At 38.7% G+C, this 69065-nt stretch overlaps 9 protein-coding genes and 1 long non-coding RNA gene across 14 annotated transcripts; 4 read left to right on the top strand and 6 right to left on the bottom strand.

Moving 5' to 3' along the window:
- LOC104783610 (probable F-box protein At3g56670) lies at positions 17426–18577 on the top strand. The gene has a single exon (XM_010508748.1). The coding sequence runs from the start codon at positions 17426–17428 to the stop codon at positions 18575–18577; it is 1152 nt and encodes a 383-aa protein (XP_010507050.1).
- On the top strand, positions 19376–21387 carry LOC104779979 (probable elongation factor 1-gamma 2). The gene is made up of 8 exons (XM_019244558.1): positions 19376–19466; positions 19566–19621; positions 19814–19963; positions 20049–20109; positions 20197–20249; positions 20336–20437; positions 20562–20899; positions 20988–21387. The coding sequence occupies exons 3-7, from the start codon at positions 19910–19912 to the stop codon at positions 20760–20762; spliced, it is 471 nt and encodes a 156-aa protein (XP_019100103.1). The 5' UTR covers positions 19376–19466; positions 19566–19621; positions 19814–19909; the 3' UTR covers positions 20763–20899; positions 20988–21387.
- On the bottom strand, positions 23254–26021 carry LOC104779978. The gene is made up of 3 exons (XR_766615.1): positions 25653–26021; positions 25010–25089; positions 23254–24862 (listed from the first exon to the last, which is right to left on the bottom strand). It is a non-coding gene; the product is annotated as an uncharacterized LOC104779978 (long non-coding RNA).
- LOC104779977 lies at positions 27462–27900 on the bottom strand. The gene has a single exon (XM_019244391.1). The coding sequence runs from the start codon at positions 27861–27863 to the stop codon at positions 27555–27557; it is 309 nt and encodes a 102-aa protein (XP_019099936.1). The 5' UTR covers positions 27864–27900; the 3' UTR covers positions 27462–27554.
- Positions 28338–35012, bottom strand: LOC104779975 (probable leucine-rich repeat receptor-like serine/threonine-protein kinase At3g14840). Of its 5 annotated transcripts, XM_010504418.2 has the most exons (23): positions 34831–35012; positions 34592–34751; positions 34133–34204; positions 33956–34024; positions 33797–33868; positions 33410–33481; positions 33238–33309; positions 32264–32335; positions 32103–32174; positions 31931–32002; positions 31776–31844; positions 31600–31671; positions 31448–31513; positions 31274–31336; positions 31144–31185; positions 31034–31068; positions 30577–30950; positions 30151–30481; positions 29927–30045; positions 29612–29822; positions 29246–29483; positions 29014–29164; positions 28338–28922 (listed from the first exon to the last, which is right to left on the bottom strand). In XM_010504418.2, the coding sequence occupies exons 1-23, from the start codon at positions 34922–34924 to the stop codon at positions 28566–28568; spliced, it is 2955 nt and encodes a 984-aa protein (XP_010502720.1). In that variant the 5' UTR covers positions 34925–35012; the 3' UTR covers positions 28338–28565. The 5 variants fall into 5 exon arrangements, with proteins under 5 accessions (XP_010502720.1, XP_010502721.1, XP_010502722.1 ...); XM_010504419.2 differs by lacking the exon at positions 31274–31336; XM_010504420.2 differs by lacking the exon at positions 32264–32335.
- On the bottom strand, positions 36417–38414 carry LOC104779974. Its single transcript, XM_010504417.2, has 7 exons — positions 38312–38414; positions 37685–37959; positions 37489–37593; positions 37263–37349; positions 37119–37177; positions 36842–36995; positions 36417–36749 (listed from the first exon to the last, which is right to left on the bottom strand). Exons 2-7 carry the CDS (start codon positions 37943–37945, stop codon positions 36678–36680), a joined length of 738 nt encoding a protein of 245 aa, XP_010502719.1. The 5' UTR covers positions 37946–37959; positions 38312–38414; the 3' UTR covers positions 36417–36677.
- On the top strand, positions 45634–46506 carry LOC104779973 (mucin-1-like). Its single transcript, XM_019244557.1, has one exon. The coding sequence runs from the start codon at positions 45713–45715 to the stop codon at positions 46247–46249; it is 537 nt and encodes a 178-aa protein (XP_019100102.1). The 5' UTR covers positions 45634–45712; the 3' UTR covers positions 46250–46506.
- LOC104783609 lies at positions 54009–54941 on the bottom strand. The gene is made up of 2 exons (XM_010508747.1): positions 54617–54941; positions 54009–54499 (listed from the first exon to the last, which is right to left on the bottom strand). Exons 1-2 carry the CDS (start codon positions 54939–54941, stop codon positions 54009–54011), a joined length of 816 nt encoding a protein of 271 aa, XP_010507049.1.
- Positions 63971–64445, top strand: LOC104779972. Its single transcript, XM_010504416.2, has one exon. It carries the CDS (start codon positions 64038–64040, stop codon positions 64443–64445), a length of 408 nt encoding a protein of 135 aa, XP_010502718.1. The 5' UTR covers positions 63971–64037.
- On the bottom strand, positions 65953–68882 carry LOC104779971 (putative pectate lyase 11). Its single transcript, XM_010504415.2, has 5 exons — positions 68652–68882; positions 67659–68101; positions 67249–67549; positions 66485–66623; positions 65953–66394 (listed from the first exon to the last, which is right to left on the bottom strand). Exons 1-5 carry the CDS (start codon positions 68792–68794, stop codon positions 66173–66175), a joined length of 1248 nt encoding a protein of 415 aa, XP_010502717.1. The 5' UTR covers positions 68795–68882; the 3' UTR covers positions 65953–66172.

The raw sequence follows: 69065 nt of genomic DNA, 5'->3' as shown, positions 1-69065 counted from the left end.
ACACCTTTTGGGTGCGGAAATGTCTAAGACCTAGTTCCAATTGATCAGATTGAAACTAGTATTTCTAACTCTAGTCCAGAAGGGATCATACAAATCAAAGCTTAAACACTCTACATCCTAAGATCCTCCACCTAATCTATCCCATCCTCAAGAACCTTAACACTACTCAGATCTGGAAACCATCACCAAAGATACAAATCCAGAAAACATTGAACCAAGCATAGTAGATAGATAGAAATGAGAAAAACAACTTTGTAGAAGAAATCAAGTGCAAAAACTGAATAAACTTGGAGATGTCGGATTACAAGTCTCAGAACATTTTTTGGTGGCTAGGTTAACCTTAAGGAAAAGAACAAAACAAAAACGAGATAAAAGATAAGATGTCCTAAACCAAGACTTAACAAAATGTATATATAGTAAAAACGTGTGAATCCCTAAAACTTAAAACGACAAGATAGAGTGTCGGTTCAGGAGTCTCCTAAAGCGTGTCAGACGGAGCGTCTTCCTGGAATGCGTGATTTCGTCCGTGTGCGTCCAGTGGCTCGATTGGTGTGAGTAGGAGTGGGTAGAGTGGTGCGAGTGAAAAAGGCTCGAGCATGGTCAGTGAAAGTGGCTCGAGCGTGGTCGGTGAAAGTGGCTCGAGCTGGGTGTATATACATCTACTAAAACAAAGATAACTCTTGAACCACACCTCTGATTAGCTTGAAATAAACGGCATTGGAAAGACGACTCAATTCTCTACAACTTTGATGAAGACGTCTAAAGCTAAGTCCCTAGAACGGTGGCTCGAGTGATGGCTCGATTGAGTGGGTTGAGAGTGGCTCGATTGTGGAGATTGAGAGTGGCTCGATTGCGTAGGTTGAGAGTGGCTCGATTGTGGAAGTTGAGAGTGGCTCGATTGTGGAGGTTGAGAGTGGCTCGATTGTGGCCACCGAGAGTAGCTCGATCGTTTGCGTCTCCGACGTCTCCTAAACACCTGAAATACTTCGAAATGCATAATGCATGCAAGGATGATGCAAAAACTTCCTAAATATGCAAAGTGTATAAAAGAAGTTTTAAAATGATGCAATACGACTAGTTATCCTAGCTAAATGCATGACAAATATATGCTAAGGAGATGCAAAATATAGACTTATCACAGAAGTAGTGATTGACCTCTCTGAAAAGCTTCTTCTTCCTGTAGGGATCCATGTCATCAGGAACCTCTCCACAAACCTTGTAATTCACGACATCTGCATACCATGGTGCAGTCTCAGAAGTGATCGCCATGCATCTGATTCTGAGGTTGTCAAGCTCTGTGTCATGCATCTGCTCACAAACCTGGGCGACCAGAAGTTGTTCCTCAGGCATTGAATCATCTATGGGAATCGCATCTTCAATCCTCATTCTTGAGAGGTGGTCCGCGACTCCATTTTCTATGCCTTTCTTGTCAACAATCTCCATGTCAAACTCCTGAAGTAGCAGAATCCACCTCAACAGTCTCAGCTTGGTATCCTTCTTCGAATAGATATGTCTCAGAGAGGCATGATCGGTATACACAATGACCTTCGAACCCACAAGATAACTCCTGAATTTTTCGAATGCAAACACAACTGCTAGGAGTTCCTTCTCTGTGGTCGCATACCTTCCTTGGGTCTCGTCTAAGGTGCGACTTGCATACTAAATGACATGAAGCTTCGTGTCAATACGCTGTCCCAGAACTGCTCCAACTGCGAAGTCTGAAGCATCACACATAATCTCAAATGGATGATCCCATTTCGGAGCTTGTACTATGGGTGCGGAAACCAAGGCCTCCTTGATCTTGCTGAAAGCTTCCAAACATGCTGCATCAAATTGGAACTCAACCTCCCTGCACAGCAACCTTGTCAATGATCTTGCAATTATTGAGAAGTCTTTGATGAATCTCCTGTAAAACCCAGCATGTCCCAGAGATCTTATGTTGTCCTTCACTGTCTTAGGTGGTTGAAGCTGAACCATGACCTCAATCTTAGCTTTGTCAACCTCAATTCCTTTCTCATAAATCTTGTGTCCCAGAACAATCCCTTCTTCTACCATGAAGTGGCATTTCTCCCAGTTCAGCACCAGGTTCATCTCCTCACATCGCGTCAATATCCTGCACTAATTTAACAAACAAGAGGAGAAAGTGGAACCGTATACAGAGAAGTCATCCATAAACACTTCCACTGACTCCTCAATCAAATCCGAGAAAATTGAAGTCAAACACCTCTGAAAGGTGGCAGGAGCATTGCACAAACCAAATGGCATACGTCTGTAGGCAAAAGTGCCATAAGGACAGGTAAATGTTGTCTTTTCCTGATCATTTGGGTGAATAGGGATTTGGAAGAATCCACTATACCCATCAAGGAAATAGTAGTAGGGATGACTGGCTAATCTTTCTAACATTTGATCAATGAAAGGCAAAGGGAAATGATCTTTCCTAGAAACAGCATTCAACTTCCTATAATCAATGCACATCTTATGTCATGTGATGTTCCTAGTTGGGATTAACTCATTTTTTTCGTTTTTGATTACAGTTATTCCTCCCTTTTTAGGTACACAATGTATTGGAGATACCCAAGTACTATCAGAGATAGGATAGATAACTCCAGCATCAAGCAGATTTAGGATCTCTTTCTTCACCACCTCTTTCAGATTAGGGTTCAATCTTCTTTGGGGTTCAATACTAGCGTAAGATTCATTTTCAAGATTGATCCTATGCGTGCAAAGACTTGGCAAGATTCCCTTGATATCATCTAAAGAATAACCTATGGCTCTTCTATACTTCTTAAGTTCAGTTACAAGCAACTTCAATTCATTATCACTCAACCTAGCATTCACAATGACAGGATAAGTAGAATTTTCCTAGAAAAACGTACCTGAGTCTGGAAGGGAGAATTTTGAGTTCTACCTTCAGAGCTTTCAGTTCCGACCAGTCGTTAGCATGGGCGTCAGGAGCGGTCACGGTCGAATGCGGTTCGAGCGGTGGTTCGAGTCGGGTCTTGACGTCGGTCGAGTGGAAGGTTTCACGTTCTGAACTCTCTGTCTCAACTACACATACCTCCCCTGCGTCAGATAGCTGCTCGAACTCCTCTAATTCGTCTGTGTCTCTGTGGGAGTCTAGCATATTCTTGTAACAAGTGGTCTCCCCATGCAGGAACCCTTCTTCTCCACCATTGGTCAAAGCAGTCTTGAGATGATCCTCCTCAGCTAATTCCTCCAACAACTCATCAGCCAGTTTATCCATCTCTTCAATGTAGAAGACTTGACCTCCTATCATTGGCTTATTCAAGGTATCCTTGATGTCAAACTTCATAGTGAAGTCGTTGCCCAGATTGAGATCAATCTTGCCATTTCTGACATCAATGATGACTCTAGCAGTCGCTAGGAACGGTCTTCCTAAAATCAGCGGATCTTTTGGTTCTTCATCCATCTCCAGAACCACAAAGTCGGTTGGCACTTCCACGTCTCTGATCCTGACAGGTAAGTCTTCTAAAATACCATTTGGAAGTCTTACTGATTTGTCTGCAAGGATGAGAGAGATGTCGCAACCCTTAAACCTTGTAAAACCCAACCTCGTAGCAACAGAGAGTGGCATCAGACTAACTGAAGCGCCAAGATCACATAGGCACTTGTCAAAAGACATAGGTCCAAGGGAGCAAGGTAGAGTGAATAATCCAGGATCTTTGAGCTTCTTGATTACAATCTTCTTCTGGATGATTGCACTGCACTCAAGACTTAGTACCACCATGCCTTGAACTTCTTTTGATCTCTCCATCACTAAGTCCTTGAGGAATTTCTGGTAGTGAAGAACAAGTGCGAATGCATCCAGCAATGGCATCCTCAACTCAATTTCCTTGACTTGTTTTTCGAACAAGGTTTGTACTTCTCAGTAAGCTGCTTCTTGAACCTCACTAGGAATGGTAGAGGAGGCTTGTATGGTGGAGGGATGAATCTCACAGGTTTGTCTTCAGAAACAACTTGTTCCTTAACAGCTTCAGGTTCAGACTGCTTCACTGGCTCGATTGGATCTTTGACTGGGAGGCAATGTTTTCCCACTTCTCAGCGTAATTGCATTTGCAAACCCCTTGGGGTTCTGAACAGCTTTCCCTGGGAATTGGCCAGACTTTGGTGCAGAAGTTGAGGCAGATTGGCCTTCCATATACCTTATCTTCGAGTTCAGAGCTTCAAATTTGACGTTCAGGTCATTGTAGGAACATTCCATCCTCTGACTAAGGTCAGCAAACTTCTTTGCAGTATCCATGGAACCGCTAGCTTGGCCCTGAAGAAGTTGTTGCATCATCTGCTTCATTTCTTGATCTGGGGCTGGAGTAGGCTGAACTGGTTGAGGGCGGAATCCTGGCGGTGGTCTTGAGGAGGGAGCTTGGTAACCATGCTGGAACTGTTGTGTTAGAGCGAATCCCGGATTGTAAGGCACAAAAGGTTTTTGTTGACCTTGCTGTTGTTGTTGAGGCGGGTACACCTGATCTTGTGGATTAGCAACATTGGTACTTCGGTAAGACAAATTGGGGTTTGTCTTGTAGGGGTTTTAACCTTTGTTGTATCCACCCTGATTCTGAACATAGCTGATCTTCTTAGTCTGCTCGCCCTCCCCATCTGGAACTTGGAAAGGGTCATCCTCAGATACAAAGTGGACGCTTTTCTGCTGGCTTAGCAAGATACAGTCAAGCTTCTCATTGACATTCTTGAGGTCTTTCTTGTACTTCTCCTCAGACCCAGCGTCGCCGCGAACTGTGCGGTCGTAGTCTTCATTGTAGTTGCTGTCAGACTGAGCAAGATTCTCCACCAGTTGCCATCCTTCCTCAACGTCTTTTTTCAGGAAATTACCATTAGAAGCAGTGTCAAGCAGCATATGGATATTTGGTAGTACACCACGGTAGAGAGTGCTCAGCAGTGACTCGTTGCTGAAACTATGGTGTGGACACTGGCTATGGTAACCCTTGAAACGCTCCCAGGCTTCACAGAATGATTCTGAGTAAAGCTGGAAATCTCATTCCTGAGACGTACGGTTCTGGAGTTGGAGAAAAACTTGGCCAAGAATGCTTTCTTGCAACCATCCAAGGGGGTGATTGATCCCTTGGGAAGGTTTTTCTCCCATTGATGAGCCTTGTCTCCCAGGGAGAATGGGAAGAGGCGCAACTTGTAACCATCCTCACTCACGCTGTTGATCTTGGTGAGACTACATAGGCGGTCGAACTCGTCCAAGTGGTCGAGTGGATCCTCCATAGGCAACCCGTGAAACTTGTTTCCTTGGATCATGGAGATCAGACCACTCTTGATTTCGAATTTGTTGTTCTGCACGGCGGGAGGGACGATTCCAGCACGCTGAGTATGAGTGTTCGGTGCATCCCCAGCACCAATGTTTCGCGGTCCCGGATGTGGTCCATTCGGTTGTTCCATTGTGACGGGTGCGGGATGATCAGTGAGTTGACGAGATTGTCGTGGTCTTTGTAACCAGTTGATATCGTCGATAGTAGGAAGGAGGTTCTGATGTCCTCTTGATCTGGTGTACATGAAACATTGCAATCAACAGGATCCTGAGATGCAAAACAAACAAGCAGACAACCAAAACAAGTCAGTACTCAGAATGATAAGTGGGATAGAACTTAATCTTGCAAAACTTAAAATCTTAAATGTAACAAAACAATTCCCAAATGGCAACGGCGCCAAATTGATACTAGGATTTTTGTGTGTCTTATCCTAGCAGGTTCAATTAACCTTATGCAGTTGTAATACTTAAGGAGTCAATTCAGTTGGGAAACTTTACTATCACTCAAGATGCAATTAAGGTATCACAAGTCAAGCCAATTTAAAGAGAGTGCTTTTATCTAACAATCCTAGAATAATGAGAATGCAAAACGAAAATGTGTTCTAGAACTAGAAACGCGAATGTATGACAAGAAGTGAAAATGAATGAAAACAGAAACGAGTCTAAGCATGGACTAAACAACAAGAATCGAAACAATCTCAGGAATGCAATAAAAATCAGAAAGAAAGAAGTCTTAAGGATGGGAGTAATTGATGTCAGTGGAGTATCCTAGTCTATAGAGTGTTTAACATGCCACAAGCAAACTATCCCTAAACAATGAACATCACGACTTAGCTAATTCAATCTCTTGACAGAAGGTACTCAGACTCAACCACTTCCAAACCTAGCTCTCGCTAGAGAAACATGATCAAGCGTGGCATGACAAACAAGTTCATTCACGTCAACAAACATCCTAGACAACTAATCTCTTAGGCTAGGAACGTAAGTCTCTGGCACTAGTTGGTCAGACATTTCATCGAACACCTTTTGGGTGCGGAAATGTCTAAGACCTAGTTCCAATTGATCAGAGAGAAACTAGTATTTCTAACTCTAGTCTAGAATGGATCATACAAATCAAAGCTTAAACACCCTACATCCTAAGATCCTCCACCTAATTTATCACATCCTCAAGAACTACTACACTACTCAGATCCGAAAATCATCATCAACAATACAAACTCAGTAAACATTGAAACAAGCATTCTTAGATAGATTAAAAAAATGAAGAACAACTTGTCGAAGAAATCAAATGAAAATACTGAATAAACTCAAAGGTGTCGGATTACAAGTCTCAGAACGTTTTTTGGTGGCTAGGTTAACCTTAAGGAAAAGAAACAATACGAGATAAAAGATAAGATGTCCCCGCAAAAAAAACTAAACAAGATGTATATATAGTAGTCCAACATGGAAAGCCCTAAAACTTAAAACGACAAGGTAAAGCGTCGATTCAGTAATCTCCTGAAGCATGTGAAACCAAACGTCTTTCTTCTTGACATGTGCGATCGAGTCCATGCGCGTCGAATGGAATGCAATGTCATCATGGCTCGGACGGACGGCTGAAGAGCGTGGCAGGAGAGCATGGCTCGATTAGACAAGTTGGAGTGAGTGGCGGGGGAGCATGGCTCGATCAGACAAGCTGGAGTGCGTGGCGGGGGAGAGTGGCTCGGACGAGACAAGCAGGAGTGCGTGGCGGGGGAGAGTGGCTCGGACAAGATGGCTTCCAACGTCTCCTAAATACCTCAAATACTCCAAAATGCACAATGTATGCAAGGATGATGCAAGAACTACCTAGAGACGCAAAGTGTATAGAAAGGACTAGAAAATGATGCAAACCAATAAGTTATCCTAGCTAAATGCATGATAAAAATATGCTGAGGAGAGACAAAATATAGACATATCAGGGAGGATTGCCTTGCTGAGTGTTTATAAAATACTCATGCATTGCAATTTGTGATTGTGGTGCAGGTAAAGGCAAAGTGTGATCGTGAAATCAAGGCAATGAAGAGGAGGATGTTCTAGGGACTCGATTGGATGTTGTCTGGTATTACTAGGTTGCTATTGTTGGGTCATTAGAACATTGCTAGGTTGCTGGTTCTATAATTATTGTTGTTTGGGTTATTATTGGATATTGTTTTGGATATTGGTATTTATTATTCCGTTGTTTGGTTGTGATTGTGGTTAGGTGGCTAGTGGATATGGGACCACTAGTTGTAGTTTGTATTTTATTATTATTATTATTATTTATTATTTATTATTAATTAAAAAAAACGGGTCGGGTCGTTTCAGTTTGGTATCAGAGCCCTTACGGTTCTAGGTTTGGGTTCACTAGGTTTCTGTTGTGATGTTTGGGATTGCATGTCTTGATTGATTGTGTGAGTTAGTCAATTGTGTATGGCATGGAGTCCTAGAACATCCTCTTTGAGCCTACAGTGTGATTCCACGGTGAGTATATGTTTGTGTGTTATGTATAATTGCGTGCTTAGTCTTCTGTTCATGGTAGTGCAGATGGTTAGAAAAGATGCTATTGTTGGTCGTGGTCGTGGATGCGGACGTGGTCGTGGTAGGGGCAGAGTCCCAATGGTTAGTGAGACCGAGGACCAGAGTGTGACAGCTGAGGGTGCTGGCGAGTCGCAGGGTGTCCAGGAGGATTCCATGAGTGTGGCCGGAGGGGGCGGTGTTGATGCTCCAGTGGTCGGTGATGCTAGGGTCCCGGGTGTGGGAGTCCCAGCGGGTGGAGTCCCTGGTGCTGACTTTACGGCTTTGTTAGCACAGTTATTGGAGCGGTTGCCAGCAGTGGTACCGGCTCAGGCTTAGGTTGTGCCACTAGTGGTGGCGGAGGAGCGGCAACTAGTGGCTGCAGATGCAGGAGCACATGGACGTTATTTGTCCATGCTCAAGGAGATGAAGGGTCTCATGACTGCGCAGTTTTTGGGTGGTACAGATCTTACTGCTGCAGATGCGTGGAGGACGACTGTGGAACGTAACTTCCATACTCTGAGATGTCCTGAGGAGTTCTGGGTAGACATAGGGGTCCACCATTTGATTGGTGATGCTGAGTTGTGGTGGAGATCAGTGCCTGCTAGGAGAGTGCAGCGGGAGATGACTTGGGTTGACTTTGTGGGGGAGTTCAACCACAAGTACTTTCCAAGAGAGGCATTGGACCGGTTGGAGGTGCAGTTCCTTCAGTTGTCTCAGGGGACGCGGTCAATGCGGGAGCTGGACTTGGAGTTCAGTCGACTTCTATGTTACGGGGGTCGGGCTATGGAGCCTAAGGAGGCTCAGATCAGGAGGTTTTTGAGGGCCCAACGTGATAATTTGAGGGTTCACTATAGAGGGCGGAGTTATGCTACGCGTGCAGAGCTGGTTGAGACTGCAGCAGGGATTGAGGAGGATATCCGGGCACAGTCAGTGGCGGCTAGTCCAGCAGTTCAGCCTAGTAGGGCTCAGCAGCAGGGTGGTTCTAGCAGGGGCGGTAAGCCTGCGCAGGGAACCAAGAGAAGGTGGGAGGCTATGTAGACGTCGAGTGGTGCGAGTTGCTTCAGGTGTGGAAGCAAGGATCACAAGATTGCTAGCTTTCCCAAGAGGAGTGCTCCGACGACAGCGGCTCGTGTATGCTATCATTGCAAGGAGCCAGGGCATATCAGGCCCTTGTGTCCCAAGTTGCAGCCGCTGGCAGTGGCAGCGTTGCAGCAGGTGCAGCCGGGATGGCAGCAGGTGGCACAGATTGAGCAGGCGCCACGGTTTTACACGACTGCAGAGACTGGTGGACCCGGTGTCGGGGCGATCACATGTATAATTTATGGTACTTTAACTTTGTGAATTTCAGTAGGTTCAGAATTTATGTTTTCCTGTGATAAAGTGTTAGGTTCTCAACACAAGAGGTTTGTGTAGGGACCTTGTTGGTGGGCGAGTTTAAGTCCCATGTTATGTTTGATTCTGGAGCTTCTCATAGCTTCATTACTCTGGAGTGTGCAGAGAGCGCGGGAATCAAAGGGGATCCCGGGGAGCGTACGGGAGTTGTCAGAGTTGCGGGAGGCAAGTTCCTGAGGGTTATTGGATGGGCCAGAGGAATTGATATCCAGATCGCAGGGGAGTTGTGGCCAGCGGATTTGCTTATCAGTCCAGTAGAGTTGTATGATGTGATTCTCGGGATGGATTGGTTGCATAGGCATATGGTGAATTTGGATTGCCATCGGGGTAGAGTAGAGTTTGAGCGTCCAGAAGTGAAATTGGTTTTTCAGGGTATTAGACCGACTTCGGGGAGTCTCGTGATCTCGGCCATTCAGGCTGGGAAGATGATTGAGAAGGGCCGGTTGGTTACTATATCAATGCCAGAGTCAGTGGAGAAGTCTATGGTTAGCGGTATTCCGGTTGTTGAGGAATTTGAGGATGTGTTTCAGTCATTGCAGGGATTACCACCATCTCGGTCTGATCCTTTCACAATCGAACTAGGACCGGGGACGACGCCGTTATCCAAGGCTCCTTACAGAATGGCTCCAGCAGAGATGGCAGAGCTGAAGAAGCAGCTAGAGGATTTGTTGAGTAAGGGATTCATCCGTCCTAGTGTATCACCGTGGGGAGCGCCGGTGTTATTTGTCAAGAAGAAGGATGGGAGTTTCCGGTTGTGTATTGATTACAGAAGTTTGAACTGGGTCACTGTGAAGAACAAGTACCCTCTTCCTAGGATCGATGAGTTGTTGGATCAGTTGAGGGGTGCTACTTAGTTCTCCAAGGTAGATTTGGCGTCGGGTTATCATCAGATCCCAACAGATGTGGTAGATGTGAGGAAGAGTACATTCAGGATGAGGTATGGGCATTATGAGTTTGTGGTGATGTCGTTTGGGTTGACTAACGCACCAGCAGCGTTTATGAGATCGATGAACAGTGTGTTTCAGGATTTTCTGGATGTATTTGTCATCATTTACATCGACGATATCCTGGTATATTCTAAGAGTCTTGAGGAGCATGCAGTGCATTTGAGGGCAGTTCTGGAGAAGGTGCGGGAGCAGAAGTTGTTTAGCAGCGTGAGATGGAGTTTCTGTAGATCCGGAGAAGATTCAAGCTATCAGAGATTGGCCTAGACCGCAGAATGCCACAGAGATCAGGAGTTTTCTGGTATTGGCAGGTAACCACAGGAGATTTGTACAGGGGTTTGCGAGTAGAGCACATCCTATGACTAAGTTGATAGGGAAGGATGTTCCTTTTGTTTTGTCACAGGAGTGTGAGGAAGGCTTCGCAAGCCTGAAGGAGATGTTGACTACTGCGCCAGTGTTGGCTTTGCCTGAGCAGGGAGAACCCTATGTGGTCTATACAGATGCATCTAGAGTTGGTTTGGGTTGTGTGTTGATGCAGCATGGGAAGGTGATTGCCTATGCTTCGCGGTAGTTGCGGAAGCATGAGGACAACTATCCCACTCATGAGATGGGTGCTGTAGTTTTTGTCCTGAAGATTTGGAGATCTTATCTTTACGGTGCAAAGGTACATGTGTTTACAGATCATAAGAGTCTAAAGTATATATATTCACTCAGCCTGAGCTGAATTTGAGGCAAAAGCGGTGGATGGAGCTTGTGGCAGACTATGATTTGGAGATAGCCTATCATCCTGGTAAGGCTAACTTGGTTGCAGATGCTCTGAGTCGGAAGAGGGTAGCTTCGGCTCAGGAGCAGGAGATGGAGTCTTTGGTAGGAGAGATCGGTGCGTTGAGTTTGTGTGTTGTGTCTCAGGAACCGTTGGGTTTGGAGGCGGTTGATAGAGCAGATCTTCTGAGCAAGGTGCGGTTGGCTCAGGAGAAGGACTTGGGGCTGGTGAATGCCTCAAAGAATGTGAATTAAGAGTATCAGGTCTCAGATAATGGTACTATCTTGGTGCATGGTCGGGTTTGTGTTANCATGAGATGGGTGCTGTAGTTTTTGTCCTGAAGATTTGGAGATCTTATCTTTACGGTGCAAAGGTACATGTGTTTACAGATCATAAGAGTCTAAAGTATATATATTCACTCAGCCTGAGCTGAATTTGAGGCAAAAGCGGTGGATGGAGCTTGTGGCAGACTATGATTTGGAGATAGCCTATCATCCTGGTAAGGCTAACTTGGTTGCAGATGCTCTGAGTCGGAAGAGGGTAGCTTCGGCTCAGGAGCAGGAGATGGAGTCTTTGGTAGGAGAGATCGGTGCGTTGAGTTTGTGTGTTGTGTCTCAGGAACCGTTGGGTTTGGAGGCGGTTGATAGAGCAGATCTTCTGAGCAAGGTGCGGTTGGCTCAGGAGAAGGACTTGGGGCTGGTGAATGCCTCAAAGAATGTGAATTAAGAGTATCAGGTCTCAGATAATGGTACTATCTTGGTGCATGGTCGGGTTTGTGTTACCAAGGATGAGGAGTTGAGGCAGGAGATCCTGAGAGAGGCTCATGGGAGATACTGAAGAGTCTTCCCATTTCGGAGTGGAAGTGGGATATGATTACTATGGACTTCGTGGTAGGTTTGCCAGTGTCCAGGACGTTTGATGCTATTTGGGTCATTGTGGACCGGTTGACTAAATCAGCACATTTTCTGGCTATTAAGAAGACTGATGGAGCAGCGGTCTTGGCTAAGAAGTATGTGAAGGAGATAGTCAGGTTGCATGGGGTGCCAACGACCATTGTGTCTGATAGGGATTCCAAGTTCACTTCGGTGTTCTGGAGAGCGTTTTAGGCAGAGATGGGCACTAAGGTGCATATGAGTACAGCTTATCATCCCCAGACAGATGGACAGTCAGAGAGGACGATCCAGACACTGGAGGATTTGCTGAGAATGTGTGTGTTGGATTGGGGAGGCCATTGTGCAGATCATTTGAGCTTGGTAAAGTTTGCTTACAACAACAGTTATCAGATAAGTATTAAGATGGCTCCTTATGAGGCTTTGTATGGGAGGCCGTGTCGTACACTGTTATGCTGGACTCAGGTGGGGGAGAGGAGCATTTACGGTTCAGATTTTGTTCAGGAGACCTTAGAGAAGATTCGGGTTCTCAAGCTGAGCATGAAGGAGGCTCAGGATCGGCATAGAAGTTATGCCGATAGGAGGAGGAGAGATCTTGAGTTTCAGGTAGGAGACAGAGTGTACCTCAAGATGGCCATGTTGCGGGGTCCGAACAGGTCATTGACTGAGACTAAGTGGAGTCCGAGGTATATGGGTCCATTCAGAGTGATTGAGCATGTTGGACCAGTGGCATATAGACTGGAGTTACCTGAGGTTATGCGTGCTTTCCATAAGGTTTTCCATGTGTCTATGTTGCGGAAGTGTCTCCGTGAGGATGATCAGTTGTTAGCTATGATTCCTAAGGATCTTCAGCCTAACATGACTTTGGAGGCGAGACCAGTGAGGGTTCTCGAGAGGAGGATCAAGGAACTTCGGAAGAAAAAGATACCGTTGATGAGAGTCCTTTGGGATTGTGATGGTGTTGAGGAGCAGACTTGGGAGCCTGAGGCGAGGATGAAGGCAAGGTTTAAGAAGTGGTATGAGAAGCAAGCCGCGACTTGAGCTTGTCTAGCCTGGGCCCATCTATAATCCGTGGCTGGAGAGGGAATGAAGTATTCCAGCCCATCTCTTTTGTTTACTTGGTTTCTTGGGGTGGTTGGTTGTGCCACTAAGTAACAAGATGAGGTGGTGCTCGGGGTACAAAGTTTCCGTGAGGCAGGGTTTTTGGAAGAAAGTTTCCTGAATTAGGAGTTTCCAAAAGTGGAAAGTGTTAAAAATGGAAAGTTTTATGTGAGCTAAAATTTATCCATTTTAGTGGAGAGAGCCTTGGAGGGGCTTGTCAGGCCTTAGTGGCGGACTTTTTAGTCATTGTGTGGTCTTAGTGGCGGTCTTTTGAGACATTGTGTGGCCTTTGTGGCGGGCTATTTAGCCAGATGTGTGACCTTTGTGGCGGGCTGTTTAGCCAGATATGTGGCTTTTGTGGCGGGTTGTTTAGCCAGAGTGCCTGTTTAGGCGGTCCTTCGGGACATATGGTCTTTGTGACGGTCCTTCGGGACAGATGGTCTTTGTGACGGTCCTGTTTAGGACATTTGTTTGGCCTTGGTGGCAGTCCTGTCTAGGACATCTGTTTGGCCTTGGTGGCGGTCCTGTTTAGGACATTTGTTTGGCCTTTGTGGCGGCCCTTGTGGCAGTGAGATGATCCATGTGTGGTCATGAGGTATCCCAGTGAGGGGATCTGTGGTTGGTAGGACATTGAGATGTCTTATGCAAGCCACGGGAAGGAAACCTGGATAGGGATAAGACTCAGATGTGTTCAGAATTGTTTGCTCGCGACTCTTGGGGAACTTCGGTTCTCCTAGTACTGCCATATTCTGAGACTTTGTGGCTTGGGAGTATGGTTGGTATATCGACTTCGGATGATGATCTGGGGGTGCGCTGTAGGGTGGCAACCCGAGAGACGAGTATTGGATTTTTCCTTATGTATTATGGCATGCGGGCTTAGGCCCGATGAGGAGCCAACATTATGGCATGCAGACTTAGGTCTGATGAGGAGCCAATAAAAACTCAAGGTTTATGCCTATGAGTAAAGGAAAGTCCAAAAGTCGAGAGCAAATAATGCCTGGAGTGTGAGTCTATCGCCTAGAGTTGACCTTTCGTAGATCGGTCAGAGGAGTGCAGGCCGTGGAGACGGTTGCACGGGAGTCCTTGGCTGATGGTTGTTCGAGATTCGAGGACGAATCTAGTTTGGTGGGGGAGAATTGTAACACCCGCGAACCGAAATCCCGGTTTGGGGGATTTCATCGGTCGATGTAGAAGGTGCATCGGTCGATGCAGGTTCAGTTTTCTGCGTTTTGACTTAAGTGAAACACTGCGTTTTGGGCAAAGGGAAGAGGAAAACCCTTAAGTCAATTCTTTTGTCTCATTAGTCGACTTTGGCCGTTTCTGAGATAAACAAAGGAGAGAAAGAGTGTTCTTGGTGTTCTTGGTGAATTATGTGGGTTTGTGGCGTTTCCTGGTGAGATCTGAGGCTTAGAACGTTGTAGGAGCTTGCTAGGAGTGTTCTATTGCTTGTTTGAGGTTCATGTTCTTTTGTGTCAAAGGTAAGTGCAGGACCATGGCTTATCTAAGATAGAGCTTCTCTGATCTGCTTGTTTATGTGTTGTTAGGCTTGTTAGATGGTTATTTGGGACGTTAGGAAGCTTTCTTGTGGCTTGGGATCGAGTTTTGTTGTTGTAGGAATAAAGATCCGGCGAGAAGCTTTGGGGAACATGATGCTCGGCATGATGCATCGGTCGATGCACTTTGTACGTCGGTCGATGCAAGTGCGAGGACGGCGCGTAAAACCTAGGGTTTTCGTGTTATGTCGAGCATGCGTCGGTCGATGCAGTGCGAGTGTCGGTCGATGCATGTGTAACTTGCATCGGTCGATGCATCCCTTGTGTCGGTCGATGCATCCCCATGTGGTGTCGGTCGATGCATGTTGGTGTTGGTCGATGCAGAGTCTTGGTTTGTTATTTGTTGTTTGTTGATTGTTGGTTGATGGTTAGAGACGTCTCTATTGCTTGTGTGTATAGCTGAGTAGATGGGAGGATTGCCTTACTGAGTGTTTATAAAATACTCATGCGTTGCAATTTGTGTTTGTTGTGCAGGTAAAGGCAAAGTGTGATTGTGGAATCAAGGCAATGAAGAGGAAGATGTTCTAGGGACTCGATTGGATGTTGTCTGGCATTGTTAGGTTGCTAGAGTTGGGTCATTAGAACATTGCTAGATTACTGGTTCTATGATTATTGTTGTTTGGGTTATTATTGGATAATGTTTTGGATATTGGTATTTGTTATTCCGCTTTTTGGTTGTGATTGTGGTTAGGTGGCTAGTGGATATGGGACCACTAGTTGTAATTTATATATTATTATTATTATTATTATTATTATTATTTCTTATTTATTATTAATTAAAAAAAACGGGTCGGTCGTTTCAATGAATATTTGATTTCATTTTTTTCTAATTTTCATTTTAAAAAAAAAAGTAAAACAAATAATCTGTAGAAATTTAATATTTAAAAAGACAGGGATATTCTCAAAGAAATATTTGCAATATATTCAAGTATTTATCTTCAATTACTTTTAAATTTTAAATGAAATATAAAATTTAGATTTTTCTTTTTTATTTTTCTTTTTATTAAAAAATGAGAATTTTACAATTTATTATATATTATTTATCCATCTAAATCAATTTCAAATAAACAATAATTGTAAACTGTTAAAACTCTTCCAAATCTTCCTTAATCTTTTTCTTTCTTGATAAACCTCTGAGATATGAAGTACTGAATTTAATTAATATTCAATTCTTCTTCTTTCTATCAATTTAATAGAAAAAAAAATATCAGTTCTAATTATTCTATTATTTTTAAAAAAATAAACAGAATTATAATTGAAATTCCATCTTCTTTCTATTTATTCAAGAGGGGTAAATAATTTATTAGGCACAAAGATTATATTATTATTATTCAAAAAACAGAATTATAATTTAAATCTATTTGTATATATAAAGAAATCCAATTTTTTTAGAAAATTATCATAAATTTTCCATCAATAGAATCCACCATAATTTTTCTGCAACTATAACATTAGGAAAAAAAACATTAGCATCAATATTATTTTTGAAAATTAAGGATCCGGGTTAACAAAGTTTAATACCTGAATTTCATTATATTCAGTTTTATAGATCTACAATTATGATCATCCATGAATTTACCTAAAACAAAAAAAAAGTTATAAGTTTATTTCAAATAACCAAAGAATAAGATAAAATATAGAGAAATTGTTTGATCATGATTTCCAAACAACCACTACAAAAAGAGGGAATGAAAAATTAGAATTCGATGAATCATATAAAAGACCAAGATTATAATTCAAAATAAATTGAGCACACATGTTATATTATTAAAAAATAGAGTTATAATTTATCAGGCACACATATTATATTATTTTTAAGAAAAACAGAATCATAATTTAAATCTACTTGTAAAAAGAAAGAAATCCAAGTTTTTAGAGAATTACCATAAATTTTCCATGAATATAATCCACCATAGTTTTTCTGCAACTATAACAAAAAAAAAACATTAGCATCAATTTTATTTTTAAAAATTAAAGATTCGGGTTAACGAAGATTAATATCTGAATTTCATTATATTCAGTTTTGTAGATCTATAATTATGATCATTCATGAATTTACCTGAAATTAAAAAAAAATTATGAGTTTATTTCAAATTTCTAAAGTATAAAACAAAATATAGAGATCAACACAACATACCTGTTTTAAAATATGGAGAAATTGATTGATCTTGATTACCAAATAACCACTACAAAAAGAACAAAAAGAGGGGATGAAAAATTAGAATCTGATGAATCATATAAAAGACCAAAATTATAATACAAAAATAAATTTGAGAATATGATAATAGTTTAGGGTTTTATTTCTTGTTTTTGAGTTATGGAGGATGGTTAGGGTATCTAGCATTTATAATAGTAAACGACATATGATTTTAGGGTTTTGACTAAGACGGTGCATTCTTGACATATTTTTTTGATAGAAGCCCATCTAGATTTTTTGCCATTTTTTTAAATAAATTTTGACTTTTAATTCATATATTTTCGTAATTAATTTTTTTAATAATTTTTAAAAATTATAATAAGGATAAAAACGTCCAGATTTGAATCTCATTAATGGCAAATTAGTAACCTAAATATATTAGATAGGCAAAAAAAGTCATTTTTTGTGAACAATGTGGTGCGTTTCAGCAACCTAAATAGGCAAAAAAAACTTGTCCGAAAATGTTTAAAGGACAATTTTCATTAAGGACAAATGAGGTCATTTTTTGTGAGATTGGATGTTAGCCGTTTCGACTATTCCTTTAATATATTAGATAGTTTGTGGAAATTTTGGTATGAACAATTTTAAGACAAGTTTAACATATATACAAGTAGAGAGAAAGGAAACTTTACATATACCTCTTCTTTTTAAAATTATTTCCTTTTCAATGAAAGTAAATATATATATACGTACATGTTATTAAATGCTTATATGTTTTCTTGCTAATTATTATCTATCTATATAGCCTAGAGTAGGGTCTCTACAATACAAAACAGAGGTGATGAAAAGAGGGCGCGAAGAGAAGAACAGCCACGAGACCTTACCATCGCCAACACGACGTTGTCACGATGGAGTTATCTATATACCTCTTGATCTAACCGTGGAGATACTCAAGAAACTTCCGACGAAAACTCTAATGAGGTCCCAATGTGTCTCGAAACAGTGGTCATCATTAATCAGCTGCCGTAGAGACTTGAGAGACTCAATCTTGACTCGTTCTTTGAATCAGCCTCCGCGTGATGCCCATATCATCTCCGACGACAGTTTTATAAAAAGTATCATAGCCTTCTCGTCTACTACTAGCCCTCTAAATACTGACAATGGATTAGTATTAGTCCCTGGACAATATCATCAATACGTCCGTGGCTTGGTTTGTTGTTGGTCAAAATATTTTCGTCCTAATGTGCTAGCTGTATATAACCCTACCACAAGGCAGTCCTTTGACTTACCAGAGTTGAAATCCAAGCAAATACGTGGTTTCTTCTTCGGATACGACCCTTGCAAGGATCAATACAAAGTATTGTCCATGCCAGGATCCAATTGGGGTGAGAGTTGTCAAGTTTTCACATTGGGAGATCCCACAGCTAAGCAGTGGAGGACCATCCAACCAGTTATGAGACCTCAGTTCATGTTGTTGCCAGGTGATGTTTGCATCAACGGGATTATCTATTACCGAGATGCGAATATAAATTTTGATTATCATTTTCCTGAAAATATTAAATTGATGAGTTTTGATGTTAGCTCCGAGAAATTTAATCATGTCGAGGCTTCAAAACTATTGATGCATATGCATCGCGATTCGACTCTGATCAACTACCAAGAGAAGTTAGCACTCACTTCTTGCGAGATAAGCGGTTTGGAAATTTTGGTTATGGAAACACAAGGTTGGTCCAAGTTTTTCGTTTGTGAGATGACGGGTTTTGAACATTGGATCATCTCCGGTACTACTCGTGGTGGTGAGATCGTTTTTGTCGAGAAAAGGTACAGCTCTCACACCATGTTACGTGTCTATTATTATGATCTAAAGCGAAACAGTATGCGACATGTTGACCTCAAAACGGAGATAGGAAGCCGTAAGAGATACATGTCTACAATCTTGACTGTTCCCGATCATGTTGACAACATTATGGGTTTGCATTATAAGACAGAATGAATACTAGTTAAGAATTTTCCAAAATACAACGTCTTGTCGTTCGTCTTCTTTAGTAATAACGCTAAATATGTTACATATATGCCCTAATTATCAATAAAAATAAGGGACAATTGCATTTTTTGTACCTTTAATTGTATTTGAATAAAATCGTAGACCCCATATTCGATATTCAAGAAACATAACCACTAAGCGTGTTGAAATTACAGTTGACTCCCTTACGACCAAACAAAAAAATAGAAGCCAAAATGACAGATGTAACCCGGAGGAAGTATGCAATAGATTTCTTTAAGGTCGATTGCAAATTAACGTCAACTAGAAGACATAACAATATGTATACTCCTTAATTATAGTTTAAATTTTAATTAAAAAAATTATAAAAAATAATTTGATAAACCTATTGACCAAATAATAACCCCATAGACTTTCTGCATTGAAATAAAATAAATTTACATATAAACGAGTCAAATTAAGGGAGTAAAGGCTGATTATGTTAAAATTATTTGATTTAGGGTTTGTTTAAGTAGACTTCTCTGTAGACTATTAGTGGTTGATTTTGTTATGCCATCAACTATTAATATTAGTCCTGGACATTCGGTCAGAACCGAGAGAACTGAACCGATTAAACCGAGATATTCGGTTTTCGGCAGCATCTATGAGAGGATCAACAAACCGATCGGCAAAATTAATTTGGTAATTCGGTTTCCGGTTCGGTTCGGTTTGGCGAGGCACATAACCGATCGGTTTTAATTAACCGAGTTGTATATATTTAATTTTCACTATTTGCCCTAATTTTACATACACTCTTTTATACGATCCTCGCCGCCGCTTTTGTATCCTTCTCTCTCGCTTTGCTCAAGCTCTCTCGGAAAAAACTACTTCAGCTTCTCTCGTAAGAATCCATCTCTCAACTTCTTTTCCTTATCGATTCTCTCATTTCCAAATTTTATCGACGACTCATCGTTTACTTGTTGTTTTCTTTTGGTACTAGATCTGAACTCAGAAGATCTCCGAGTTCGTATCTTCTCCGTTTGAGCAATGGCTTTGGTAAGTTTCTATTACACGTGATTCATCACTTCCTTAGCTCATTATACGTTTGACTAGAGCCGTGTACGATTGATTTCACATATATGTTCGTTGTGTATCTTGAGAATTCGATTTTTGTGTTGCATAGAGAAGCTGATGTGTTAGAGTTTGATTGGTGAGTTTTTTGGGAATCTTACTACTTTTTTTTTTCAGATCTTGCACACATACAAGGGAAACTAAGGTGCCTTTAAGGCACTCGTTGCTGCTGAGTATGCATGTGTGAAGATCGAGGAGGCTGCAGGTTTTCAGATGGGCGTCACTAACAAATCCCCTGAGTTTCTTAAGATGAACCCTATTGGAAAGGTGTGGAATCCCTTTCGATACGTTATCTGTTTCCATTGATGTTTGCTGTGATTTCTTATCTGATAAAAGGTTATGATCTTACTAGGTTCCTGTGGTTGAGACTCCTGAAGGTGCCATATTTGAGAGCAATGCCATTGCCAGATATGGTACAAGTTCTTTTTTTTTTCTCTGTTACATGATTCATTGCTTGAAAGTGTATTCAAGGTAATGACTGTTTTGTTGTTCCAATGCAGTGAGCCGTAAGAATGGTGAAAACTCTTTGAATGGATCCTCCCTCATTGAATACGTAAGCTCTTGTTAATCGTCTTGCTTTCCTTTTTATTATTTCTTACACATTTTTTTAATGTCTATGTGTATAGGTTAACCTTTCAGGCTCAGATTGAGCAATGGATTGATTTCTCCTCGTTGGAGATTGATGCCAACATGTTGAAGTGGTTTGCTCCTAGAATGGGCTATGCTCCTTTCTCTGCTCCTGTAAGCTTTCCTTAATTTTTGTTTCTTGTCTCGTATACTGTGCTAAAATCTTGCTACCCCTTGCACTCTAATACTAATAGTAGACTAGTGTTCTCATCTTTATAATGGTTTTGTATGAATGAAGGCTGAGGAAGCAGCTATTTCTGCATTGAAGAGGGGACTTGAGGCTTTGAACACACATCTCGCTTCCAACAGTTTCCTTGTTGGACACTCTGTTACCCTTGCTGATATTGTAACCATCTGCAACTTGAAGCTGTTTCATCATGGTGGAGATGAAGCTGTTTCTGCCATAGTTGAATCTCTGCTTATTGTTCTCCAACCTTAAACCGTATTAGGTTGCTTATGTATTGGGCCAATTGCAAAATAAAACTGCTTTGGCTACTGTAAGCAAAGTACTGAGAGATGCGAACGAGCACCAAACGAGTAGACATGAGGCTGCAGAAGCGCTTGGTTCTATTGCAGGTATCTTTCCCAAAACACAATTCATTGCTTGAACTACCATAATTCCATTGTCTTTACTGACTTCTTCACATTACTCGCCTCTATTCAGATGAGCAGAGCATTGCATTGAGTATGTTGGAATTTGAAAATTCCGGAAAATCATTTGAGGTAAACACTTTGATCTCAAAACTCTTGCCCTCATATCTGATGAATACTTTGGGACTGTGAATATGTAATGACCCCCCCTTGTTCACTAAGGATGCTCAAGGATCTTCACCATTATTCAAAACATTTACCAACAAACTTTAGCAGAAAGCAAACATTTTTCTACAGAGATAGAAGCTACTTTAACAACTCATATTGCACGATTATTAATTTATTATAGTTATCTTCGTTGTGTAAGCTTAAGATACATTGTATGATGGGTATGGAAGTTTTCCATTGTTTAAGTTAAGAAAAGGGCATGTGACATTGTAAACCAAATCCAAATAAAATTCTGTTTAGCAACATTGGGCAACGTTTGAGCTATCTTTTGTTCTCTAGGATTCTATTTACAAATACAGACGTATAATCGAATTATTAGAAACTGGTTTCAGAGCTGTACAAAATCCATGGTTAGATAAGTGTTGCTTAGCAACATTGGTCAAACGAAAATATAAGCACGATCATTAATTAATTTAAGTTGAAAGTGTTTTTGTAAAGAGAGCACGATCATTATTAACTACTAGTTGTGTAACAGTTAGAGTCTTAGAGATAGAATTGTTGTAGAAATTTTTTAACTTAAATATCAATAGAAAAAAAGAAAATGAATATTAATTGTGTGAATGTGTTGTATCGCCCACTATGAATTTGTCGCCGTCGTTTCATCTTTGAACTAAAAATTCAAAAAAATCTTTATATATATTCAATTATAGACTTTTTCAATTATACAGCCTTCACAAAAAACTCCAACACATTGACTTCCAAAATAAGTCTAAGTTAATGATCTAACTGCCTAAGAAAACCAAAAATTTGATTTTTCCATATGTATAATATATAATCATGTCAAAAACATACAAAGGCAAGTACATAACATATATAAAAGAATACAACAAGAAAATCTTAAAAATTATTCACCAATTTGCAATAAATAGGCTTTCAAATTATGAAGACTTCATGTTTATGTCAACCGTGTAGATATAAACTAGCCTCTATGAAGATACTTCCCTTGAACTCTATTTTGTGTGGTCTATTTTTGCAATTACAATTTAATAAAGCACACTGGATGAAGTCTACTAGGATAGTTGACTTCTTTTGTTGTCTTCTTTTGTTAATTTTTTGGTCAGTTTTGCAATTAAAAACATAGAACAGAGTAGACTTCTTAGAAAGTTTCAACAAGTTAACTTCCATTACAGTCTACTCTGATTATTTTTGCAATTGACCAAACCATTGACTTTGTAGTAGACTTCTAGCTAACAAGTAGACTTCATCTATCCTTCAACTAGAAAAAGTAAACTTCGTTGTGGTTAGTTTTGCAATTGACCAAGTTTGACTTTTGCCAAGTAAACTACGTACGAAGTCTCCAAGAATGTTGACTTCGTTTGCAGTCTGCCGTGGTCATTTTTGGGGTTGACCAACATTTTAATTTTTTAATTGGTAAACTTCTTTTGCAGTCAACTTATTAATTTTATATCAATAATATTACGGTCAATGCTTTTATATTTTGGTCAACACCAAAAATAGCCACTATAGAAGTCTATTCTTTTATTATCGTGAGAAGACTTCGTCCGGCAGTCATAACTAAAAAGTCAAGAATTTGGTCAATTGCAAAAATACACCTTAGTAGACTGCAAACGAAGTATCCGACGGAAAGATTATAATGCAGTCTGAACAATATTTTTTTTTTTTCAAATGAAATTAAGGTGACTGAAATTTCAGTCTACTGGCTCGAAACTCGATAAATTTTTAATTGCAAAACTGACCACATAGTAGACTTTACATGATATTATGACGATTAGAATAACAAATGAAGTCTAATTTCGCAAAAAATCAAGGAAAATCATGAAATCTACCAAAAAATAACCTTATCGGTGGTTGTTTCGCAATGCCAAGTACTACGGACGTCTTCTTTAGTCACCACAGAAGAAACCCAGAACCAATTTAATCACTATCCAAGAATCACGACATATGACAAGATGAACGCATTTGCAAATTTTTTTGGATTAAAATGGAGAGGAGATGGAAGAAAATGAAGTTCTCATAGCATTGTGTGTTATTTAAGCTAACAAATTTGGGTTGTTGAAGCATTAAGAGTTTCAAATTTGGTTGTTCATGGTTGTTAGAAAATTGATGGCGGTGGCACAACCGTAAATAAAAGAAGAAGATGAGGATATGGATGTAATAAACATTTTTGCAAGAAATTCAAATAAATCAGAAATAATGGCATTTTTGTGAATATAACGAACACATAAGGATTTAATTGGAAAAAAGTGGCAAATGTTGGAGAGAAAAAAAAGAAAAGTCTAATCTTGCAATTGACTCAAGTTAGGAGTCTTGTTTAGCAAGCATCCCTAAAAATAATTTCACTGTGTAACACCAAACCCTTTCTAAAATAGATTATAATAAGCAAGACCATTTTGTTTTTTTAATAAGTGTTTATTTTCCAAAGAAAAATGTTATATCAGATGGTCCATAAGAGAAAAAAAAAAAAGGATGATATGTTCTATCTATTCTTCTTCAAAACTCATCTCCACTTCCTCCAAAAACTGTTTCACGTCCTCCATTGAAGATTCTTTATCTTCACTACATTCAAATTTCTTGCTCACCTTCTGCAAAAGGTTGACCAAAACACCAAGAAGCATGATTTGTTACTTTGAGGAGCAGTGTTTCTAGATTTGGACAGTTATTGAGCAGAGCTTGCAGAAATTCCCATCTTAGTTTTGGGCCAGTCTTCTTCTCAATTGTCAGCTGACTCATGTTTTTGAACACTGGCATATGATCCTCCGTAAGCACCCCGACAACAAGACCATGTCAACTAAATCATCACAGCAAAAGGCAAAAGTAGTATTCAGATTCAAGAGACTGAGATCAGCAAACCTCAAGAGTTTCTGACTTTAGGACAAGGATCTCAACGTTGCTGATAACCTTCCAAAAATCTGTAACATCACCGGCTACATTCTCTTTTTCTTCTTGCTCTGCTTTTCTGCCAAGTTTAAGCTTGGCCTAAACAAGCTTATCAAAGTTGGTTGTTGGATACTTGCTAGCATTATCATCTGAATATTTAAAGTACAGAAGATTTGGAGTGTCAAATGACACACTCTTAGGACGTCCATTATGGCCTTCATCATCATCAGATTCAGATTCCTAGCAGATCTTTATTCTCTTGAGACTTGTGCTACGCACACAACAAACATCCCGGTCATGCCACCTCATGTCCACCATAGCTAACTCCTCAAGAACAGGGCAACTTGAGAGAAGCTTCAACTGAACATCATCAAGACGAAGAATCTTCAGACTTGGGAGATTACAATCACCTTCCAGGTCAATGATGCAACAATCCCCAGTGCCTATTTCCAGCCTAACTAGTTTCTTGGCCACAAAGACGTCTCGAGGTGGTCCGGACCAATTATTCAGATTATATATTTGTATCTCAATATTTGACACCTCGTGTTGCAAAGCATAGCGTATCCAACCACCAACAGGTTCTCCATCAACGCCTTCAACAAGATACAAAGAGAACTTCTTTACCAAAGCATTTGCTCGCGAAGGCAAAACTGTATCAACAAAGTCGACAAAAGCCAACCCATCAGCACCTTCGTCGTATCTAAATGAAAGGTTTGGTGAGAAGGCTCACGCATAGCGCCAGCTTTTTGAGAGAACGGAGTAGTTGCAGCAAATTTTATTGGCAAGAAAGACAATATGTTGCAAAGTAAACTCTCTGGTAGATTGTCCAAACCAAAAGCGATCCTCTTCCTAGCAGACATAGCGACACACTAAATGCACGACCTGACAATGACAATGAAATGACGTGAGGTTACATTATATTAAAAACGACCAGCAAAAATGTGGCTCTAGCATCAACGCATCATAAGTTCTGTACATCCAAAATAAGAGATGAAAGATTCAAAGTTGTAGATATACAAAACTACATACCGTGTGCTAATGGAAAACCATCATATTGTATCATCCCTAATGCAAACCCCTCAGCACAAAATTTACAATCCTCGCAGAATCTTAGGAGAAATAGAGATGAAAGATTCAAAGTTTTAGCACGTCAATATACAGAACTACAATACTTTATATCCCACAACCAGAGATAAAAGATTCAACAAAGTTGTAGCACATCGATATACAGAAGTACATATTGTACGCTAAAGCAAAACCCTCAGCACAATTAAAAAAAAAGAAAACACAATTCCAGCAGAGTTCTAGCATGTCACTATACAAAACTACAGACTGTAACCTAATGCAAAACCCCTCAGCACAAATTTCGCAATTCTCAGTAGAAGAACTAGACGACATCGCTTGCAAGTTAGTTCGGAACAAGTTTAAAGAACAAGATGTGATCTAAAACCAGCGAAATCGAATCACCATTTCTAAACTCTATCGACTCTATGAAATCCATCGACCGTGTCGTAGATACCAAACAAATTTCATAAGAATCAAGGCTAAACAACACTAAAACACGGAGCCGAATCGAGGAATCAAAACAGAGGAACCCTTACTTCGCATAAGACACCACAGAGAAACGAAATCAAAAGCGATCTGGAGAGTTTTAGGGTTTAGAGAAACACACCTTTTTGTGAAATCCGCGGTCAGGTCTAGAAGAGAAAGAAGAAGGAAACGCGGAATCATGACTCGCTCATCTGATTCTGCTTTGGGACTGAGCGAACCACTCTTAAGTGGACTCCGGTTTAGTCCGGTTTAATAAAACACGCCATTTTAAGCTATGATTTCACACTGTTTTTCTTAATTTGTAAGCATATTATTATTATTCCAAAGCCGGTTTAGGTTTTATAGGAGATTTGTGAAATTATCAGATAATTACTTTTGGATTTGGAGCAACAAGTCATTCCATTAATAACATTGAAACTGTTCACTCTAATTAATTAAATCCACTTCCTAAATACTTACTATATATATATGGGACTCATGGACCATATAATTATTAACATATACTGTACACAACATTTATTTAAGAAAACTATGTATTAATCAAGTAACTAACTGGGATCGGATTGGGTATCTATCTAGATTAGGAAACAAATTTAACCTCGATCTAAAGTTAGTTAGTTTATCCGGATCTGATTTTTTGTTTTTTTTTGCCAGATTCTACCTACTAATCTACTCTCACTTGGGTAATAATTATTCACTTTATATTTTATATAACCAGTGTTAATATTTCTTTTATTCTTTATTTTTTATTTTAATTTTTCTTATATTAAAGTAACACTAAATTTAAATTTAAATATAAATGGGCATGATTATTTAATAGTTTTGAATATAGTTAAATGGTTCTTCTTTTGGCTTAGGTGGACATCATTTCTTTGGTTGGGAGAGATAAAAAATTTCCCTTGTTAATTTCAAATTTAATTGATACACACTAACACACAAATTGAATTTGGCTTAAGTGGTTTTTTCTTATTATCTGACAAAATGAATTGATTTAACGAAAAAAAGGATATAAATATATCAATGTGTTAGGTGGATATCCTTTGAGTAATAAGAAAATGAGTAAAAATCAATTTATTTTAGCCAAAAAATTATTAAAGGAATATATTTAAGATATGTTAATTAGAAAATTGTGACGTTGTGATTTTTTAGATTAATTTTTTCTCGCACTGACAAATTCATTACTATGTAACATGTAAATATTTACGTAAACATTTTTCCGTGCTGCACAGCATGGTAACTATCTAGTTGGTACGTATTTTTGTTTTGAGAACAGTGCATGGTACATAACAATGTTTTATTCATAAACATAAACGTTAAGACATAACTGAAATAAGTAAACATTGGTACGTATGTTTTGTTTTGAGAACAGTACAATTGTTTTTGTTACCAAAAAAAAAAAAAAACAGTACAATTGTTTTTGTGTTCCACTTCCACACACACTCATGCAAACGAGAAGTTAGTGCCCTAAAGCTCCTCGCAAGTTTAATGGATTCAAATTTGAATATGACATTGCCTACGATAGGAAACAAATATTTAGATATATCAAGGACCGCTCTTGGGTGTAGAAAGATTACGGGTCGAATATCTACATTTCAAAGGTAATATATATGATTATATTACGATACTTTACTTTCAAGATTTATCCTTTGTATGGTTTACATATGAAATACGATTCTAAGTCAAAAACATATGCTTTAGTTCATGGATTATTATTAATTAAAAAATTGTTAACATTGCGAAAAATAATAATTTTACTATGTTCACGTGATTGATCTTTTAAATAATCTACTATGGGTGTTTTCGAAATAAAATTTAAAAATTAAATCCCAACAAATGAGAGATGCTTACATGTTATAAGTTGATATCCTTTTACAGTATAAGGAAGAAGATAAAGATAAGACCCCAAACATCCGATAAGTGTCGAGTGAGAAAAAGTGAAAGGAATTTACCATATAATTTAGAAATTACAAAGAAATTAAAATTTATTCATTTCTTTATTGTATCATTAATAGATACAGAAAACTTATAAACTTGATGGTGGAATATCATCTTTATAAACACAAATTAATCTGAAGGCAGTAATAGGATAAGTTTTTCCAGGATAGATACGCACGACGCAAGAAGTAGGAAGTGAGAACACTGCTCTACAACAATCCCTTGTTAGCTGACTGTAATCTTTCTTGTATGCTAATTGCAACGCATGGAAACATCCCGGTATCTGGTCTATGTTGGTTCTCGAACAATAATTTTTCTGAGCTTTCGATTGTTGGAATATTAAAGCCGAGATGAGGATAAACAAAAAAAACATCACTTCAGTTTGTATTAGTTTCATTTTTGAGAAGATTGACAAAGAAACAATTGTTTGTTGGTTCGGAAATGTATGTAGTGAAGAATCTTTTTTTTCGGAATGTATTAGATATTGTATATATAGATGATTGTTTTTTTTTTCCGTCGGAAGTATATAGGTGAAGAAAGAAAGTTTGACTATAAGAATCTTTTTATACCTCTGTTTAACCCATAAAGAGAGTTTGACTACAAGAATATTGCAATGTTTGACTACAAGAATAAATTCCAATTTGTATATTATTTTCAACATTTAAAAGTATATTAATAAAATATTCTGGGTGGGGAAGAATATAGGTTTTAGAATGTTGGTTGAAATATATTTACATTCTAAAAAAGTAAAAATTGTGAAAACCAAATTTAAATATATCAATCTTATATATATTGGTTGATAATTAAATTGTACTATTAATGCCTATAAAATGATCATACGTATTTTAGAGAGAAATGAGATGATGAAACTAGTACATTTCCTTCAGAATTTCAAAGAACACATACATAGTTATATATAGAGCAAGTAAGCACTCTCTGATTTTTACTACGAAACTACTCCCACTAGGCTTTGCTTAGTACTAGATTGTAGCCTAGTTTTACAAGCAACTTAAACCACTCCATTAGCTTAAGTAGACTGATGATTCCATCTAGTTTAGTTTCTCTGATTTCCTTACTTGGTTTGAATACAAAATAGACATTACTCAACATAATCAAGCTGAACAGGATAAATAACGTCGAAGATAGCCCGATCAGTCCTACTCGTTATCTCTTCTTCACCTATAGTCGCGAAATGTCTCTTCATCGCTTTCACGTTCTCTTCGTCCTTTTCGCTTTCTTTGTTAAACGAAGCTTCTAGAAGCTTCTCAACATTCACCGTCGAATGCCCTTCGAGCATAGTCACCACCGTAGACATCGACGGTCTATCCCCCGGAGCTGGACTGGTGCAGAGGATCCCGATCTGAATCATCATCATTGCTTCTCGCATGTTGTAATCTGTTCCTAGCCTAGGATCTACAACTTCCAGCAGTTTGTTTTGCTTCCTTAGAACATGTACCTGTGGAAGACAATGAGATTCAGATCTACTATATGAGTTAGGTTTAGAGTTTAAGTATTTAGGGTTTTAGCTGTGAAATAATGATATATACCCAGTCAAGAAGGTAGAAGATATCGTCCTTGTATTGAGGGCTTCTGTTGCTCTTTCCATGAACGATTTCCAGAGCCACAACACCGAAACTATAGACGTCAGCTTTATCTGTCAAATGGCCTCTCATTGCGTATTCTGGAGCCATGTATCCACTGCAAGTTTTTCTTTGGTTATATATAAGAAGTCTCATAGAGCTGAAACATCTTGTTTTTGATTACTGATAGTTAACTTACTATGTTCCCGCTACTCGTGTGCTCATGTGTGTGTTTCCTTGTTCATCAAGCTTAGCAAGACCAAAATCCGAAATCTTTGGGTTTAGTTCCTTGTCCAGCAATACATTAGTGGCTTTGATATCTCTATGTACAATCTTGAGTCTTGATTCCTCGTGGAGATAAGCTAGTCCTCTCGCTATTCCCATGCATATCATCTGCCTCGTTGGCCAGTTTAGTTCTATCTGAGTCTCTTCAGGACCTTTAAATTTGATAAATTTACAAAAACATTGCTGTTTGAGCAAAACAATAATTTGGATTGGACTAAAAAGGTAAGAAATTAGACGTTTTAAGCTAAAATTAGCTAGGTGTATAAAAGGGTTGACTAACCAAAAAGAGCTCGCGCGAGGCTGTTGTTTTCCAAGTACTCGTAAACTAGCAGAAGCTGATTACCTTCTACACAACATCCATATAGTTTAATCAAATGAGGATGCTGCAAAGCGGAAATCATAGCAATCTCGTTCAAGAACTCTCGATTCCCTTGATTTGATTTTGATGATAGCTGCTTCACTGCGATAACGGTTCCATCAGCTAACATCCCCTGTATTCATACAATGGACAAGCATTAAAATTCATATATCAATGTATATCATTCATCTCCCCTTCTCTCAAATTAGCAATGCCATATCACAGTATGATGCTAACCTTGTGTACAGGACCGAAACCGCCTTCTCCGATCTTGTTTGCCTGATCAAAGTTATCCGTAGCAACTTTGATTTGCCTCAACGAGAACGAACTAATCTGGTAATCTAAGTTCTTAAAATCTGAGGTGAAGAAACACAATTAAGTTAAGGTAGAAACGAAGAGACAAGAACTCAAAATGAATTGGAATATTAAAAAACAGTTTTAATTAAGTGTTTTTTTAGTACCTTTTTCCATGTTACTCTTGGATCTTAAGCAACCTCTCAACCATAATATACCGCCGACTAAAAGCACAAGAAACACTGTTGTAGCGATTACAATACCAACCACTGTACCAACAGAACTTCCTCCACTACCACCAGTTGGATCTACCGATACTGCTGATATTAGAGAACCATATACACCACTCATAGGAATAGCTTGAGTTCCTTTCCCAGCCCACTGCAATCTTATCTCCAGTTTGCCATTTGTAACCACTACCGGAAATTTCTTAACCACAGCTCTTCCCACACCTTTTGCCTCATCAACAATATTGAAATCTTTCACCTCAAGTTTACCCTGCAAATTATAGTATATAGCACACACCAACCAGTTGATTCAGGCTACACAATTTTTTTCTGACAATCAAGAAACACGTTTAGTCAAAAAATTACCTGAACGTATATGTCAAAGAATCGTCTTCCCAAACTGCTTTCACTAAACATAATTTCAGCGAAGTGAAGATTAACCGTATATGATCCCTCTCGAAGACAAAACGCGTAATATGTGAGGGAGATGGCCGAGAGCCGCGCTTGTGTATAAAGCCAAGAATCTAAGTAAGAATTTGTTATCTCAAGCTCTGATGATTTTTCCCATACGGTGTTTCCACTATTCACACGATCATCGTTCAAGAAGTTTCCCGTGTTGCTAGAAACCCACCCGTTTCTACTATCATAGAAACCGTGTTGATCCCATGTGTCACCGTCATACTTAGTCCCATTGATTGTTATTTCATTACCACCACAGTTTATATGAAGGCCGTCGAAAGCTATATAAGAACAAATTATTTGTAGATGCCCAGATAAGCATTCGATATGGTTTTGTAATGTATATATAGCTTCAAAGGCTTACTTTTAGGACAGGTGCTCAGACACGAAACAGTTGAGCTGTAACATATAGTGTGACTGTTAGATAGATACAAAGCTTTAAAAAAAGTTATAAGGAAATTAAGAAAGACTTACGAGTTATTTGCCGCTAAAGGGCTTGTGCTTGAAAACATATTCCTGGAAAAAGAAAAAAAACCTAGAAATCATAAAGCATTATAGCTAATTTGAAACCATGAGAAGTTAAAATGTTTATTGTTCTTCCTACACGGATATATGTTGACATTTCTCGGTTGTAATATCTTTGGAGAAGTTATTGTAACTAAGATCACTGCCATAAAAGATACAATAACCAAAGAAAACATTACTTCTCAGGTTGTAATGTCACACTACGTACAAAGAAACTGTGTTGTATATATAAATGTAGGTGGAAATAACTCACATCGTGTCTCCTTTGTCTGTGATCCAACTTGGTACTATTCCATTTAACTTGTTACTTGTAAAGTATCTGCAAGGTCGCAAAAAAAAAAAATTCATTACTCCATTGAAAGCTTTTAGTGAAACAGAGGAAATAAGAGGAGAGAGCATGCATACATGTAATCTATATCTGAAAGAGCAGTATATGCGTCCGGGATTGGTCCACTAAGTTTGTTAAAGCTAATATCTCTGAAAAATGAGTCTCACAAAGTCAGCTTAAATTCATTTTCTTCAATAATTCGATTTTATGCTTGCCGAAAAAGGAAGGGAAAAACAAAAAAAAAATTACTTACAAATGCTTTAAGGTTCTGCTTCCAATATACGCAGGTAAGCCCCCTGTAAGGTTGCAGTTTCTAAGAATCCTGCAACGTACACAAAATGGTAGTTAGCTAAATAAAGGTGAAAAGAAACCAATACCAAATTCGTTTAGTCTTAGGCTCGAGCTCACAATCTCTTTAAGGATGTCATATTTTGTAGAGGCGGAAATGGAGATTCAGGTCCGCTCAAGTCACTGATTCTCCTACAAAATTACAAATGTGGAAAAGAGTTAGAAATATATATTATTGAAGAGATTGAGAGGCAAAATAATGAATCCCAACACATAAAGTTTGTGTACTTACAAGTCTGTTAAGGTTCCCAGAAGACCAATGGCACTAGGAATCGGTCCATTTAAACCACTTGCTTGAATGACACTGATTGATGAAGCAAAGCAAACATAATTTCAATCTTTTATAAGTAACAAGAAGTGAGAGAATCTCATCATGCTGTAAAGGTTGCTTACAGTCTCTCAAGTCCTGTCCATTTCTGGATGAAATCTGGTATAGTACCAATGAACTGGTTGTCACTAATACGTCTGTAATCAAGAATATGCGAGGTTTTACTCTCTTAATTACCATTTGACATTTGCCCTTCTAATACTTCTAATAACATGTAATATATCTATTACTGTATATGTCTTAATTATTAGTAATTTATATTCACATTAATTTATCAGAATTAATTTATCCATTTCTTGTACCAAATATATCTATATATATATATAAATCTCAACAATTAACGATCACATATTATATAGGTGAACTCAAGCTAAATAAACCAAATCCAATTAGGAAAGTCTTGGGGTTAATATATATACATATATATATATATATATATTAGATGATGCAAATATATATAAGTTATTTTGAGTCCTTAAAATTTTAAAATATTTTGATTGCTCATCTTAAATTCAAAAAGGTGTTGTGTATTACTTTAAAAACATGTCAAAATTGGATCAAATTTTTTATTAGATCAAAACGGGTTAAGATTTTATTAGATCAATTAAAAGCGTAATTTTTTGGATAAAAAATTAAGTGCATATTTATAAAAATAAGAGAAATACCCTAAAATAACACTAAAATAAGTTTTCTATAATATTATAGCACACACTTCATAAATGTTTTGAAATAGCAATATTTGACACATTACAATATTTTTAATTATTTTTTAGAATTTTTGTTTTTAGGTTTGGGTTCTGTAATTTACATGCTATAGTTTTGAAGGTGTGAGATTTTTAGTATTTAGAGTTTAGGGTGTAATTAAAAGTTATTAATTTTGAAATATATTGTTATTTTTAAACTTTAGAGATGGTGTGCTAAATTTGGAAACAAAACTTTAGAGATGGTGTGAGAATTGCCCAATAATGACTCAAGATTAAGTAAAAAATCTCCAACAGAACATATGTTCATAATCAAATAAAAACACAGGAATACTTACAAATTAGTCAGTTTAGTTAGGTTGGCAAATGTACTTGGTATTTGCCCGCTCAAGTAGTTAGAGCTTAGAAGCCTACAAAGATAACACAGACTCTCAATCCCAGCAAAGACCAGTAACTGTTAGAAGAAAAAAGAGGAACAGTTTGGGAGAAGTTGGAAAAAACAAATCTTACAGTCTTTGAATGTTCGGTAGATTCCCGAGCTCTGGAGGTAATTTCCCTGAGATTTGGTTGTATTCCAAGGAACTAATAAAACCAAATGTTCCGGAAATAAAAAAAAAAAAATGGAATCAGAGATTGCCAGATTTTGAGTAAACTGAAACATTACTTAGGAACGAGATCAAAGTGTAGAAGTATCTAGAATTAGTTAGAATATATTTCTAATAACTATCCCATTAGTATGTATTTGTGTATATTCGGAAACTAGGATAATTAGGTTTATCATTGTCATCTCCTCTCTATATAAACATATGTACCTCAACCTCTACTATTATGAGAGTCAATACACAATTATTCGTATCATAAACTCTCATCACTCTTGTCACAAAGAAGTGTACTCACAGAGTAAGAAGGTTGGAAAGGTTTCCAAGTTCTTTTGGGATTGGACCACTTATCTGGTTTCCAAGTAGTGAGCTGCATTTTCAATTTTCCAATAAACATACTCAAACAATCAAAACGTGTAAATAAAGTTCGTATGAAGCGAGATAAGCATTTACGTACATGTTTACAAGTGATGAGTCTCCCCATTTGGGATGAATGGACCCATTGAAATAGTTTCTAGAGAGATCACTGCAGAGAAAGAAGAGTGTGACCGTTAAGTTAGTTAGCGACAGACACCAATGGTGGCCGATAGTAGTAACATTAGAGGGTTAAACATCGGTGAGCGAATCCGCTTACATCTCTTGAAGGAAAGGAAGTCTTGAAAATTCTGTAGGAAGAGATCCTTTAAGGTTTTGTTCCCTGAGAACTCTGTTTTCATTATGATAAGAGGTAAAAGAAACATTTCGAGTTAATAAAAAGGGTCTCCAAATTATAGAGGCATACTATTATTGTAAACTTTCTTACGAATAATTTGATAGATAATAAAATTCTACTTTAACCCACGTTTTAAAGTAATTATGAATTAGTTAGAAATCGATAAAAAAATATTCGTATGAAAAAAAATAATACCAAGAGAAAATGTTAGGAAATTTCCTACCAATTTTCTACAACACGAATAGTCAAAGGAAACACGTAGAAAATTGGTAAGGATTCAGTTGGAAAAAATAAATTCACCAAATTTTATGACCATGTTGATATAGGAACTTTAAGATGATGTAAGGGAAAAAAAAAAAAGAGAAGAATAAACGAACGCACATGCCGGTGATGTGGCAAACGACGGAGGAGCAGTTACAAGTAACACTTTCTGTGAATCGTATACCATTCATCCCCCATACAGATGAACTAACGCCGCATGGATCCACTTCGAAATCCCAACGCACTTGCAACTTCTCCGCTACACCTCTTAACGCATCCACTGCGAAATTAAAATCACAAGAGAACTAAATTTTATACAAGGCACGCACCAACAGAAACTTTATATCTCATACACATACCTTCTTCTTTGGGTGTTGTTGTAGCGGATACGAAGTTGGAGAGGACAAGAAAAACGAAGAAGTAAGGTAAGAGAAGTTGTCGATTGAACGACATTATAACATTCGGGACTTTCTATTATTAGAGGAGACAAATGGGCATTGATTTAGACAAAATGGGCATTTAAGTCATCTACAAAATTTACAAAATTTGTGTGATTCATTATATACAGCAAGAGTGGTCTTTGCCGACCGAGTCAGTCAACAAAGTAGTCTTAGGTATGTAAAGAAACATCAAAGGGATTTTTGTGCCATTAAAAAAAAAACTTATGAAAATACCATTTTTTAAATAGTTTGTTGAATTTGCCTAAAAAAATATTTTAAGTATTTTCAATTTTTTTGCCACAACATGTAATTTATACCAAATACTAAGAACAAATGAAACCGACTAAACCAGCCAAAACGAATAAAACATATATTAAATAGAATTTTGTAACCTAAAAATTGGCAAAATCCACAAACTAAAATCAACAAATATTATTCTAAATAATGGTTATGATTCAAAATTAAATTAGTGAGGGCGACAATAGTTATAATATTGGATGAGCCCATTAATTTAAACAATGTATAAACTATATATAATGAAATGTTGCTGAAAAAAAGAAAAAAAGAAAAAAAAAAAGAAAAGAAATGTCCTTTAACACAAAACTGTAATCTCATTATAAAACCCCAAAGAAGTTACTATAATAAGATGACAGAAAAAAAATTTACCTAAATGACAGAAAATGCTAACACACTTTAAAATAAAAAAATAAAAATAAAATAAAATTAAAAATTAAAAAATTAAAAAAAAAATAGCATACATGGTAGTAGTAGGTTAATAATTCATCTTCATACATACAACATGCTATTCACTCTAAACTTTGTTTTAACGTAGACAAAACCTGATTGTCATGTTATAATAATAATAATAAATAATAAATAGGGAAATTTTAACAAAAATTAAAGAAAATATAAGAAAGAATATTCAAAAGTTCCCGTGGGACACGATTTTGGACCGAAAACATTTTCAAACCTCTCTCCCTGTTGATTAATGACTTTTTGGTGCTTTGGTAAACATCTTATAGGGAGATACAATTTTTTTTCCTTTGTTGGTTTCTAACTGAAATTGATACACAGTACACCATAAATTTGGATTTACATAAATGATACTATTTAATTTCACTAATTTTTTGCAATTCCTCTAATTTATTTCTGTAATCATATATAATTTTATATTCATATCCTACTCTGTTTCATTATTGCTAAATTTAAGATTTATTTATTTATTTGTGGTGTGCAAAAAGTCATTAATGTTTAGATTAATCATTTCCTTTGAGTTTGAGCTAAAAAAAAAAGATTATTCATTTCCTAATTTTGAAAATTGTCTTTTGACTTATTATATAATCCACAATACATTATTCTTATAATGTTCGATCATCTTTGGCAAATACAATGAGTAATTTTTTTGGCTTCGAATGGACCTCGATACTTCGATAGGGTGTGGAAAATTCGAACAAAATTATACTCACAAAGGAGACAAGACATGACATTGAAGAACATGTATATTATGCATAGAGATTATACTTTGCATACACACAAAAAAAATAGAGATTGTAATACACCAAAATAATCTGCAGACCGTCTAACTCAATCTTTGACATATCAAAGTCTTGCAAAAGCAGAACAGATAATCCATATAAGACCAAGTGCAACATGACCTAACCGGACTAATCATGAAAAAGAAAAATAATAAATATATGAAACCGGTTTAGCACATCAGAGTATCAGACCATCTTAGCAATCCTAACCATATATACAGCCTAAATTAGCTAGGGCGCCAGCTTCTGGGCACTCTTGACTGCTCTTACATAGAAATGCAATCTCCATAACATGATGTTGTCCTGAAGAAAACACAGTTCGGTTGAAATGCTGTTAGTGTTCCATTTAAACTTACCAGGACCAGAGAATCAATAGACTACGCATTGTGACTTACCGCCTTATCCAGGTTGACTATAACCTTATCGTTGAAATCTCTGCCATATGATATGTCATGGTTTCCTACTATTTCAGCGACACGGTTGAGATTTCTTTCAGGCAGCTCCTTGATTGAGTTCTGAAGCTCCCGAATTTCACCATGAGTCATAGGTCTGTTGAGTTAACGACAATACATAAGCAACCAATAACAAAGAATGCTATCATTTTTATAAGGTAAACTCTTTAGCTGATCATATAATGGCACTAACTGAAGATCAATTAGACAACACTTATACCTGCAAGTGGCCACAACATCGTCAAGAAGATTCTCGAGCTCCTGCTGCATATTGTCCAGCTTTCAAAAAAAAAAACATATTAGATGTTTGATTTTTTCCGCAAGCTAACAATGTACAGTAGATTCAAAAGTAGAAGTTCATTACTTTGGACAGCAGAATACTAGAATACTGGGACGTTATGTTCTTGACCATATCAGGGTCAGAACTCAGAAGTAGCTGAATGTCATCTTCCTGAAGGTCATTTGAGAAAAGAAGAAAAAGAGAATAACACAACACCCGATTACAACAACAATGCCATGATGGAAACACAAATGTGTATGTTTCAAGCAAGTGGATTAACAAAAATGTAAGTAAAAAGTAAAAGACATACTCTCTCCCTTCCGGATTCTTCAGGAACGAAATTGCTCGGTGAGGATGACTGACATTTGTTCCCTAGCTGTGAAATCAGGTACATAGAGCTCACACATTCCTGCATCTGCAAACCAAATTACAATGATATCGAATACTCCTTCATCATACTAGCAACAAAACCATATCAGAAAAGTGGAACTATGATGTTAATGTACCTCATCAACTTCTGGAGTTAGATTCCTAACACACCGCCTTAACAAGACATTCAACTTCTCTTTCTCGAAATTGGACATCCCAGCTCCTATAACACTCTCAGAATGTCTCTCACTGGCTTCTTGTTGTTGATCATGATGAGAAGAGATCCTCTCACCTTGAGACAAAAGCTCAGTTACTTGAGATCTGTAATTAGTAAAAGAGTCTGCTCTGTTTCTTTGGATTCCAGGTGACAGAGACGCTTCTGCTGTTCGTTTACGCATAGCTTCAATAAACACTGCAATGTGCACACAACACAATTTGAGAAAGAAAAAAAAAACAAAACTTGATAAAGCTATCATAACACCACATATACCATGTATCAATTGAATCTATAATCAAACCATGAACACATAATAATATAACTATGAATTTATAAAAACCCTAGAATTTCTGATTACACAAGTTTCAATCCAAAACTTCGCAAAAAAACTATGAATCTTAGAGTGCGAAATCGAATTGCAAATCAAATTTGAGAAATTTAGCGAACCCAATCGAGAATCGGAATCTCTACAGTGATAGGAATTGAAACGACGCTTGAGGGGAAAAAGGTAAGGGAAGGACAAAGATCAAGGAGACGCGAAACTCACCGTGAAAATATTGTCGTCGGAGATTATTGTCGCCGGCGATTCTAATTGACGGAGAAGCCGAAAAGGTTAAAAAGTGATTTCACGCTAACAATGCAGTGATTAACGTGTTTATGGAACACGTAAGTAGTGAGTCATGGGCCAATCATAAGCTTACGTTATGAATTGAGTATGATTGGGCCTCAATTTATATAGGCCTTAATGTTTTGAGGTCAGTTTTATTATAAAAGTACAACGCTGTTTGTTTGGTGTCAAGCGCGTAAATGGTTAAAACGGTGAAAATATTGAAACTGAGATATGAATGATACTAAGAGAGTAAGAGGCGACGGTGATGTAAGTGAAAGTCTAAAAATCTAAACTATGATCGACCCTATTCGGAAACCTTGTCGACACATATCGATCAAAAGTACAATGCTAGCGTTTGATATTGGAGACGCGCCCATGCAACTAACTAAAACTGTCGCTAATTAAACCAGCGACACCAACGACCGATTTAGAATCAAATAGATATTGCCAACAAAAGTCGCGGTCGCTGATTATCGGTGATGAGAGATGTGACGTTGAAAAAAAAAAAAAAGAGATGTGACGTTGAAATTTCTAGTCACTCCTTTTAATAGCACGACAAGAAGAAGAACATGGTAGATAAAACAACTTAAATGAGTATTCAAACATATATACTAGGTAACTGGATTGACAAACATATATACAGAGATGTGACAAAGGTATTATGGGTGGTGTATTGAATAGTATTTTATATGGTTTGAGTTTTAACATCAAATCCTCAAAAAATATTCAATAATAGTGGATTTTGAAGTAATTAGTTCAATAATATTTGATTTCATTAGACTTAAAAAAAAATCATGATTGAATAACATAGGATTTGTAAATTGTACACAAATCACTTAAAATGATAGATTCAATACACATTTTTAACTCCTGTTTTTGGATTAAACATACTATTATTTTTATTATACTCTCTTCATGTTTTTTTTTTTTTTTTTGACATTATTTGCCTTTTATGGTATGTGTTGAAATTCTTTAGCATCTTTTTCTTATGATATCTTATACAATAATAAAAAAAAAAGTTATTCAAAACAAGCTATGGAATATTAACATGTAGCATTATTCATTTGTGACATTTGTATGTTCTTCTCAAATTAACGAAAATTCTAACAGCTCATACTCAGGCTTTAACAACCGATCAGCAGTAAGCTTATTAACATTCATCAATGATTCGTAGGCTATATTTTCCCTCAAGGTAACTGCAAAATTCTTCAAAATCCCAAGCTCGCTCCATATTCTCTTTCGGGATTCGAGTGACTGGATTTTTAGCTATCAGAATCCGCTCAACGAGTATAAAGCAATAAAGTGTTTGTAAGTTTTAGATTAGAAGAAGAAGAAGTAGAATCAGAAGAGCATAAGAGAATAGAGTTTGCCGTTTTGAGCTTAGGGAGAGAGAGAAGTGTAAAAGTGTAGAAGAAGAAATTATTATTTCTCTCTTGATATTGATATGGTTCCTAGATACAAGCTAATTATAGATAATTGTAGAGAGAATATTCTAAGTAGATGCTGTACACAATTATACATAATGATAGTGACATCCCTTTTTAAACTAAACATGTGATCTTTATTTGACTTAAGCTTCCCACTTGTCTCAAACTCGCCAACGTCTCTTTAAGGAAGGATCTAGATGTTCCTTGACCGTTTGAGACTTCTCATCATGGGCTGGACTCCTTAAGACATGGCATGGTACGGATGGCCCATCTTCTTGTACGGACGGTGGTTGTACGGACGGTGCAGTACGGACAGTGTGGTACGGACGGTGGTTATACGGACAGTGTGTGTATGAGTTCTCATACTCCCCCTCAAGCTTAATCGAATTGAAGTCGATAGAGCTTGGAGATCACGAACACCTACCTCATTAAAAACCTTAGTATAGAAAACCACTTGGGAAAAACTATACTTAAGGGAAAAAGAGTGTAGGTGCCATGTGAGGGTACTCATGGCCGAGTGAGGTCTTTAAGACCAAGTTTAGAATGGATATACTCACACACTTGTGGACTAGGTGCCTTGGTGAGAGTGTCAGCGAGCTGTTCAGAGCTTTTGGTGTGGCAAGGGAGAGTTACACTAAGTTGAATTTGTTCGCGGACCTTATGACAATCAACCTCGATGAGTTTTGTCCTTTCATGAAACACGGAGTTAGTAGCTATGTGTATGGCCGCCTCATTATCACAATGCATAGTGATAGGTTTTGGTGATTTAACTCCAAGATCCTTCAGTAGGGCTTTAAGCCACATCAGTTCGGTAGTCAGTTTCCGCATGGCCCTATAATCAGCTTCAGCACTTGAAAGTGATACCACCTTTTGTTTCTTGCTTTTCCATGTGACAAGGTTGCCTCCAAGGAATGTGCAGTATCTGGTGGTTGATCGACGGTCTTCACGGTCGCCGGCGTAATCAGCATCACAATATCCCACCAGTTCCGTGTTCTCATTGCGTCCCATCCAGATTCCTTGTCCCGGTGCACCTTTGATGTATTTGAGGATCCGGTTCACCATGTTCCAATGATGGACAGTGGGGTTTTGCATATGCTGGCTAGTCTGGTTCACAGCAAAACAAATGTCAGGTCGAGTAATAGTAAGGTATATGAGCTTACCTACTAGTTGTCGATATCGTGTGACATCTTCAAATGGAGCCGCCTCAAGCTCCCCCTTTCCTCCTGCTTTATAGTTTTCTTCAAGTGTTGTTGTCACAGCCTTTGAACCAAGTTGTCCTGCTTCAGTTAAGAGATCAAGTGCATATTTTCTTTGTGATAAGAATAATCCCTCATTAGTGCTATATACCTATATCCCAAGAAAATACTTAAGTTCTCCAAGGTCTTTAATGTCAAACACTGATTTAAGGAAATCTTTAGTGTCTTGAATCCCTACCTTGTCACTTCCAGATATGATGATATCATCAACATATACTAGAATGACTAAAATACCTTTATCACTTGGTAGTGTGAAGAGGGTGTGATCAGCTTCTGATTTGCGGAAGCCTCTCCCAAGCAATGTAGTGCTTAGTTTGTGGTACCATGCTCTTGGAGACTGTTTTAAACCATAGATGGCCTTGTTGAGCTTAAAAACTTTCCCGGGGCCAATGGTGTCTTCTAGGCCGGGTGGTGGCCTCATGTAAACCTCATCTTCAAGTTCCCCTTGTAAGAACGCATTCTTAACGTCCATTTGCCAAAGCTCCCAATCCAAGTTAGTGGCCAAAGATATGACAACTCGAACTGTGTGTAGTTTGGCCACTGGAGCAAACGTATCAAGATAGTCCTCCCCATACGTTTGTGTAAACCCACGTGCAACCAGGCGGACCTTATGACGTTCAATCTCCCCGTCACTCTTGTATTTGATAGTAAAGATTCATCGCGAGGTGACCGCCTTCTTTCCTTTGGGTAAGTCAGCTTCATCCCATGTGTGGTTTTTCTCCATGGCCACTTTCTCTGCATGAACCGCATCACACTATACCTTGTGTTCCTTAGCCTCATCATAAGTTTGTGGGATCCAATGCTTATCAATTTGGTCAAGGAAGACTTGGTGTTCCATAGGGAAATGCGCAAGAGTTCACACAGCTTGAATAGGATGTGCAACGGCCATGTTGTTGTAGTACACTCGAGTGTTCTTCCAGTTAGACGGATCAAACTTGAGACGCTGGCTCCGTCGTAGTGGTATGACTTCCTCATGGCCATCATTGTTTTGGGTAGTTGGTTCCTCAGGTTGGCTTTCCTCCTCGAGTCTTTGTGATAGTTCTTCATTGGACTCGGACGGATCACCGGAGGTGGGCTGAGTTGGGACTGTATCTGAACCGTTGGTGTTTGGGTCAGCAGTTGGGGCACCTTCTTCTGGTGAGTTTGGCCCAAATGTATTGTCAGCGTCCCCATTGGTTTCGACTCCTAGTCGTTCAAGTAGAATCCGAAGGTTCGTGGCACGATCGGATGGTGAAGTCGAAAACTCTCTTAGGTCATCCCAATTTTTCTGGTCATAATATCCTCGAGTTTCCACAAATTTCACATCACGAGACACCAGCACTCGTCTAGCTTCAGGATCATAACATTTATAGCCCTTTTGAGTAGTAGAATAGCCAATGAATATGCTCTTGGTGCTCTTGGTGTCAAGCTTGTCTCGTAATTCTCCTAGTTTTAACACAAAGCACATACAACCAAAGATACGTAAGTGATCAAAAATGGGTGTATCCTTGTTCAATACCTCAAATGGTGATTGGTCTTGTAGGATTTTGGTTGGAATGTGGTTGATCAAATAACATGCTGCAAGGATTGCGTCTCCCCAAAATCGTTTTGGAACATTGGTATGGAACATCATCGAGCGAGCCACCTCCATCAAGTGTCTATTCTTTCTTTCAGCTACACCATTTTGTTGTGGAGTGTATGGGCAGCTTGTTTGATGAATTATGCCATGTTTGGTAAGGTGCTGTTTGAAAGCATGACTTATGTATTCTCCACCATTATCTGATCTCAAAATCTTTATCTTTGCATTATAGTGGTTAGTCACATAATTTTGAAAATTAATAAATGCTTCAAGAACTCTATCCTTAGTAGGGAGAAGAGTGAGCCATGTATATTTAGATTTCTCATCAATAAATATAACAAAGTATTTTTGATTTTCTCTAGACAAACAAGGAGATGTCCACACATCCGAGTGCACCAAATCAAAACAATTTTCATAAATAGTCAATGACTTAGGAAAAACAGATTTGCAATGTTTACCAAGGATACACGCCTCACATTCATCATTTTAAAGGAAATACTCGGAAACATTAGTTCTAAAGCTCGAGAATGGGGATGTCCTAGTCTAGCATGCCACATAACATTGTTTTCTTGAACATTAATTGAACTAAAACAAGATAAATTTGAACAAGATAGATTTAGGTCCTTAAGAAAGTAGAGGTCATCTTGAGTGGAACCTTGGCCAAGGACTTTACTTGTCTTAATATCCTGAAAATAAACTCCATTAGGACCAAATATTGCATAGCAATTTAAATCAGTGGTGGCCCTTTTAACAGATAAAAGATTTGAAGTGAAGTTAGGCATATAGAAAACTTTAGACGATTTATCAAATAATTTTAAGTTTCCTATTCCTTCAACTGGTACTTTCTCACCATTAGCAATAATCACATTCCCTATAGCCGGTTTAATGTCACTAATTAACTTAGAGTCACTAATCATATGATGAGATGCACCAGAGTCTACAATGAGAGGTTTATTAGGTTTTAAAGCGAGAAAGGAGTTACCGGAGGCCTCCTTGAGGGCTTTGATGAGAGCATCAAGATCTGATCTCCTCACCAATTCTGAAGAAGCAGCTAGAGCAACTCCATTTCCTCCGAAGACTTGGTGGTTTGAGTCTAAAGTCGTTGCTTCTCCCACCATTGTCGCTTGATGAGCTCGTGGTAGTCCTCCTCGGTTGTTCATAGGTCGATTGACTTGGAGATGATGGTGAAGGATCCAACACCGGCTCTTGAAATGGCCAACTTTCTTACAATGATCACAAACAGGTGGATTCTTGTCATCATGTTTGAAGTAGCTTTTATTTGCGGAAGCTATCTCCACCTTGTTGGCCGTTGCAAGCTCTCCTTTGCTCCCAAACAAACCCATGGAGCCATGTTCCTTTTGGATCTGGTTACAAACATCATCAAGACTTGGGAGTTTGTCTGACCTCAAGATGTGTTTGATAAGGTCGTTGTAGGAGGGATTCAGTGTTAGAAGAAGGCCAAACACCTTATCTTGTTCTCGTCGTTCGTTTAAGATGGCCGGATCGAGAGTAGCTGGTCGGAGCATCTCAAGCTTGGCCCAAAGAGACCTAAACTTCCCAAAGTGCTTAGTGAACTCCATATCTTCTTGACTTAGACTGTTGATGGCCCTCTTGATCTCAAATACTCGGTTTAAATTGGTAGTATTGCCGAACACATTTTGTAATGTGTCCCATAGATCCTTGGCCATTTCGCAATATGAGTAGGCTTCAAGTATTGGAGCATCAAGGGAGTTTTGAATGATGGCCAGAACACTTTGGTCTTCTTGAAACCATTTTTCTTCACCACTGGTGACGACATATTTGCCGTCTTTGACTAGCTCTTCCTTTGGAGCTTCACTCGAGGTAATATGGGTCCAAAGCCCTCGGCCACATAGTGCCGTCTTTTTGGTTCTTGCCCACAGTAAGTAGTTCTCTCCTTTGAGAGTAACTAGAACAATCAAGGTCTTGGTGTCTTCCATGTCGAAGTTACCGTTGGTAGAAGCTATTGTCCAACGGATAAAAGGATAAGACTTTCAAAGTCAAACAAAAGTGATAAGAGAGGTTAGAGCGAAAGCGTTTGGTAGGTGTGAGTGTAAGAATATGGAACAACAAGGCTCTGCTACCATGTAAGTTTTAGATTAGAAGAAGAAGAAGTAGAATGAGAAGAGCATAAGAGAATAGAGTTTGTTGTTTTGAGTTTAGGGAGAGAGAGAAGTGTAAAAGTGTAGAAGAAGAAATTATTATTTCTCTCTTGATATGGCTCCTAGATACAAACTAATTATAGACAATTGTAGAGAGAATATTTTAAGTAGATGCTACACAATTACACATAATGATAGTGACATCCCTTCTTAAACTAAACATGTGATCTTTGTTTGACTTAAGCTTCCCACTTGTCTCAAACTCGCCAACGTCTCTTTAAGGAAGGATCTAGATGCTCCTTGACCGTATGAGACTTCTCATCATGGGCTGGACTCCTTAAGACATGGCATGGTACAGATGGTCCATCTTCTTGTACGGACGGTGGTTGTACGGACAGTGCAATACGAACGGTGTGGTACGGACGGTGGTTGTACGGACAGTGTGTGTGAGTTCTCATAGTGTTTAACTAACACTAAACATAACCATACCAACAAGAGGATTCTAACCTACCAAACAAAAGCACGACTCTATTTTAAACTTCCACTTCATACGTGATAACTGGTATCAACTTTTAATTTCTTAGTTTTTTTTTTAGCAGAAACTACAAATTAGATACCACAAAATTATTCTTGAAATTGAATAGAATTACAATAGTCAGTGTCACGTGTCACGTGTTCTAAATTGTCTCTTGAAAATTACAAATTACCATCACCACATGTTCTCTCTTTTACTAACAAAAGATGAAACCAAGGAAATTTTTAAGACAAGTTCCGATGGACTCGGTCAACCAAAACTTCCGTCAACTCTTTAGAAATGCCCTATAAATTAAATTTTACTTTCCTTAATTTCTCCAAAATCACTCTTTTCTTTTCTTTCACCTTTAACAAAAACACTCGATCGAGAGACACAAGAACAAGACGTAATAGACCATACCAGACAAAAAAAAAACATATTCACACACATCTTTACAAACAAAATGACAATGACACTTAAACTCCTATCTCTCGCCGTAGCCGCCTTGGCCGTTACCGCAGTCTTCGCCGCCGATCCACCAACACCGGCAAGCGCACCGAAAGCCAACGGCGGGAAAAACTCGACCTCTCCTTCTCCCGCGGCTTCAGCATCCCCAAAAGCAACCGCCTCCCCCCCAACCTCGCCACCTACGGCTGCTCCGACCATGGCCAAGAAAAACTCCAGCGCAACTCCAAGCCCTTCCCCATCTTCAGGCACCGGCAACACCGCAAAATCTCCGAAGTCATCATCAGCCAAAACTCCCGCCGCAAGTCCTGACTCAAGCTCCGACGATTCTTCCGAAGGTCCTTCCAGCTCGTCCGACGCACCAACCGCCTCCTCTCCGCCAGCTCCTACTCCAGACATGTCTCCATCGTCCGACGGCGGAGCTGGCGCTAGTGACGTCCCTGAAGCTTCGCCTCCGACCGGAAGAGCCTCATTGCTCGAGATCTCTGTCTCCGGCTCTATTCTCACCGCCGTTGCATGGCTCTTCTTCATATAATTTGAATAACACGATTTTTTGGGGCTTTCATATTAAGACTATATTATACGTTCCATATCAATTTTTTCGGTTTATTTTAAAAACAGTTCTCGCTCCGATCCGATTTGTAACACGTTAAATTCACGTGCATAGTACGGAGGTTAGGATTTGATGTTTTTATAAAATGTTTAGTTTGTGTTCTTTATGATGTATGTAATCTTTAGTCATTATATCCATAACCATGATATTCTGATCATGGTTCGAAGGGTCTATTTGTATTTTAATTACATCCATTTTTTTAATGATCCTTGCATGGCTAGTATATATAATAACATCTTTTTATTGGACAACAATGCAGAACATCGTAAAAAAATGGAAAGATTTTAATAAACAAATTTAAAATTGCAAAACCATCGAAATTCAGTTAAAATATTATTAGGTTGAGTATAGCTTTGCAAACTATATACCAAATCAACAAAAAAAAAACGAGCTATTAACGAAAAAAATTAAATATAGAATAATTAGCTTGTGGAAAAGAATTAAAAAAAAAACTAGTCATAAGTACGTTTAATATATATACTACAGATTTCTATAATAATATTAAAAAAAAACGGGTTGAATTGTTTTTTTTGATATCAGAGTTCTTAGGATCAACGAGGCATATCAATTAGGGCTAAAACCTACGGGCTGGCCCAGTCCGACTTTGAAAAATACCGGACTCGGGCTTAAATATATATGTCCAGAAAAAATCGGACTTTTCGGGTTCAGCCTATTTGGGCAATAGGGTTTTTTGGGCTTAGTCAGACCGGGCTCGGGCCAACCCGAAAAGCCCTTAAACAAAAATATTTGTACCTTTTTGTTAACATTTTTGTTTTATTGCAATATTTGATTAATAATTTCTTGTAAATAAAGTTGTAAAGACTAATCCTAGTTTCATATTTACTTAATTACCATACTTAATACTTTTAAAATTTTTATCTATGATGTTTTATATGAATTATATATTGGTTTATTTGGTTAAAGTATCGAAATTTTCTTTAGTTTTAAACTTTTTCTATCTAATTAAGTTGGTTGTAGTGAATATAGATGAGTTATTAAATTTTTCATAGATTTTATTTATATTACACCTTCAAACACTACTTTTTAAGGCTTATAAGTTTGAAATTTTTATCGGTAAGTTAAGCCCGAAAAAGCCCGAAAAGCCCTGTAGCCCTGTTAGGGCCGGGCTCAAACATATGTGGGCTTTACGGGTTTCGGGCCGGGCCAGCCCGATTGACACCCCTAGGATCAACTGTAGTTTGTTCTGTTGATGTTTGGGATTGCATGTGATTTAGTCAATAGTGTGTGGCATGGGGTTATATAACATCCTCTTCGAGCCTTCAATGAGATTTCACGGTAAGTTATATATTTGTGTATGTGGTTTGTTGTGTCCTTAGCCTTCTGTCTTTGGTAGTGTAGATTGTTAGAGGTGGAACTGTTGCTGATCGTGGTCGTGGATGCTGTCGTGTTCACAGCTGTGATCGTGGTAGGGGAATAGGCCCAGTTGCCATCGAGGATGTGGATCATAATGTGAACGCAGAGGGCATCGGCGAGTCGCAGGCTTTCTAGGAGGGGTCCGTGAGTGTGGCTAGTGGTGGTGTCGATAGGACCGTATGCGCCGATGGAGTCGGTATGGGCGGTGTCAGTGTCAAGTTGGCTGGTGGTACCGGAGTTCCGGGTGCAAGATTTCCAATAGGTGGAACCCCTGGTGGAGGTGTTGACCTGGCGGGCTTGTTGGAGTGGTTGCCGGGAGTTATACCCGCACAGGCTCCGATGGAGCGGCCTTTGGTGGCGGAGGTGCAGCAGCCAGTGGCTGCAGGTGCAAGAGCCCATTCCCATTATGTTACCATGCTGAGGGAGATGGGAAGGATCAGTATAGAGCGGTTCTCAAGTGGTACCGACCCTACTGCTGTGGATGCATGGAGGATGAGAGTATAACGTAACTTCCAGTCGCTCAGATGTCTTCAGGAGTTTTGGGTGGACATAGGGGTCCATAACCTGATAGGCAATGCTCAGCTATGGTGGAGGTCAGTGGCTGCCAGGAGGGTTCCGATGGAGATGACTTGGGTTGATTTCGTGGAGGAGTTCAACTGCAATTACTTCCCTCGTGAGGCACTATACCGGTTGGAGGTGCAGTTCCTGCAGTTGTCTTAGGGGACTCTGACTGTTTGTGGGTGGACGAGGAGTTTAGTCGGCTTCGGATGTATGAGGGTCGGGCGTTGGAGTCTGCGGAGGCACATGTCAGGAGGTTCATGAGGGCCCTTTGGGATTATTTGAGGGTCCACTGTAGAGGAAGGAACTATGCTACGAGGTCGAAGCTGGTTGAGATCGCAGTTGTGATTGAGGAGGATATCCAAACACATGATAGTAAGGGCGACAAGCCTACGCAGGGAACCAAGAGAAAGTGTGAGGCTACTTAGAGACCGAGTAGTGCGGGATGCTATGGGTGCGATACCATGGACCACAAGGTGGTGAACTGTCCGCAGAGGGTCGAGCAGCGGGCAGTAGCGGAGCAGCGGGCGGATACCCGAGTGTGCTACCATTGCAGGGAGACGGGGCATATCAAGCCTCGTTGTCCCAAGTTGTAGCAAATGGCAGTAGCAGCAGTGCATGTTGGAGGACAGCCAGGAGTGCAGCTGGGTGTGCAGCCGGTGGGACGGATCGAGCTGACATCGCGGGTGTACTCGACCGTGGAGACAGGTGGAACCAGTGCAGGAGCGATAACATGTATAATTTCTGAGACTCATACTTTGTAGATTCAGTAGTTCAGATATTATGTTTTGTCTGTGATAGAATGTTAGGGTTTCAGCACATGAGGTTTGTGTAGGGACCTTATTGGTGGGTGGGTTTACGTCCCACATCATATTTGATTATGGAGCAACCCATTGCTTCATTATCCCGGAGTGCGTGAAGAGCGCCAATATCAGAAGAGATCCTGGAGAGTGAGCGGGAGTTGTCAAAGTTGCAGGAGGAAAGTTTCTGAGAGTCTTTGGACGGGCAAGGGGAGTTGATATTCAGATTGCAGGAGAGTCGAGGCTAGCGGATTTGCTTATCAGCCCCGTGGAGTTGTATGATGTTATCTTGGGGATGGATTGGTTGCATCGACACATGGTTCAGTTGGATTGTCATCGGGGTAGAGTGGAGTTTGAGCGCGCTCGGAAGGGGAGTTTGTATTTAAGGGAATCGACTTCAGGGGGTCTCGTGATCTCGGCCATGCAGGCTGGTAAGATGATCGAGAAGGGGCGAGAGGCCTATCTGATTACAATCTCGATGTTAGAGTCAGTGGGGCAGTCTTTGGTTAGCGGTATTCAGGTTGTGGAGGAGTTCAGGGATGTGTTTCAGTCGTTGCAGGGGTTACTGATCAAAGGTCAAATATAGCTAAGGCAATGAGAAAGATTGTTTTCCAAGTAATCGATTAAAAACAGAAAATAAATAAGAGTTTTGAAATCAAGGGAAGATATTGGGCGTAGGAAATCAGTTAGGGGAGACAATCACAAAAGTAGATAATAGATTGGGAAAGCATTAGATATCGTTCTTGAACTCAAATCTCGAATGTAAAACTAACCTACTGACACAACATTAGTTATCTATGATAGGAATTGAATAAACCATAAACCATCGTTTGAACCTAGCAATCCTAGCAAGCAATAAGTTCAAGTTTGATTTCATTCACAAGGTGCCTTAACTTCAACTTTTGTTGGCTAAGGATCACCTTGTTCACCTATGTTCTTTTCAAACAATTCAACAACACTTTTGATGCCTAGATGAATTAAACCTAAGATCTTAATCTAGGTGATCAGTCTAGCTTAAGCATTAAGAACAGCAATAGATGAAGAACAATAAGATCAATCCCAAGTCTAACAACCTAAGTTTAGAGAGTCATAAACCCCCTTTTGAAACCCGAAACCCAACAGTAAAACTACTCAGACATGGAAATCAAAGAACAGCAAATCAAAGATGAAGAAAACATGTTTGAATTGCAAAGAGAAATTAAAGGGTTCAAAATTCTTCTCCAAAGGGTTAGAAAGGATAAGAGATCTTCTCCCAAAGCTTACAAGTACTCAAAAGCTGCGTAGAATAAAAGTTATTCTTCTAGAGGCCGAGCCTCGTGCTTAAATAGTAAAAATAAAACCCTGAAAGTCGGTTTGAAACATGAAAGCAAAAGTTGCTTCGGGAACGGGACTTGTCGATCTCGAGCGAGGATCAGTCGATCCGGAATGTTTTTCTGCTCTCACTCCATCTACTTGCAAGCCCGATCAGTCTTCAAACAATTTAGCTCCAGATGCATGTTTTCATCCCCAAAGCTCTCAAATTCCTTCCAAAGTCACCTAGAACCTGTAACGACTCACACAAGACTAAAAAGACTCTAAAAGCATACTTGGACTGAACAAAAGACTCAAAACAAATACAAAAACTATTGTTAAAATCCTATAAAATGTAGACACATCAATTCCCCCGGACTTGAATCTTTGCTTGTCCTCAAGCAAGAACAGACAAAAGCTCAAGAACAAGGAAAAGGTTTGAAAGTGGAAACTCACATATTCTGGGGAACTTCTGCTTTGCACTCTTCATCAAATCAAATTAAGAACTACTTTTTGTATTCTGCCCATGATTAGGATCAACACTCCCTATTCTGAACTCCACAGCCCTAGAGAACCTTCAGTCTTCCCATCGTTGTTTCTCTACATCAGATTAGTAAAAAGGTGCAGTCTTACCATGGGAATAATGATCATTGAACTTTATTAACTCCTTCAACCTCTTATCGCCCAAGACCTCCTTCGTATGCTCCCTTTCCTCTCTCTTTTCTCACTTCCAAAGGATTGATTTCTCCCTAATTTTCTAGGGTATCATTTTATTTTTTTTATCAATCCTTTGCTCTTTTCTTTTTGGGACAGGTTTCCATGAGTTCCGAAAGATGCACGGGTTTACGCACACCCCTTGGTTCACTTCTTTATTACCTATATCCTCTTCTTCTTCTTTTATTTTCTCTCAAATTTTTTTTTTTTTTTTTTTGAAGAGTATTGAAGGGAAGAGAGAGGGGAAGCATACTTTGTGAGGAGATGCATGTCTTGTATTGATTAAGGGAGGAGTCTTGTTCGATGTATACCAAGTCCCAAGGCAAGAAGTTAAATCCGGTTAAGTCCTTGCAAAGCTAGAAACAACTTCTGGTTCAACTTATTGTCCTCTTTGGCGAGTGTCTTTTGGGGCGTGTTGAATCTGCTCATGTTCATTCCAAGCTTCATTCTAAAATTGAAAGTACTAAAGCAATCATAAGAGTGTTAGTTCAAAGCCAAAGATTCCTAGAAATGATCATAGTTTCCCAACATGTTTGACTCAATAAAAATAAGAAAGTGACTCAAAGACTCGAAAAATCAAAAGGAAACAACCAAAGAAAACGACATCAATAACTTGGAGACATACCTCCCCGGACTTACTTCACACCGTCCCGATGTGAAAGTAAAACAAGAGAAGGGCGACTCTGACAAGCAAATGAAACAAAACATAAGAAAAAAGTTCAAAAAGAAACAAGAAACAACCCAAGAAAAAGTTCGATAAAAGGTGGTTGTCACGTCGAGGCATCTGAATGGCTGGAGGGAGAAGCGGTCGCGGAATGAGTAGTGTGGATGTTTTCTGTAGCCGCGGCATCCTCACTGCCTACGGGAGCTAGATCCGTCTGTGGTTGAGCGAAACAGGAAGGTGCGAGGGTCTGAAGCCAAGTAGCCAGTCGCATAAGAAGCAGGTTGTTCTTCCTCTGGGTGTCGTAAACCCATCTCTCAAACTCATAGTGAGGCTCCTCCTTAGGTACGTCAGCAACAAGCTGAGCCACGTCGAAGGGAGGGTACGATGGAAGGGAATGAGACAGATGTGAAGATGTAGTTGCAACTGTAGGAAGGGAGCTGCTCCGAGATCTGGTGGAAACCTGTTCGCGTTCCCCTGCCAAAAGGACCTCGTCGATATTGCAAAGGGCGTCAGCAAGAGGCTCAAAAGCGATGTTATGTGGTTTGTGAAGTGAAGTGCAGAAAGGCATAGGAATCAACTTCCTTGTCTTGAAAGCGGTAAACAAAGTTGTGACGCACTAGAATCTCACTGGTGAACATATACTTGAGGTCAAGCAACTTTCTCTTTGTAATCGAAGTGTGCCGTGGTAAAATGATGCCACAATACTCGATGATAGGAGTCACCAAGCTGCCGATCAGGATCCTCTTGTTCTTAGCATTAGCCATGTTCCTTCGCACCTGCTCAAACAAATTAGAGAGTAGGAATCCAAAGTTAACATCATGAGTTTGTTGGTAAATCGGGGAACTCGGAGCATGGAGGAACCGGCGAAGACCATGGAAGAACATCCACAACTCAGGTAGCTGCAATGTGCTAGTCTTAGCCCTAACATAGATGGTGTTGCTCAAGATTTTAGCAGTGATTCTAAGGACTAGGTTGCGGATGCGAGACTGCCTGGCTCCACGAGAAACATAATTCCCAGCTCCAATCAGCTTCCAAATGTCAGTCCTGCTGTTGTACTTCTCCATATTGCATAGCTTGTTTCTAGGGAAACCAAAGATGTCACAGAGGTCGAACATTGAGATGACGTAGTGCTTCTTGAGTAGGAAGAAACTGATCGAACAATGCTCAGCCACCGCGTCAGAACCGCCTGGCAGACCCACTCGTATAGTGGCGAGAAATTCTTGTGCGAGCTGCTCAAGTAAGTTCCATGCCTTCTCAGCAAAAGTATCGAACCTCATGTTCCTTACCAACTCATCAAAGTCTGCTAGCATGCCCATTTTCTCAAAAATCTCGCGATCAACAAAACGAGTTGGCTCCATCTTACAATGAGCGAGTAGCTTCAACCACTTAGCATCCTCATCATTCCAAGCCCTCGTTGGTGGCTCTTCAGAAGGAGTGGCAGACTCCTTACCGATGCGACGTCGTTTAGGCATTTTCTGCAAGCGAGGAAAAATTCAACATGTGAGCAAAGGAATGTAATTGAAAAATTCCCTAACTATTCAACATAATTTACAAGCCTAAGCTAAATTCAAGCCACAGCAGCCTAAATCTAGTCCCAAGATTCCCTTATGACAAATAATCCTACTAAATCTCCCATCAATTGGGAGGAGGGAAAGAGGATTGCAAGGATTTCAAGTTTAAACTTGGAAACCGCCGAAAATCGAACAAAAATTGGGAGAGGAGAGTGGTTACCTTGTTCGATTGATCGATAAAACAAATGGGTTGGATAAAGGATGAAAAACCGAGTGGTAGAAACCCAAAATTGAATCAAAACGATTGAGAATTTGAGAGGGGGAGCAAATCGAAATCGGGGACGGCGAGAGAGAAAGAAGGAAGAAGGAAAAAGAAATTAGGTTTAGTATTGGGAGATTGGACACGAAACCGGGTTTTACCCGGTTCAATTTAAGTCCAAAAACCAGAATACCAATGTCTTTTCTTCCCTTCTTTTTCTCTCGGTTTACTTACCTGGAACGGAGATCGCCTGATCCAAAAATGGACTGGCTGATCCTGACGGCTGTGGAACATTCCTTTGAAAGGGATTCGCATCTTCTGCGTTTTGAACTTGTTCCTGAAAATAAAGCTCACTACCAAACATGATTCTCGAGTGTCTCTATAAAGTAAACAAAAATAACAAATTTCCTAAAGAAAAACCAAACATAGAGTAGGGTAAGCAAATGCAAACCTTGTGGGTTGCCTCCCATAAGCGCTTGTTTAGAGTCGTGAGCCTGACTGTTCTTGCTGCCTAAGCAGCTTGGAGCTCCTCCAGAGGGAGGGAAGCCTCTATCGGATCATGATCCGCAAGGTATGGCTTAAGACGTTGGCCATTAACAGTAAAGTCTTTTCCTTCTTGGTCCCAAAGCACAACAGCACCATAAGGCATAACCTCTTTGATTCGAAAAGGGCCGGACCAACGAGAACGCAATTTCCCAGGTAATATTTTCAGCCTCGAGTTGAAGAGTAGGACCAAATCATTTGCAGCAAAGTTCATGGGAATAATCCTTTTGTCTTGTAAAGTCTTGGTCTGTTCCTTGTATATTCTAGCATTCTCACAAGCATCCATGCGAATTTCATCAAGTTCATTCAGTTGAATAAGGCGTCTTTCGGCTGCCGTCTTGACGTTGAGGTTCATTTGCTTAGTTGCCCAGTGGGAGTTGTATTTGAACTTGACAGGTAAGTGACATGACTTCCCGTAAACCAGCTTGAAAGGGGTAGTCCCAATAGGCGTTTTATAAGCTGTCCCATATGCCCATAATGCATCATCGAGCTTCAATGACCAGCCCTTCCTGGTCGAATTGACCGTCTTTTCTAGAATGCTTTTGATCTCCCGATTTTAAATCTCGACCTGCCCACTGGTTTGTGGATGATAAGGAGTGGCAACCTTGTGTGTCACGCCATGCTTCCTCAAAAGGTTCTCAAAGAGTTTGTTGATAAAGTGAGTTCCCCCATCGCTTATAACCACTCTAGGGACACCAAACCGTGGGAAAATTATGTGCTTGAACATTTTGAGGACCACTTTAGAATCATTGGTAGGACTTGCTAAAGAATCAACCCATTTAGAAACGTAATCCACTGCCACAAGTACGTAGAGATTGCCATAGGAAGGTGGGAAAGGCCCCATGAAATCGATTCCCCAACAGTCAAATACTTCGATTTCCAAGATAAATTTTTGTGGCATCTCATTCCGCTTACTTATGTTCCCTCATCGATGGCAAGAGTCACATCGGGAGACAAAATCGTGTGCATCTCAGAATAGAGTGGGCCACCAGAGGCCAGTTTGGAGCACTTTTGTCGCGGTCTTGAATGTAGCGAAGTGCCCTGCATAGTTGGAACCGTGACAGTGAAAGAGGATGCCTTGAACTTCTGATTCAGGAACACATCTTCTGTAGAGGCCGTCAGCACAATGCTTGTAAAGATAAGGCTCATCCCAGAAGTAGCGTTGCACATCTCGTAAAAACTTTTTCTTGGCGTATCCAGTGAAATTCGGAGGTTCTTCGGTAGCACACAAGTAGTTTGCAATATCAGCATACCATGGGGCATCGTAACCTATTTGTTGAAGAACCTTGGCATCAGCCTTCTCCTTATAACATTCCATGAAAGCTGCGACCACATACACATTCTCCTCAGGTAATCGGTCATCTATCGGGAACTCTTCATCGATTCTCAGCCTAGAAAAGTGGTCTGCCACGCCGTTCTCTACCCCTTTATTGTCCCTTATCTCAAGATCGAATTCTTGCAAAAGCAGGATCCACCGTAACAGTCTCGGTTTAGCATCTTTTTTTGTTAGCAAATAACGTAGTGCAGCGTGATCTGTGTGTATAATGGCTTTGGAGCCTACCAAATAGGACCTGAATTTTTCAAACGCAAAAACGATGGCGAGAAGTTCTTTTTCTGTCGTAGCATACTTGGTCTGTGCCCCCATCGAGTGTCCTGCTAGCGTAGTAAATAACATGTAATTTACCATCCTTGCGCTGTCCTAAAACTGCTCCAACAGCAAAATCACTTGCATCGCACATAACTTCGAATGGAAGGTTCCAATCGGGTGGCTGAACTATTGGAGCTGTTATCAGGGCATGCTTGATTGTGAGGAAAGCCTCCAAGCAGTCTGCATTAAACTCAAAGGAGATGTCCTTGCATAACAGTTGGGTGAGTGGTCTAGCTATTTTTGAGAAATCTCTTATGAACCGTCGATAAAATCTAGCATGACCAAGGAAACTGCGTATATCTTTCACTGTTTTAGGCGGTTGTAGACTGTACATCACCTCAATCTTGGCCTTGTCAACTTCTATCCCCTTCTCAGATATTCGATGACCTAGGACAATCCCATCGGTGACCATGAAATGGCATTTCTCCCAATTCAAAACAAGGTGTTTGTCCACACAACGCTGAAGAACCTTGCATAAGTTAGCCAAACACGAAGGGAAAGATGAGCCATACACCAAAAAATCATCCATAAAAACTTCCATGATATCCTCGATTAAGTCAGAAAAGATGGACATCATGCAACGCTGGAATGTGGCAGGAGCATTGCATAGTCCGAAGGGCATCCGTCGATAGGCGAATGTGCCATAGGGACAGGTGAATGTTGTCTTCTCTTGATCATATGGATGTATCGGAATTTGAAAGAAGCCAGAGTATCCATCCAGGAAGCAGTAACAAGGGTGGTTCGCCAGGCGCTCAAGCATTTGATCAATAAAAGGTAGGGGGAAATGATCCTTCCTAGTGGCGGCATTGAGCTTGCGGTAGTCGATGCACATTCTATGGACCGTCACTGTTCTTGTAGGGATCAATTCATTCTTCTCATTCGCCACAACTATCACTCCTCCTTTCTTTGGTACTACATGGACCAGACTCACCTAAGTGCTGTCGGAGATTGGAAATATAACTCCGGCACCCAAAAGATAAGGATCTCCTTCTTCACCACTTCCTTGAGGTTTGGATTCAGCCTTCTTTGATGTTCGATGGACGACTTAGAAGGGTCTTCAAGGTGAATTCAGTGTGAGCATAACTCCTGTGATATACCTGAAATATCATCTAAGGAATAGCCCAAAGCCTTCCTATATTTTCTTAACTCGCAGAGCAAGAGTGCGGTCTCAACATTATTCAGGTTAGAATTGATAATAACAGGATAGGTGGAGTTAGGTCCAAGATAAGCGTACCTCAACCCTTCAGGGAGTGGTTTCAAGTCCAACTTTGGAGCTTTGAGTTCGCTCCAATCCTCCTAGTTCTCCTTGGTCCCAGAGCAGTTTTCGGGAACGGTTGATCCATCGTCAGGAATGGTCAATCCATCGCTTATTTCGGTTATGTCCACCAGAGGAGCTGGATCGGTCAGTCCAGTTTGCAGATTGACGAATAAGACTTCATGTCCCAGAATTTCTACAGCATCGAGTGTCTTTGCCATCTTCAAAGTCTCCTCAGACAAGTATCCCAGCTCTGGTTCCTTCTTCGTTAATGCTACGGCCAGGTGGTCACTTGTACACACTTCGTCATAGATCTTGTCAGCTATTTCTCCAATTGTGTCAACCCAGAAAGTTTGGCCATCGATTGTGGGTTTTTTAGCTACTTTCTCCAGGTTGAATCTCAAGACCAAATCATCCATGTGCAAATCAATTTTTCCCTCTCGGACGTTTATCATTGCACCAGCCGTGGCCAAGAAAGGTCTTCCAAGTAGAATGGGTTCTTGGGATTCCTCGTTGAGTTTCAAAACAATGAAGTCAGTGGGTATGTAGCAGTTCCCAATTTGCACTGGTAGGTTCTCTAATATCCCTTATGGACGTCGGGTAGAGCGATCAGCAAGGACTAAAGTGACTTGGCTCGTCTTGAAAGTGTATAGACCAAGTCGCGTTGCAACGCTGAGTGGCATCAGGCTCACACTTGCTCCTAAATCGCAGAGGCACTTATTGAAATTGAGATCTTCTATTGTGCAAGGCAGAGTAAACAGTCCTGGATCTCCACATTTTTCTGGCATTCGATTTTGGAGCATTGAACTGCATTCTTGCGTGAGATACATTACTCCTCACTCCAAACTGAGCTTATCGGTGAGGATCTCCTTCATGTACTTCTTGAGAGATGGAACCATCCTTACTGCTTCGATGAAAGGGAGTCTGACCTGAAGCTCTCCTACCACCGATTTCAGCTTTTCATATTCTCGCTCCTGTATCTTGGACTTACAACGAGTAGGGAAAGGGAGTTTGGGTACATAAGGCGATTGGGGTCTGCAAGGTTGCATTCCCCCAGCAGTAGTTGTACCAGAGATTTCAATGCCATCAGTAGCTTCGTTAGGAACCTCATCAGAATTGCTTTCCTGATTTTGTGTCTTGGATTTTTGGTCTTGTTATTGGATCGGTCAGTCCCTTCTCTTTGATGTGGTTCTTTGAGTTCCCTGCCGCTTCGAAGGGTGATGACATTCACGAATTCTTTTGGATTAGCCTCATTTTTCCCTGGAAGTGTTCCTCGAGGTGCCTTGACTCTTGCTCCAGACTGTGCCACTTGGTTCTCCAAGACTCTCATGTGAGTGTTTAATGATTCTATCCTCCCATTCAGCTCAGAATACATGTTGTCGATCTTGACATTCACCTTAGTGGCGTTTTTCTTTTGATTTTCCATCAAAGCATGCATCATCTGTTCCAATTTGCTTTTTTTGCGAGGCTGCGGCCTGCGGTGGAGTTGCTTGATAACCTTGTGAGAAGTTGTTGACTTGAGGTTTCTGCTGAAAATTCGATCCTCCAAAGCCTGTCCGCTTGTTCTGGAAGCCCTGTGCGAAATTGCTCTGTTGAGGTTGCGGTGGATAGATCTGATCCTGAGGATTCTCGACATTGTTACTCCTATAGGACAGGTTAAGATGATTCCTAAAATTCTGGTTAAAACCTCGATTCTGAAAATTTCCATGTCCTCCTATGTAGTTCATCTCCTATGTCCCCTCAAGGTATGTCTCAGCTCCGAAATCTGCAAATCCCCCAGCCTTTTCTTCGCACAAGTTAACGTTTTGGTGATCCCTTTTCAGTAGGAGATTCACCTTGGCTGTGAGATTTTTAATAGCATCAGTCTTGACAGCATTGACCCGCACCGTACGATCATAGTTTGTGCCGTGATTGCAATTGCTTGTCGCAAGATTTTCTATCAGTGCATTGGCCTTGTTCGCGGTGTTGGTGGAGAAGTCTCCTTTGCTGGCTGTGTTTAACGCCATCTGGTACTTCTGTTCGATTCCACCATAGAAGATGTTCATCAGATTCTCCTGGCTGTAACCATGGTGAGGACAATCTCTCAAATATTCCTTGAACATCTCCCATGCTTCGCAGAAAGTCTCCATACTTCCTTGAGAGAAGGAAGTGATTTTGCTTCGCAACTTGGCTGAGCGCGATTTGGTGTAGAAGTGGTTTAGGAAAGCTGCTCTACATTGTGCCCAAGTGGTGAGCGATCCAGGATCCAGTAGATTCAGCCATCTTAGCGCCTTGTCCGCCAAAGAAAACTGGAACAAAGTCGGCATGAGGTAGTCGTAGGGAACACCATTGGACCTCGTCGTGCTATTCAGCCTTTCAAAAGCCTCGATGTGATCTAGAGGACTCTCCGATGGCAACCCGTGGAACACACGATTCTGAACCAGATTGATTAGATTATGCTTAATCTCATAGTCTTGCCTCGCAGGAGCGGGTGGTGGAATCGCAGATCGATTCGCAAACAGTCTGTTGTGAGCATCTTTGTCCCTCAAGGTGGTTTGCCTTGCTGGCGGATTTGGTGCAGCTTGCTCTTGCTGGTCCTGCCTCTGTTGTTGTTGGACGAGATCCAGCTGAGGGTTGGGTGGACGAACCTCTGCTTCTTCTCCGTCAGCCATAGGGTTGGTTTGGGCTTTTGCTTTCCGGTTTTCGCGTTCAAGCTGTGCTAACTCCTTGTTTTCCAGTATACGCAAATCGGCTTGTTTGCTGCTCCTTGTATGCATACACCTGAAACAGAGGAAAAAAAATTGCAAGAACTAGTTAGTAAACTAGAATAAAATAACCTTAGACTAAACATGAATCTAAAATTTCAAAGGCAGCGTTTTGGTCCCCGGCAACGGCGCCAAATTGATCAAAGGTCAAATATAGCTAAGGCGATGAGAAAGATTGTTTTTCAAGTAACCGATTAAAAACAAAAAATAAATAAGAGTTTTGAAATCAAGGGAAAATATTGGGCGTAGGGAATCAGTTAGGGGAGACAATCACGAATTTAGATAATAGATTGGGAAAGCATTAGATACCGTTCTTGAACTCAAATTTCGAATGTAAAACTAACCTACTGTCGCAGCATTAGTTATCTATGATAGGAATTGAATAAACCCTAAACCGTCGTTTGAATCTAGCAATCCTAGCAAGCAATAAGTTCAAGTTTGATTTTGTTCACAAGGTGCCTTAAGTTCAACTTTCGTTGGCTTTTGATCATCTTGCTCACCTAATTCAACAACACTTTTGATGCCTAGATGAATTAAACCTAAGATCTTAATCTAGGTTATCAGTCTAGCTTAAGCATTAAGAACAACAATAGATGAAGAACAATAAGATCAATCCCAAGTCTAACAACCTAAGTTTAGAAAGTCATAAACCCCTTTTGAAACCCGAAACCCGACAGTAAAACTACTCAGACATGGAAATCAAAGAACAGCAAATCAAAGATGAAGAAAACATGTTTGAATTGCAAAGAGAAATAAAAGGGTTCAAAATTCTTCTCCAAAGGGTTAAAAAGTATAAGAGATCTTCTCCCAAAGCTTACAAGTACTCAAAAGCTGCGTAGAATAAAAGTTATTTTTCTAGAGGCCGAGCCTCGTGCTTAAATAGTAAAAATAAAACCCTAAAAGTCGGTTTGAAACATAAAAGGAAAAGTTGCTTTGGGGACGGGACTGGTCGATCAGTCGATCCGGAATGTTTTTCTGCTCTCACTCCATCTGCTTGCTAGCCCGATCAGTCTTCAACCAATCTAGCTCCAGATGCATGTTTTCATCCCCAAAGCTCTCAAATTCCTTCCAAAGTCACCTAGAACCTGTATAGACTCACACAAGACTAAAAAGACTCTAAAAGCACACTTGGACTTAACAAAATACTCAAAACAAATACAAAAAACTATTGTTAAAATCCTATAAAATGCAGACACATCAGTTACCACCATCTTTTTCTAATCCCTTCATGATTGAGCTGGAACCGGGGACTAGGCCTTTATCCAAGGCGGCTTACAGGATTGCTCCAACAGAGATGGCAGAGCTGAAAAAGTAGCTGGAGTATCTTTTGAGAAAGGGATTCTTCCGTCCTAACATATCACCATGGAGAGCGTCGATGTTGTTCGTTAAGAAGAAGGACGAGAGTTTCCGCTTGTGCATTGGTTACCAGGCTCTGAACCGGGTCATTGTGAAGAACAAGTACCCTCTTTCCAGGATCGATGAGTTGTTGGATTAGTTGAGGGGTGCTACTTGGTTCTCCAAGATTGATCTTGTGTCGGGTTATCATCAGATCCTGATAGATGAGGCGGATGTGAGGAAGACGACATTCAGGACGAGATATGGGCATTACGAGTTCGTGGTGATGTCTTTCGGGTTGACTAACGTGCCAGCAGCGTTCATGAGATTGATGAATAGCATGTTCCAGGAGTTTCTTGATGTTTCTGTCATCATTTTCATCGACGATATTCTTGGGTCACATTGTTTCTGCAAAGGGAGTTTCAGTGGATCCAGAAAAGATTCATGCCATTAGGGAGTGCCAGAACAGAATGTGCAGTTTCTGCTGACTACCACGCCGGTGTTGGCACTGCCAGAGCAGAATGAGCCTTACATATACAAATGCTTCTGGATTTGGTTTGGGATGTGTGCTGATGCAGCAGAGAAATGTTATTTCCTACGTTTTGTGGCAGTTGCAGAAGGATGAAGCCAATTACCCTATCAAATAATTAAAAATATTATTAATAATTAAGAGAAACTTTTGGTTTCAAATATGATTTTTTTTTCATATTATATTAATAATAAAAGTGTGGAGAAAATTTTAAATAAAATATTAGAAAAGAAATAAAACGGAAAAATATTTAAGAAGTATAGAAATTAAATGTGGTATATTAATGTGAACATATTGCTAATAATTATGAGAGAAAAAGATGACATATGTCAAATATTAGCATTGCCAAATGTCAAAATATTAGAGCAAGTTTAGGGGAAACCCTATCATATTTTTAAAAAATATTGGAAAATAAATAAAATGGAAATATATTTAAGAAGTATATAAATTAATTGTGGTATAATAATGTGACCATATTGCTAACAATTAAGAGAGAAAGAAGATGACACATGTCAAATATTAGCATTGCCAATCTAAAAATATTAGAGCAAGTTTAGAGAAACCTTAGCATATTTTTAAAAAATTATTGGAAAAGAAATAAAATGGAAAATATTCAAGAAGTATAGAAATTAATTGTGGTATATCAATGTGAATAAATTGCTAATAATTAAGAGAAAAAAAGATCACACATGTCAAATATTAGCATAGAGAAATTATTCTTGGTCAATTAATGAAAATGTAGAAATTGAGAATATATATATATATATATATATATATATATATATTAATTTTTAATTATCATAAGTAGAGAAATAAATTATGTTAAATTAGTGTAAATAATTAAAAATATTACTATTAATTAAGAGAAACTTTTTGGTTTCATATATGAATTTCTTCTCCACATTATATTAATAATAAAAGTGTGGAGAAAAATTTAAATAAAATATTGGAAAATAAATAAAATGGAAAAATATTTTAAAAGTATATAAATTAATTGTGGTATATTAATGTGAACAAATCCCCTATATATTAATAGAGAAGCATTTTGTTGAAAATGTTGATGTGTCGTCACCAGAGCGATTTGGAAATTTAATTACAATTAAGCATCTCAAGATAAACATATTTACAAAAATAAGTCTTTTGATTTATAAAATGTTCCATTAAAATATATAAGGAAATATTTATTTCATTATTATTTACATAAATGTGTCATTAGAATATATAAGGTAATGTTTCTTTCTATTTGTTTTTTAAAATGAAAGACTTCATCAACTATTAAAAAACATATATATAGTTAATAATTTAATTATCATTTTTATAACATATTTAACGATTTAGAGTAAATTACATTTCATAAACTATTAAAAAACTTATTCATCTATTTAACTTTTTGAAATACAAAACTTATTCTTCGATTTTAAAACATTTGATGACTATTCAAGTACTTCCTTTGTTTCATAATAAGTGTCATTTTGACACATTTCACACAAATTAAGAAAATATTAAAATATACATATATGTCCTTATTTAATAAATATTTAATGGATTAATTTAGTCATAGATTAAGGGTAAATTTAGAAAATCTAATGAAAAAGATGTATTGAAAATATAAAATAGTGCATTGGAAATGTAAAATGACACTTTTTGTTAAACCAAAATAAAATTCTAAAATGACATTCTTTATGAAACAAAGGGACTATATATTAAAAATTAATTATTACAATAATCTTAAAAATAAATAAAATTATCACAATTATTACAAGTAAAATTATTATTTGGAATTTAAAGTTTCATAATAATAATTTTACACAAAATAATTAAATGTAAATTTGAATAAAATAAAAAAAATATGTGTAAAATTATTATTATGACACTTTAAATTCCAAATAATAATTTTACTTGTAATAATTTTATTTGAGTCGATTTATCCCGCATATAGTGTGGGTTATTACCTAATTGCTAATAATTAATAGAGAAAAAAGATGACACATGTCAAGTATTAGCATTGCCAAATGTCAATAGTGTAGAGGAAACCTTATCATATTATATAAGATGGTTTGTGTATTGTTTTCTCATATTCACATTACATCTAGATTGCATATGAAACAAACAAACAATCAAACAAACTAGTTAAAAATACCCTAACCAAGTAACCATATTCTAAAAATAGTTAAAATTTATAACCATTTCTAATAGGAGAACCAGGAACAGTTCATGAACACAAATATGAGTTAAGAAACACAACTCCTAACCGTAAAACAGCAACTAGCTCACCAATCAAAAACCTCCATCTCCTATACAAGTTTAAATTCTCACCATTCTCCATTTCCCCATTCAATTCAATTCTCCTTGATTGTTTAGTCAATCTGCTTAATTTGAGAACCTCACAAGAATCATCTTACATTCAAATTAGCTAAATAATATAACCCCAAAAAGTTCTACACGATAAAGAGCTTAGGGGATCAATATCAACACACATATACACGATGGCCAACCACTTCTTCTTCGTCTCCTTTTTCGTAGTTCTCGCCGTCGTTAATGGAATCTCAGCAGCTGATTCTGGAAAGTCTCAACCGCCATCTTCATCAAAGACCCTTGCTGACAACAAAGCAACAACAGATAACTCTACAAAGAACTTGATAGATAGTCTTGGTCCATCTCAAGATTATCCGGATTACGAAATCCCCGTAGAACTTGCACCAGACGGTGTCACGGTAGTGGGGGATTACGTTCCCATTAGTACCGACGAAAGCAGAAAAAATATTACCGATACGCTTGCACAACCTGAATCGGATCAGGAGGATGGCGAAACGTCGAGCTCCGACTCTAGATCTTCTTCAACCGTTTTGGCTGTTGTTGTTGCGGTGGGAGGAGCCAGCTTATTTTTCTTTTGAAACGGACAAAGATATATGATGTTGTTCGATCATAGAGTGTGCAACATGATATACTTATTATTTGTGTAACGTCAAATTTGATTTTGCGTTGAGCCTTTTTTTTAATATTATTTATTTATGTAAACCGGAAATTTCTTTAATAATATGTTGAAATAGCATAATCTCAGTGTTATGTATTCGAAATAACTAGATGAACGTAATCATGCATGGAAAATAAAACTGTAGAAAAGACCCTGTTTCTTAGCCCAAACATCCGCTATAATCTAGTAGATGATCGATGAGTCCATACAATCTTTTCGTCTTCAAAAGGTGTCTTCCAACTACTTTGAAGTTAAAGACTTTCAAGTTCAAACCATTGCCGTCAATCAGATTCACCAAGTTTGACAATCACCTTCATATACCATCTTCATGTATCATACATTTTTGCATTGCAATAATAAGGTTTTTTTTTATGTCATGTATTCGATTGGATACACGTTAGGTTTGATACATATACATTTTTTAAATATTGCATTCAAATGGTTATAAGTTATTCGGTGTTTTTATCTTTGTATAAAATGTATTACTAAAATAGCCATTATATTGAAAATTAGGTATATTATTAGAATAATCTTTTTATTTTCTACAACATTTTTTAAAAATATATTAAATTTAAAATTTATTTTGAGCACCAAATGACCGATTATATAAGTCACGAAAAAATTGAACCAAAGAAGCCTTATGTGACCCAAATGGCGCATGAATCTTGAATTCAAGGTTATTTTTCAAAATATTTATTTAATAGTTTAGTATAATACTTTTAAAATACATAAAGAAATTAACCGTGACCAACAAAAAACAAAAAGTTAAGTAAAAACACTAGGCTTATTAAACAATTAATTTGTTTTGTTTTCCACATAATGACACTTGTTACATAGTTTATTTTCAAAACAAAATTCCAAAATGTAAGCATGTGAAAATATATACTATTTTTTTTTCTAAACCGAAACAAAATAGCTCGTCTTTTTTTCGCAGAAAGAACACATATTAGTTAACTATCAAGACAAAATCAAGTATTAATTAACTATCAAGTATTAATTAACTATCAAGACAAAATCTATATCAAGCTCATAGCATGCAAGACAAGAAGAATGTGTGTACTGTCCGAGAAAATTGGACGTAAACAGCATCCTGTTGCGTTTGAACGTGTTGCCGACAACTTTATGGCGTTGGCCCGTTTTTTTATGTCAACTCCATCGATCCACAAACAATGTTCCCCTCTTCGTGATTGGCTGAACAAAATCTTTTTTGACAAACTTTACTGTTATCTATATAGTGGGTTCATGTTATAGTATTGAAGTTTCTTTCTCAAATCACTGAAAAGAAAAGTTCTACCTTACGGTAGTTAAGGTAGAATGAAAACTTTGTAATAATTACTAAAATCTATGACCAGGATTTAGCCCAAAATAGGTCGCAAATAATATTGGTATATGGTTGATACATGTTAAAAACAAAAAAAAAAACGAAAGGATGTTTGCTAGCTTGAAAATTATATTGATATTAAACTTAAAAATCATTAATCTCTCGCATATGCCTAGAGACATAGCAGACGCATTACACATATAACATTACATTTTAAAGCACTTCACCTTAGAAAGAAAAAAACTCTTACCATTTGTTAAACATATGCACCATTGCAAACCACAATGATCCAATAAATATCTTCTCTCTTAATGATTGCATTATCATTAACAACGACGGCCTCGCCGACAACTCAAAGTGCCTGCCGTCGTCGTGATGGAACCCACAAGTGACGATGGCCTAGCACTCAGGCTTGAAGCTCTTGCATAAGTGGAAGGTGCTTCGGCACCCGACTCTCGGAAATAAGCTCCGTTCAACAGCATATCCCCTTCCGATCTCCAGTTCCAGTCTCTCCATTGGCTCTCGGGTGCATCTTCATGTTTAGTTACCTATACATATAAATAAATACAAGTAAATATATTTACAAACATAAGATATTAAACATTTATGAAAATATTCTATCCATATTGATTATGTACCTCTTTATTAAATCGGGTGTTCGGGGCGAGAAACCTATTGCCTTGGCTATATATCGTCGGAGAAGCACTTCCTCCAATTGCATACATTTCCCAGTGAGTATAATCATTGTTCACTACATGGAAATATCCATGCCTGCACCTGTTTAATTATTTATAACCAAAACCATAAACATTAGCATTTTACTAACCTTTTCCTTTCAATTTTTATGGTTTAAAACAATTGAAAAAATGTTCTCTCTCTTAGTTTATCTCGAATGTCTCATATTAATATTATTTAAGTTTTCATGCATCTCCCTATATCCAATGCACGAATATAACAAATGTCAAAATTAGCATTTCCAAGCATATATATAAAAAGTATAAAGAAATAATACACATATATATACACTCAAATCTGCATTGGCATATAAACTACTGCTATCATCTTTCTCTAATTAATCCACTGAAATTAAGTGGAAACGAATACGAAGATATAACGAATATGGCCGACACTTGTTTTTTGATTTAGTGGTACAATATATTCATCAATTCGTATCTCATAATAAAAAGAATCTTCTATATAGCGATGTGATCGATCCATTCCATGGTGGTTAAAAAGTCTCATTCCGCTTTTGTTGACTTCTTCCATACTCTATAGTCTCTAAAGTGAAGCTTTCACATTCAAACTACTCTTTATACGCGTGCTTCGCATACAAGCCTAATATAAATGTATTCTAACTACTATTATACATATGTGTGCACGCAATGAAGGGTAAAAGAATTACCGTGGCATTCTTTGAACGAGTCCTTCTCCGAAATGGTTAAACGCAATTGTGACTTGCATGTTCTTGTCTTGCGTGTAACTATCGCTATGCCCTAAAAGCATGACCTTGTCATGGTGAGTCATGTGGTTGTTCGATATGGTTATAGCCGTCGAACCATGTATGGCGTCTATGAGTCCATCATCACAGTTGGACAACGAACAATGGTCAATCCATACGTGTTTCCCCCCAAATATCGCCACCGCGTCTCCATCGGATGGGATCCACAATCCAGTGTGACGTGGACCATCTCTAATCATGCCACCTACAAACACAAAATATTATTAGCATGTATATATGTTATGTTTTCCATATATTAGAAACATTTGTATTCATTATATTAAACACTTGCTAAAAGTATAAATTTGCCTCACCTGGTCCTGGTTTGCAATCATGGATGTTAATGCCATGAATGATGATGTTGGTTGCATAATGGATCTTTAAGCAAGGTCCATTGGAAATGTGAACACTCGAGCCTCTACCATCAATGGTCTTGAAAGATGTGATGATAAGTTCTTTTTTGAGCCTAATAACCATATCTCTCTTGAAAATGATCCATTGTGGTTCTTCTTGTGTGACTGCGTGTCTTAGAGTTCCAGGTCTAGGGTTCACTGGATCGTCGTTGGACGGATCCGTAACTACATAGATCCGGCCATCACGCCCTCCGATAGCATTTTTGCCAAACCCTATAGCACAATCTGCTAGCCGTTGGCGGTTTGTTTCCCAATTAGGGTCACACCGCCAACAATCATCGATAGGATTTCCGGTTCTGCAAGTTAGGTAGGCCAAGCTCCTCCTTGTCGCATTGAATACACTTCTACAAAGAGAGAGAAAATAGACAAAAATTCTTAATAATTACATAACTGATTCTGTAAATAAATGTGAAACATTAAATATATGGATAAAAAGTGTACGGTTTAAGAAAAGAAATAAATAAATGTGAACATATTATGTCGGTTGAGGAAAAATTGTTGGACAAAAAATTGGCCAATGTATATGCACTACCGAGCTTCACTTTAACCCTTTGTGATATTACAGATACAGTAGTTCACATAAAGTCCTTTACTGGGTAACTATCATGTGAACCATAGTGAAGCTTAGTTTTTGTGAAAAAGAGCTTTCTTAATTTAAAAGTTTAGACGTTTAGTTTACAAAATAATTGGGAACTGAATCTGTAAAATGAGAGCTAGATATAGTAATAATAGAACCAAAATCATGTTAGACATTGTTAGTGGAATATAATGTCGCAGTTTATTTTGTATACATAATAAATGTATCATAATAACATTTTAATTTCACAAAAACCCACATTGTTCTATCAAACTTGAAATTATCATATTCAAAGCTTTGTTTGAAATGTTACGTACCTCTTAACTTCGTCAACTACAAGATTTGGATCTTGAACATGGGCCAACGACGAACTCTTAGAAAATGCAATCGTGTTGCAGATTGATAGAAGAAGTAGAAAAGCGTAAGCGACATTAGAAGACGAAGACATTATTCTAAACATAGATGGAGAGAAAAGGTAATAAAAAGAGAGTTCGTGTTTTTGTGTTGAAGCCTGTTATTGTCGGAAAGTATTTAAAGAGGAAGAAGAGTTCCGGGAGTGAAGGCGTGATTTATTTTTAAATTATTTTCGTGAGATATACTATATAGATTTTATTTTATTAAAATTCTCTATGGAGTTGGGACCCTACGTTATCGTAATTTCAGGTGAACATATAACAAACGGTTAATGTTGTGAAACCGTTAATTGGGCTTAGTAGTCAAAAAAGTACTTG

The sequence above is a fragment of the Camelina sativa genome, chromosome 4 (assembly GCF_000633955.1).
Source record: "Camelina sativa cultivar DH55 chromosome 4, Cs, whole genome shotgun sequence".
Lineage (NCBI taxonomy): Eukaryota > Viridiplantae > Streptophyta > Magnoliopsida > Brassicales > Brassicaceae > Camelina > Camelina sativa.
Note: the sequence above shows the minus strand (reverse complement) of the source record. Positions and strands in the feature narration are given on the sequence as shown.

What these genes read in the sequence shown, in the direction of transcription:
- LOC104783610 (XM_010508748.1), top strand. Translation starts at nt 17,426, where the DNA reads ATGAAAAGAGGGCGCGAAGAGAAGAACAGCCACGAGACCTTACCATCG.
- LOC104779979 (XM_019244558.1), top strand. Translation starts at nt 19,910, where the DNA reads ATGGGCGTCACTAACAAATCCCCTGAGTTTCTTAAGATGAACCCTATT. An exon ending in GATCCTCCCTCATTGAATAC is followed by an intron (nt 20,250 to 20,335) that starts GTAAGCTCTTGT and finishes TTAACCTTTCAG; the next exon opens with GCTCAGATTGAGCAATGGAT. An exon ending in ATGCTCCTTTCTCTGCTCCT is followed by an intron (nt 20,438 to 20,561) that starts GTAAGCTTTCCT and finishes GTATGAATGAAG; the next exon opens with GCTGAGGAAGCAGCTATTTC.
- LOC104779977 (XM_019244391.1), bottom strand. Translation starts at nt 27,863, where the DNA reads ATGAAACTAATACAAACTGAAGTGATGTTTTTTTTGTTTATCCTCATC.
- LOC104779975 (XM_010504418.2), bottom strand. Translation starts at nt 34,924, where the DNA reads ATGTCGTTCAATCGACAACTTCTCTTACCTTACTTCTTCGTTTTTCTT. An exon ending in CTACCGAACATTCAAAGACT is followed by an intron (nt 33,310 to 33,409) that starts GTAAGATTTGTT and finishes TTATCTTTGTAG; the next exon opens with GCTTCTAAGCTCTAACTACT. An exon ending in ACACGAGTAGCGGGAACATA is followed by an intron (nt 29,165 to 29,245) that starts GTAAGTTAACTA and finishes AAAAACTTGCAG; the next exon opens with TGGATACATGGCTCCAGAAT.
- LOC104779974 (XM_010504417.2), bottom strand. Translation starts at nt 37,945, where the DNA reads ATGCGTAAACGAACAGCAGAAGCGTCTCTGTCACCTGGAATCCAAAGA. An exon ending in TAACTCCAGAAGTTGATGAG is followed by an intron (nt 37,594 to 37,684) that starts GTACATTAACAT and finishes TTTGGTTTGCAG; the next exon opens with ATGCAGGAATGTGTGAGCTC. An exon ending in CTAGTATTCTGCTGTCCAAA is followed by an intron (nt 37,178 to 37,262) that starts GTAATGAACTTC and finishes TTTTTTTGAAAG; the next exon opens with CTGGACAATATGCAGCAGGA.
- LOC104779973 (XM_019244557.1), top strand. Translation starts at nt 45,713, where the DNA reads ATGACAATGACACTTAAACTCCTATCTCTCGCCGTAGCCGCCTTGGCC.
- LOC104783609 (XM_010508747.1), bottom strand. Translation starts at nt 54,941, where the DNA reads ATGCCACAAAAATTTATCTTGGAAATCGAAGTATTTGACTGTTGGGGA. An exon ending in TCCTTATCATCCACAAACCA is followed by an intron (nt 54,500 to 54,616) that starts GTGGGCAGGTCG and finishes CATATGGGACAG; the next exon opens with CTTATAAAACGCCTATTGGG.
- LOC104779972 (XM_010504416.2), top strand. Translation starts at nt 64,038, where the DNA reads ATGGCCAACCACTTCTTCTTCGTCTCCTTTTTCGTAGTTCTCGCCGTC.
- LOC104779971 (XM_010504415.2), bottom strand. Translation starts at nt 68,794, where the DNA reads ATGTTTAGAATAATGTCTTCGTCTTCTAATGTCGCTTACGCTTTTCTA. An exon ending in TGATTGCAAACCAGGACCAG is followed by an intron (nt 67,550 to 67,658) that starts GTGAGGCAAATT and finishes TTGTGTTTGTAG; the next exon opens with GTGGCATGATTAGAGATGGT. An exon ending in ACACCCGATTTAATAAAGAG is followed by an intron (nt 66,395 to 66,484) that starts GTACATAATCAA and finishes TTATATGTATAG; the next exon opens with GTAACTAAACATGAAGATGC.